The 60,948-nt window shown below is 42.8% G+C and overlaps 2 protein-coding genes across 4 annotated transcripts; one reads left to right on the top strand and one right to left on the bottom strand.

The window, feature by feature from the left end:
• Nucleotides 1–13,690: 13,690 nt before the first annotated feature.
• On the bottom strand, nucleotides 13,691–23,588 carry klhl35 (kelch-like family member 35). Its single transcript, XM_046298003.1, has 7 exons — nucleotides 23,360–23,588; nucleotides 21,576–22,468; nucleotides 20,926–21,110; nucleotides 19,793–19,911; nucleotides 19,401–19,589; nucleotides 14,929–15,117; nucleotides 13,691–14,352 (listed from the first exon to the last, which is right to left on the bottom strand). The coding sequence occupies exons 1-7, from the start codon at nucleotides 23,378–23,380 to the stop codon at nucleotides 14,155–14,157; spliced, it is 1,794 nt and encodes a 597-aa protein (XP_046153959.1). The 5' UTR covers nucleotides 23,381–23,588; the 3' UTR covers nucleotides 13,691–14,154.
• A 4,066-nt stretch (nucleotides 23,589–27,654) lies between these two features.
• On the top strand, nucleotides 27,655–36,991 carry LOC124013202 (transforming growth factor beta activator LRRC32-like). 3 transcript variants are annotated; one of them, XM_046327447.1, is made up of 3 exons: nucleotides 27,655–27,939; nucleotides 29,140–29,236; nucleotides 32,310–36,991. In XM_046327447.1, the coding sequence occupies exons 1-3, from the start codon at nucleotides 27,911–27,913 to the stop codon at nucleotides 34,230–34,232; spliced, it is 2,049 nt and encodes a 682-aa protein (XP_046183403.1). In that variant the 5' UTR covers nucleotides 27,655–27,910; the 3' UTR covers nucleotides 34,233–36,991. The 3 variants fall into 3 exon arrangements, with proteins under 3 accessions (XP_046183403.1, XP_046183409.1, XP_046183416.1); XM_046327453.1 differs by having other exon boundaries at nucleotides 27,921–28,052; XM_046327460.1 differs by lacking the exon at nucleotides 27,655–27,939 and adding an exon at nucleotides 27,978–28,115.
• Nucleotides 36,992–60,948: the final 23,957 nt, after the last annotated feature.

Here is a 60,948-nt window from a genome sequence, read left to right on the forward strand (position 1 = left end):
CATTAGAGCAATAATAATTGACTGTATAAGGAGATGGTGACATAAGCAAAGGACTGTATAACACATACAGTTGAAGTCGGAAGTTTACATACACCTTAGCCAAATACATTTAAACTCAATTTTTCACAATTCCTGTCATTTAATCCATGTAAAAATTCCCTGTCAGTTAGGAACACCACATTATTTTAAGAATGTGAAATGTCAGAATAATAGTAGAAAGAATTATTTATTTCATCTTTTATTTCTTTCAGCACATTCCCAGTGCGTCAGAAGTTTACATAAACTCAATTATTATTTGGTAGATTTGCCTTTAATTTGTTTAACTTGGGTCAAACATTTTGGGTAGCCTTCCACAAGCTTCCCACAATAAGTTGGGTGAATTCTGGCCCATTCCTCCTGACAGAGCTGGTGTAACTTTGTCCGGTATGTAGGCCTCCTTCCTTGCATACACTTTTTCAGTTCTGCCCACAAATTTTCTACGGGATTGAGGTCAGGGCTTTGTGATGGCCACTCCAATACCTTGACTTTGTTGTCCTTAAGGCAATTTGCTACAACTTTGGAAGTATGCTTGGGGTCATTGTCCATTTGGAAGACCCATTTGCGACCAAGCTTTAATTTCCTGACTGATGTCTTGAGATGTTGCTACAAAATATCCACATACTTTTCTCTCCTCATGATGCCATCTATTTTGTGAAGTGCACCAGTCCCTCCTGCAGCAAAGCATCCCCACAACATGATGCTGCCACCCCTGTGCTTCACGGTTGGGATGGTGTTCTTTGGTTTGCAATCCTCCCCCTTTTTCCTCCAAACATAACAATGGTCATTATGGCCAAACAGTTCTATTTTTGTTTCATCAGACCAGAGGACATTTCTGTCAGGTGTCCTTCCCCTCCAGCAACCTCCCTAGCAACCTATCAGTGGCCACTGGCAGTTTGGTCACTGGCAGTTTGGGGAGACAGTTTATGAGCCCCTAGTCATCCTGGCACTATAGGGGGAATTGGTGGAGTGAGCTGTAATATGTTTTAAAACTCACAGGCAGGGAAATCCATAACAGAAAGGTTTCTGGATCAAATCCTTGAGCTGACAAGGTAAAAATATGTCGTTCTGCCCCGAGCAAGGCAGTTAACCCACTGATCCCCCGGGCGCCGAAGATGTGGATGTTGATTATGGCAGCCCCCCGCTCCTCTCTGATTCAGAGGGTTTGGGTTAAATGCGGAAGACACATTTCAGTTGAATGCATTCAGTTGTTCAACTGACTAGGTATCCCCCTTTTCCGTTTCTCTTTCCATTCAATGCTATGAGCGGCAACAATGTCATACTCTTTTTGACCAGACAGCATCAAATAGATGGGCTACACATACTGAGACAGAGGGGCGCTGTTTTGTTCAATTGGATGCTTTCTAGTGTGAGATACATTCAGCCTCTTGCAAATTGAAGGAAATTTATGAAACACAGATCAATTATTTTCTTTCTTGGTAATTTTTTCAGGGAAGCCTTGGCATCCATGAATATACACCACTGTTACAAGTGGACCTAAACCATGCCAGGACAATTCACCCCACACCCTAACATATTATTTGTATACCTCATTTACTCAAGTGTTTCCTTTATTTAGTCAATTACCAGTTGCCTACAGTCGGGAAGGCCTCAATTTAGCCAGCATGCACACCAAATATAGCCTACAGCTTGTTGCTTTGTTGCCATAGACATGTAATCCATTGAAGGGTTTTGGAACCCCTGGCAGTTTGTCTATTAAACTTGTGTGTGTTACAACTTCTAACAGTGGTGAGTGGAGGAGTCAAGCGCAGAGGCCAGGTAATTCAGTTCGTGGATATTTTATTCCATAGACTGTGGAGCCACGACATGCAAAACACCAGGGCGCCTGAAACAACCCGTCCCAAAATACAACAGACTAAAACTGTCCGGAAAAATACTGATTACACTCATACACCAGATAACAGGAAAACAAGCCCGCACAAATACCCAGCGGGCCTAGTGCCCTTAAATAGCCTACAAACAAACACTAACTCAAAACAGGTGTACCCAATTACCCAATAAACAGAAACAAACGGAAAGGGAATCGATGGCAGCTAATAGGCCGGCAACGACGACCGCCGAGCGCCGCCCGAACAGGAAGAGGCACCATCTTCGGCGAGATTCGTGACAGTGTGTACCCTAGCAATGGCTGCCAGTCCTGGTTACTGCCATCTATGGATTTTCATCCAGCCATGAAAACATCACTAAGCCTTGACACATTTCTGGTAGCATTCGTGCGAAACTGAAAGCGCAAACCACCACATATAACCATGGCAAGGTGACTGGTAATATGGCAGAATACAAACAGTGTAGTTATTAACTCCGCAAGGCAAACAAACAAGCTAAACATCAGTATAGAGATAAAGTGGAGTCGCAAAGGAAAAGCAGCCACATCGAAATCTTGCTTCCGGACAGGCTAAACACATTCTTCAGACTGGGGGCGTGGCCAAAGTGAGTAAAACATTTAAACGTGTTAACACTCACAAGGCTGCCGGTCCAGACGGCATCCCTAGCCGTGTCCTCAGAGCATGCACAGACTAGCTGACTGGTGTGTGTCACGTTCTGACCATAGTTCTGTTATTTTATTCTTTGTTTTAGTAGGGTCAGGGCATGAGTTGGGGTGGGCAGTCTATGTTTGTTTTTCTATGTTGGTTTTTGTGTTAGGTCTAATATGGCTCCCAAACAGAGGCAGGTGTCGCAGGTGTCGTTAGTTGTCTCTGACTGAGAATCATACTTAGGTAGCCTGGGTTTCACTTTTGATTTGTGGGTGTTTGTTTCCTTGTGAGTGTTTAGGCCACACAGTACTGTTTCGGTTTTGTAAATTCATGTTGTCATTTATTGTTTAGTGTTCTGAGTTTTAATTAAAAATCCTCATGAACACTTACCACACTGCGCTTAGGTCTGATCCTTCTTCCACCGATGACAACCCTTACAGAAACACCCACCAAAAAAGGACCAAGCAGCGTGGTAACGGGCAGCAGCAGCGATCGCAGGACTCGTGGACTTGGGAGGACATTCTGGACGGCAAAGGACCATGGGCACAGGTTGGAGAATATCGCCGCCCCAAGGCTGAGCTGGAGGCAGCGAAAGCCGAGAGGCGGTGGTATGAGGCAGCATGGCGGCGCGGCTGGAAGCCCGAGAGGCAGCCCCAAAAATGTCTTGGGGGGAGGCACACGGGGAGTGTGGCTATGTCAGGTAGGAGACCTGAGCCAACTCCCTGTGCTTACCGGATAGCGAGAGGGAGACCAGATGCGAGAGCCGGCAGGCACCGTGTTATGTGGTGGAGCGCACGGTGTCCCCGGTGCGTGTGCATAGCCCAGTGCGGTACAGCTCCTCGTATCGGCCGGGCTAGAGTGGGCATCGAGCCAGGTGCCATGAAGCCGGCTCTACGCATCTGGTCTCCAGTGTGTCTCCTCGGGCCGGCGTACATGGCACCAGCCTTACGCATGGTGTCCCCGGTTCGGCAGCACAGCCCAGTGTGGGCTATTCCACCTCGCCGCACTGGCCTGGCTACGGGGAGCATTCAACCAGGTAAGGTTGGGCAGGCTCGGTGCTCAAGAGCTCCAGTGCGCCTGCACGGTCTGGTCTGTCCGGTGCCACCTATACGTACCAGCCCTCCGGTGGCAGCCCCCCGCACCAGGCTGTCTCTGTCTTCTCCCTACAGGTGCTCCCGCCTGTTCATTCAGTGCGTCAGAGCCTTCCTCCTCTCCAGCACTGCCAGAGTCTCCCGTCTGTCCTGAGCCGCCAAAGCCGGCAGTCAGCCAGGAGCCGGCAGTCAGCCAGGAGCCGCCGGAGTCTCCTGCCTGTCTGGCGCTGCCGGAATCTCCCGTCCATTCGTGACCCGTGGCGAGGGTCCCCAGTCCGAGGTCTGCAGCGAGGGTTGCCGCTCATAAGAGGCCACGGGGGCGGTTGAGGAGGCGGACAAAAACTATGGTGAAGTGGGGTCCTTTCTCGCGCCAGAGCCGCCACCGAGGACAGACGCCCACCCAGACCCTGTCGTGGATAATTGTTTCAGAAATATAATACTCTCAGAAGAACTTTATGAATTCAATGTAGACTTTAATACAAGTTATTAAGAGCCGTGCTGGTCCGCGGAACAGCAGCCGCTTCATAGCACTGGCTCTGCTTTAAAACATACATAGTATTTGTGTACATCACATATGTAAATAAAGTTACTCCCCCTTAGTATCTGCTTTTGGTTACAACAATGGCAGAACTCTTTCCATGTTCTAAAAATAATGTATGTACTGCATGCTTATGTTTTACGTGTTAGTCATCAGTTATCTTGCCTACATCTTTCTTCCTGTATCCTGCTGACCATAGCACGTTCAGCACGTTAATGTATTCTTTCAAAAATAGAGTATGGTCTGGGTGTCATGTGGGTGTCATGTGGCCTGGATATCATCTTCTCTTAATGTGCATGTCCTTGCTACTTCCGCCTAGCAGCCAAACCTATCTACATGCAATGCTGAGCTTTCCTCAATAGTTCGCTCCAACAACCCTCCCCTATAGGTTCAGGTTTTGCGGCCGGAGTCCGCACCTTTGGGGGGGTACTGTCACATTCTGCATTCTGACCATAGTTCTGTTATTTTATTCTTTGTTTTAGTATGGTCAGGGCGTGAGTTGGGGTGGGCAGTCTATGTTTGTTTTTGTGTTCGGTCTAGTATGGTTCTCAATCAGAGGCAGGTGTCGTTAGTTGTCTGTGATTGAGAATCATACTTAGGTAGCCTGGGTTTCAATTTTGGTTTGTGGGTGTTTGTTTCCATGTGAGTGTTTGGGCCACACGGTACTGTTTCGGTTTTGTAAATTCACGTTGTCATTTAATTGTTTCGTGTTCTGAGTTTTAATTAAAAATCATCATGAACACTTACCACGCTTTGGTCCGATACTTCTTCCACCGACGACAACCCTTACAGTGGGTTTACGAGGCCACCCAGGTGGCGCAGTGGTTAAGGGCGCTGTACTGCAGCGCCAGCTGTGCCACCAGAGACTCTGGGTTCACACCCAGGCTCTGTCGTAACCGGCCGCGACCGGGAAGTCCGTGGGGCGCACAGGCATAGCGTCGTCTGGGTTAGGGAGGGTTTGGCCGGTAGGGAAATCCTTGTGTCATCGCTCACCAGCGACTCCTGTGGGGGGCCGGGCGCAGTGCGCGCTAACCAAGGTTGCCAGGTACACAGTGTTTCCGCCGACACATTGGTGTGGCTGGCTTCCGGGTTGGATGGTGCTGTGTTAAGAAGCGGTGCGGCTTGGTTGGGTTGTGTATCGGAGGACGCATGACTTTCAACCTTCGTCTCTCCCGAGACCGTACGGGAGTTGTAGAGATGAGACAAGATAGTAGCTACTAAGCAATTGGATACCACGAAATTGGGGAGAAAAAGGGGTAGAATTCAAAAAGAAAAAAACTGTGTTTACGGGCATATTCAATCTCTCCCTGTCCAAGTCTGTTGTCCCCACATGCTTCAAGATGGACACCATTTTTTCCTGTACCCAAGGCGGCAAAGATAACTGAATTTAATGACTTAATTTAATTTAAGCACTCACCTCTGTCATCATGAACTGCTTTGAGAGACTAGTCAAGGATCATATCACCACCTCTACCTTACCTGCCACCCTAGACCCACTGCAATTTGCCTCCTCTCCACTGATCCTCATCAATGTATTTGAGAGACAAGTGCTCATTATGCAAATGTATTTATGCTTTCAATAAACATTGGAGACTAAATATTGCTTACATGTTGTCAACAATCTAAGCCAACCCCGTCTACTTTGTCCCATCGTTGTGCACGAGTCGCTAAACAACCTTTTAAGGTTGGTTGAATAATGGTTTATAAATACACTTCATAAGACAAACTCTTATTCCATCATGTAATCTTGCAAGGGTTTCACTGTTGAGGAACATTCTCACTTTTGGATTGGTTACATTGGTGCAATTATTTATTTATCCCAGGAAATAAGGCATTATGTCAAGATCTGCCCATCTATGCCACATGCTCAAAATAACATCAACCTCAAATGTGCCCACGTGTTGACACTGACATCATGTAACAGTGCAAAAATAATGGGGTCAAAAAGGTCCGTGTGCAAAATCTAAACATGAAAGATTGACGCGAAGTGTTGTAGGTCAAAAATGGCAACACATGAGAAAGCACGTTTCCCATGCTAGTTGTTAAGCTTTTTTGGATACATGAATTCTGCTGGACGATTTGGCATAGGTAGTTAGTTAGCGTTTAGCTAGCGTCAACACAAGCACTATCATTGTTAGCTGGATAACATAACAACTAGCTGGGCCTGACTAGCTATATTCAATTCAATTCAAGGGGCTTTATTGGCATGGGAAACATGTGTTAACATTGCCAAAGCAAGTGAGGTAGATAATATACAAAAGTGAAATAAACAATAAAAATTAACAGTAAACATTACACATACAGAAATTTAAAAACAATAAAGACATTACAAATGTCATATTATACATATATATATATATACAGTGTTGTAACAATGTACAAATGTTTAAAGAACACAAGGGAAAATAAATAAGCATAAATATGGGTTGTATTTACAATGGTGTTTGTTCTTCACTGGTTGCCCTTTTCTTGTGGCAACGGGTCACACATCTTGCTGCTGTGATGGCACACTGTGGAATTTCCCCCAGTAGATATGGGAGTTTATCAAAATTGGATTTGTTTTTGAATTCTTTGTAGATCTGTGTAATGTGAGGGAAATAATGTATCTCTAATATGGTCATACGTTGGACAGGAGGTTAGGAAGTGCAGCTCAGTTTCCACCTCATTTTGTGGGCAGTGTGCACATAGCCTGTCTTCTCTTGAGAGCCAGGTCTGTCTACGGCGGCCTTTCTCAATAGCAAGGCTATGCTCACTAAGTCTGTACATAGTCAAAGCTTTCCTTAAGTTTGGGTCAGTCACAGTGGACAGGTATTCTGCCACTGTGTACTCTCTGTTTAGGGCCACATAGCATGTGTCAAGTAATTGTCTTTTTGTTTTCTCATGATTTGGTTGGGTCTAATTGTGCTGCTGTCCTGGGGCTCTGTGGGGTCTGTTTGTGTTTGTGTACAGAGCATGACCAGCTTGCTTAGGGGACTCTTCTCCAGGTTCATCTCTCTGTGGGTGATGGCTTTGTTATGGAAGGTTTGGGAATCGCTTCGTTTTAGGTGGTTGTAGAATTTAACAGCTCTTTTCTGGATTTGGATAATTAGTGGGTATCGGCCTAATTCTGCTCTGCATGCATTATTTGGTGTTTTAAGTTGTACACTGAGGATATTTTTGCAGAATTCTGTATGCAGAGTCTCAATTTGGTGTTTGTCCCATTTTGAGAATTCTTGGTTGGTGAGTGGATCCCAGACCTCACAACCGTAAAGGGCAATGGGCTCTATGACCGATTCAAGTATTTTTAGCCAGATCCTAACAGGTATGTTGAAATTTATGTTCCTTTTGATGGCATAGAATGCCCTTCTTGCCTTGTCTCTCAGATCGTTCACAGCTTTGTGGAAGTTACCTGTGGCGCTGATGTTTATGCCAAGGTATGTATAGTTTTTTGTGTGCTCTAGGACAACAGTGTCTAGATGGAATTTATATTTGTGGTCCTGGCGACTGGACCTTTTTTGGAACACCATTATTTTGGTCTTACTGAGATTTACTGTCAGGGCCCAAGTCTGACAGAATCTGTGAAGAAGATCTAGGTGCTGCTGTAGGCCCTCCTTGGTTGGTGACAGAAGCACCAGATCATCAGCAAACAGTAGACATTTGACTTCAGATTCTAGCAGTGTGAGGCCGGGTGCTGCAGACTTTTCTAGTGCCCGCGCCAATTCATTGATATATATGTTGAAGAGGGTGGGGCTTAAGCTGCTATATGCCTAAACTATAGAAATCATGATGATGATGGTAACTATGGGTAATGTATAGTGTCTATGAAAACTGTCATACTCTTCTTCTCTGATTAAAAAACATGAGCTGGCGCACCCAGAAAAATGTGTTTGTGTGGAGGTGCTGACTAACGGCGGTTTATTTTGATAGTTTATACTCTTCTTCTCTTCCACAGATTCCCAAAATGTCTCAGACTCCAGGAATGGAAAAATGCTTACAAGAAAGAAACGGATGAAGACAGAGACTGAGTTGTCGATTTCCATTGTTTCTTGTCATGTTAAAAATGGAAGAAAAAGACAATCCCGTTTTTCTAAATTAGCTAGCTATCTAGGCTACTCACCATACTATAGGCTTCAGATTTGAGTCACCTCTAGAATAGTTATTTTATGTTATTGAGTAGACCTATATATCTTTGTTTAATGTAATTCATCGAATTATTAATCTAACAACAAAAATCCTTATTGTTTTGTAAGAAATATAAGGTATTTTTTACATGTTGCAATAAAATGTACTAAAGTAGAAGCTCTTATTTGTTTGTAGGTATTTTCAATTGGTAATGAGTAATTATATAGAAATGTCTCATAGGTATCTGTAAAGTTACACTTCACTTCAAATAGCTAAATCCTGTGTAAGAACTATCGACAACTTTGTATTTATTACAGATATGTAAGTACACCTCAAGATACCCTTCATTTTAACTAGCCAAATCCTGTGTAACACTTAGTAATTACATTGTACTTATGCAGATATTACATGTACTGTCTGGTGTACTTGTGGGTTTATCCTCTGACTCAGATGGCAAGGAGGTTCGGTTTGTCATAATGGGTAATCTAGATTAAAAAGCATGAGCTGGCACACACCCAGAAAAATGTGTTTGTGTGGAGGTGCTGACTAACGGTGAATAATGGTAATCTACACAATAATTATACATTTGTTTTAAAATTCTAATCTGTTATGACAGCCGTATGGTAGACCCCAGTCAGAGGTTTATCTATGTCTGATCTGTTATTGTAAACCCAACCAAATGAACCCAGATGGTACACTTTTTGGAGACAAGTGCTAGCAACCACATGTGGAGTGGAGATTTTGAAGAGTGCACATTCACGGGTAGGTAATTAAAGCCTATTGATCCGCCAACCTCTGTAATCTTGGACACCCAGCACATCTGTCGACAAGAGATTACAACCTTGTTGAGAACCTTTTCAATTTCACCATTTCAAGACAGTTCTCTAAGGAAGCTTGAGAGGGATGTTGCCTTAGGTTTTCTAAGAAACTTCAAAACTGGTCTGATGGTGACTTGTTTGTTTGTTCCCGTACATCAGTCCCATAATACCAGTAGAGTAAAGATAGATATCTGATACCACTGTGCCATCTCTGGAATGTAACCAGACGCTTCCATGAAAAAGAGAGGATTAAGATAACAGATGATATCACAACAGCTCTTACAGCAGAAAAATACCATTTCTTATCATACTCAAGAGTCAGTGGTAAAATATTTTGGCAAATGCGATGACCACCTTAGGGTTTCTGAGGTGAGGACCCTGGAGGTTGACAAAATTATTTCCAATTGCTGTTCCTCTCAGTTCCAATTAGTGTCTTAACAATGTCTAAATTGTCTAAATAATAGTAAAAACGTCCAATGGCATGTTTTCATGGATGCCAAGGGAAGCCAGGCCTCCCCAAAAATCTAACTGAAAACTGTCTGAGATTGTAGCTCACCATAACAAGCACTGTTGCAGACTACAGGGAACATTGTCAGTTTCAATTATCTGATATCTATTTATCCAGAAATGTATTCAATACCTTCACTGTAGGAACATCAGCTTTATTGGAATCTCACACTTAAATTAGTAATAATCAAAAATACTTAACCTAGTCAGCCAAAAAACAGAAAACACTGGAAAACCATTTTGGCATGTCAATCACATTGTATTGGGTATGAGCTGGAAAGTTTGCACAGTGATTCCTTCATTCAAATGGAAAGTTAACTCAGCATTAGAATATAACTTATTTTTTTTAAAGTGATTAGGGAGTTCAGGTATGTACATCATACACATACAGTATGTTTCATATTGAAGTATGGGATTCAGATTTGAGTGGAAAGTGTCATTCAATTCAAATTGTGACCTAGTTTCTTCATACACTAAAACATTTACAAAAAGGGAACTATATGAATACATACAACTGACCAGGTTAGAGTGAAGATAAATGTTCAAATAAGTTTTATCTACAAAATAAGTATGGTTACTGTTAAAAAATAATTAATTTGTGCTATGTGGTCAGTGTTCTGTCGTGGAAATTCAGTACTGAGAGAGACTTGGTCATTTCTTCAAACAATCATCTTTATGTAATATTGATTAATTATTGCAATAATGAAACCGTCGGCTGAGAGCCTAACTGATAAGGAATAAAGAGATATTATATAGGCCCTAAAAATGCTTAGTCAGTCATTTCTAACCTTCCCATAAGCCCCCTTGGTTGATGTCCTGGTTATCTGCATGGGATGTTGTTTTACTTCCATCCAGCTTAGTTTCCCAGATGCCAGGAAGATTAGAAAATGAGGCATTGTTCTAAACTCTTCCAGGTTATCTCTATCTCGGGTCACACACACCACATCTTGGAAAACAATATTGGCATGTCAATCACATTGTATGGGTATGAGCTGGAACATTTGCACAGTGATTCCTTCATTCAAATGGAAAGTTAAATCAGCATTAGAATACAATTTTTAAAAAGGGATTAGGGAGTTCAGGTATGTACATCATACACATACAGTATGTTTCATATTGAAGTATGGGATTTCATGTCTGAAAGTGTCATTCAATTCAAATTGTGACCTAGTTTCTTCACACACTAAAACTTTCACGTAAAGGAAACTATATGAATACATACAACTGACCAGGTTAGAGTGAAGATAAACGTTCAAATAAGTTTTATCTACAAAATAAGTATGGTTACTGTTAAAAAATAATTAATTTGTCCTATGTGGTCAGTGTTCTGTCATGGAAATTCAGTACTGAGAGAGACTTGGTCATTTCTTCAAACAATCATCTTTATGTAATATTGATTAATTATTGCAATAATGAAACCGTCGGCTGAGAGCCTAACTGATAAGGAATAAAGAGATATTATATAGGGCCTAAAAATGCTTAGTCAGTCATTTCTAACCTTCCCATAAGCCCCCTTGGTTGATGTCCTGGTTATCTGCATGGGATGTTGTTTTACTTCCATCCAGCTTAGTTTCCCAGATGCCAGGAAGATGAGAAAATGAGGCATTGTTCTAAACTCTTCCAGGTTATCTCTATCTCGGGTCACACACACCACATCTTGGAAAACAATATTGGCATGTCAATCACATTGTATGGGTATGAGCTGGAACGTTTGCACAGTGATTCCTTCATTCAAATGGGAAGTTAAATCAGCATTAGAATACAATAAAAGGAACACACCACATCTTGTCTATGAAGTGCCAACTTTAGGTTTTTATCAGCAAGCCATTGTCAGCTCAAGCAAAACCCATTTTCCTTGACCATACCGCCCAGACTAACTGCAGGAAGCTAGAGTGGAAACCATCTCTTCAACAGTTGCCAGCCCATGCTTCAAAAGACTCCTCTCAGTTAACTCAGAAAGAGAGTCCTAAGAACCTTACTCTATTTCATAAAACAACAATTTGGTGTATAAACATAACATAATCTATCACAGTTCATAAAAGTACTGTTCTGTTTTCTCTTTTGATAACTTGGTCATTAGGATCTGTGCGCATCACTGAAAGTTTATGGGCTCTATTCAATCCGTATCACGGAAGTTCAGCGTTACAGCGTGATTGAAATTGAAAGGCAACGTTCCTGCGTTAGTGGAGACTGTATTAACGCGGTAAACACTGCAAATGCCGGCTCAATCGGAAAATACCTTTACATTTCTATTACGCTTCAGCACTACAGGTTGAACAGAGCCCTGGATGTATGTAAGTCTCCCATTTACATCAATAAATGATTAAATCCGAGTTATGCATGTGGATCTCAAGTTAGGATTCATGTCAAGTGCTTGTTGATCAATGTCAGTTCATATGCTGTCAGTTATGAGGCAATAATTACTTAAAATGCAGGAACTGAAGGACCTGTCTGCTGTATTAAGTGCTAAGGGGTGAATCCTGACTACATATTTTCTAAGTCAAAATCATATTTGAGTGGAAATTAGGATTTGCCCCTTAGACTGTGTATAAGCAATACATACAAGTAGATGTGGTCACTAAACCATCACAAACATTTGTCTCAGATCATTTAACTGAACCTGAATCTAAATCAAAGCGTAGGTAAGGGTGGCCAGATGCCTACTTTTCTCATGCTTCAAATGACAGGAGACTACAGGTAGTGATAATTCATCAGAACACTAGAAGTCTCTATTTAGTTCATAAGAATTCTTGTTTCACTATCTGTTTCTAACCAGTAATTACAAGCCATCAACTGTGGAATGTAAGCCTGTGGAATGTAAGCCTTGATGTGATTTTATCATGTCTCATCTGCACTTGATATGGAATCTCCTCCCTCTTTGTATCTGTTGTATCTGTGTGGTATACCTGTCACAGCATTGTGCAATCTATATCTCCAAAATGGCACCCTACTCCCTATATAGTGCACTACTTCTGTTCAGAGCCTACACTATAGGGAATAGGGTGCCATTTGGGACACAAACAGAGTTGACAATGAGGTTCCTCATCTGACAGTCTTGTTGAGGTCATTGTCAGGATCGAGGCCAAATGGATAACAAGAAAAAAATGAAGGATGGCAGGTTCCTAAAGGTGCCATTTTTTTTTTTTTTACAATTGGCACTCAAGGAAACCTTCCATTGAAGCAAGGTCACTAAAGTGAGCAAATGTGTAAGTGTATACCACCTTTCAAAAGTTTGGAGTCACTTAGAAATGTCCTCGTTTTTGAAAGAAAAGCAAAAATGTTGTCCATTAAAATAACATAAAATTGATCAGAAATACAGTGTAGACATTGTTAAAGTTGTAAATGACTATTATAGCCGGAAACTGCAGATTTTTTATGGAATATCTAGGCGTACTGAGGCCCATTATCAGCAACCATCACTCCTGTGTTCCAGTGGCACGTTGTGTTAGCTAATCCAAGTTTATCATTTTAAAAGGCTAATTGATCATTAGAAAAACCTTTTTCAATTATCTTAGCACAGCTGAAAACTGTTGTTCTGATTAAAGGAGCAATAAAACTGGCCTTTAGACTAGTTGTGTATCTGGAGCATCAGCATTTGTGGGTTGGATTACAGGCTCAAAATGGCCAGAATCATGTACACCGGGGCCACCCACTCCTCTTTCTATTCTGGTTAGAGCCAGTTTGCGCTATTCTGTAAAGGGAGTAGTACACAGCGTTATACGAGATCTTCAGTTTCTTGGCAATTTCTCGCATGTAATAGCCTTAATTGCTCAGAACAAGAATAGAATGACGAGTTTCAGAAGAAAGTTCTTTGTTTCTGGCCATTTTGAGCCTGTAATCGAACCCTACGCTCCAGATACTCAACTAGCCTACAGAAGGCCAGTTTTATTGCTTCTTTATTTAGAACAACAGTTTTCAGCTGTGCTAACATAATTGCAAAAGGTTTTTCTAATGATCAATTAGCCTTTTAAAATGATAAACTTGGATTAGCTAACACAACGTGCCACTGGAACACAGGAGTGATGGTTGCTGATAATGGGCCTCCGTACGCCTACGTAGATATTCCATTTAAAAAATCTGCCGTTTCCAGCTACAATAGTCATTTACAACATTAACAATGTCTACACTGTATTTCTGATCAATTTGATGTTATTTTAATGGACGAAAAATTTGCATTTTTAAGTGACCCCAAACATTTGAACGGTAGTGTATGTTCTGGGCCTCTTCCTCAATGAAATGGCATCTAACCACATATTACATAAATACACAACTGACACGGCGTTGAAGCAACAACCTCAAAACGTGAGGTCTGGGGCGTCTCTTGTCGCCTCTTATCATTCTTGTGGTCTATAGATGGGGGAGGGAGTTGTAAGTACTTTCATCCAATAGTAGCAGGCTATGGGAACATGATTCAGTCAACTGCCAATCATCAGGCAGCAGCCCAGGTTCTGGGGTGAAGTTTCCCCTAGGTACAGAGCTAGGATCAGCTTCTCCTCCCCCAAAACTAACTTTAACCATTAGTATAACTGACCCATGATCAGCGTCTAGTGGCAACTTCCACCTACACCTCAGTGGGTCTTCTTTGGTGGCCACTGGGTGACAGTGACACAACCGTGGTAGCTGACACTGCGTGACATGGGCTTCTCGTCTGTCAGCTTGCCGCTCTCAGGACTGTAGGCCCAAACCTGGTCGGTGGCCGAGGCACAACTATCTCTCCCCCCGACGATGTAGACCTTCCCCTCACACACAGTCAGGCCACAGCTCTCCTGATAGACAGACACAGAGACATAAGGGTCAGGGGCCTTATTCATAAAGGGTCTCAGAGAAGGAGTGTTGATCTAGGATCAGGTCGCCCCTGTCCCTGTGATCTTGTTCATTATGTTCCAAAAGATAAAACTAAAAGATAAAATCCTAGATCAGCACACCTACTCTGAAAAGCCTCATGAAAACCGTCCCAGGTTTCCTTTCCTTGGATAATATGTCATTTGGAACTTCCTGACTGAATGAATTTCAACCCATACAAGCCAAACTAATGTGTGACAGGCAGCTCCAAAATCATGTGGCTTTAGAAGCTTTACAACCCACAAATTATAAATGAATGGCCTACTGCTCCTCAACTCCTGTTTCTTCTCATATGTGGCCATATCAGAAATTATAATCCCATTCGCTGTACACGGGTGTCTACACGGGTGTCTACATAGGGATTGTTTTTGTTGTGATTTCAACAATTGTGATTGTAAATCCTTATCTGGCAATTGACAAACAGGAGTTGTCAAAAGCAAAGTGATTTCCCTATTTTATGTAACCCACTGGTTACACCTACTAGTATCAAATTCACTTACCAGCTTCATTGGCAAGTCCACTACTTTGCTCCAGTTATCGGTCTTTGGTGTGTAGCTGTAAATCTGGTCCAGGAGTCCTCCCACCACATAGATGGTGTTATTGTGTGCGGTGGCATTGATGCATCTCTGAGAGAAGGGACAGGATGACACATACTGCCATTGGTCCTCTTCTGTGTTATAGCACTGAACCTGCATGGACCATAGAATTACATTTAGAACATACACTATGACCAAACGTATGTGGACACCTGCTTGTCAAACATCTCATTCCAAAATCACTGGTATTAATATGGAGTTGGTCCCCCCTTTGCTGCTATAACAGCCTCCACTCTTCTGGGAAGGCTTTCCACTAGATGTTGGAACATTGCTGCGGGGACTTACTTCAATTCAGCCACAAGGGCATTAGTAAGGTCGGGCACTGATGTTGGGCGATTAGGTCTGGCTTGCAGTCTGCATTCCAATTCATCCCAAAGGTGTCCGATGGGGTTGAGAGCAGGGCTCTGTGCAGGGCACTCAAGTTCTTCCACACCGATCTCGACAACTTCTGTATGGACCTCACTTTGTACACAGAAATGGGCCTTCCCCAAACTGTTGCCACAAAGTTGGAAGCAAAGAATAATCTGGAATGTCATTGTATGCTGTAGCGTTAAGATTTCCCTTCACTGGAGCTTAGGGGCCTAGCCCCGAACCATGAAAAACAGCCCCAGACCATTATTCCTCCGCCCCCAAACTTTACAGTTGGCACTATGCGGTTGGTGATCTTAGGCTTGTGTGCGGCTGCTTGAGCACGGAAACCCATTTCATTAAGCTCCTGACTAAAAGTTATTGTGCTGACGTTGCTTCTAGAGGCAGTTTGGGACTTGGTAGTGAGTGTTGCAACTGAGCAAGGACAGACTATTTTGACTCGCTACGCACTTCAGCACTCTGCGCTTCCGTTCTGTGAGCTTGTGTGGCCTACCACTTCGCGGCTGAGCCGTTGTTGCTCCTAGACATTTCCACTTCACAATAACAGCATTTACAGTTGACCGGAGCAGCTCTAGCAGGGCAGAAATTTGATTAACTGATATGTTGGAAAGGTGGCATCCTAGGACAGTGCCACGTTGAAAATCACTGAGCTCTTCAGAGGGGTCATTCTTCTGCCAATGTTTGTCTATGAAGATTGCATGGCTGTGAACTCGATTTTATACACCGGTCAGCATCGGGTGTGGCTGAAATAGCCGAAATCACTCATTTGAAGGGGTGTCCAAATACTTTTGTGTATATATTGTATAAAACAATCGGATCTCTATGGTATGGACAGCACAAGCAGGGTTGTTTAAGAGAAGGTTAAATATAAAATTAGGTGTGCTAGAGATATAGAGATCACATATTAGGCATTACATATTTTTTTAACGTATGCATGTGTATATAAATAGCTAATTTTATCTTTATTATGTATTTTTAGACATTTAGTATGCCTAAAGGGTTTTCTTATAATACATTACTTTTGGGGATGGTTTCCTGATATTAAGTCTAGTCTAGGAGTCAAATTAATTCTCAATTGAGAATCTCTATTGAAACTGCTTTTTAGTCCAGGACTATTCTGTGTCTGGGAAATTGGCCTAAAATGCACTGAACCTCTATGGACAGTAAAAGTAGGGTCTTGTAAGAAATGGCTTAACACTACATTTGACTAATACTACAGTATTGTGTGTGGCTTCCACATCAGCAGAACAACAGTGTCTCACTTTTTATTGATCTCTCTAAGGCTTTTGATACAGTTGATCATTCATACTAAGGCAGAGATTGTCGAGTGTAGGTCTTTCGGAGCATGCAGTTGCATGGTTTGCTAACTATCTGTCTGATAAAACTCAGTGCACTCAATTTGATGGGCTTATGTCTGTTAAATTGCCTGTCTGGAATGGTGTGCCCCAAGGCTCTGTACTTGGTCCTCTCTTATTCACTATTTATATAAATGATTTAGACAAAAATGTCCAAAATGCACAACTTCATTTTTATGCTGATGATACTGTTATTTACTGTTGTGCCTCGTCTCTTACAAAAGCTTTCCAGAACATGCAAACTCCTTTTTATACTGTTCAACATACCTTGTGTCAATTGAAGCTTATCCTCAATACTGAGAAAACTAAACTAACGGTGTTTTATAATGCAAGAAATAGACCTCTGGACCTTTCACCTATTACTACCTGTCAGAACAAGGAGATTGAGGATGTAAATATCTTGGAATTTTAATTGATGATGGCCTCTCTTTTAAATTGCATATTCAACAACTTACAAAAACATTGAAGCTGAAATTGGGATTTTATTTTAGGAATAAGGCCTGTTTTTCTTTTGAAGCCAGAAGGAGACTAGTATCAGCTACATTTATGCCTTTACTAGACTATGGGGATATTTTATATATGAATGCTTCCGCTCAGTGTTTGAGATCAATTGACACTCTTTACCATTGCACTTTAAGATTTATTTTAAACTGCAAAACCTTTAGGCACCAATGCACTTTGTATACCAGGGTTGCCTGGCCTTCTCTAGTCACTCGTAGGCTCAGTCACTGGTATACTTTTATTTACAAAGCCATTTTGGGTTTATTACCTTTTTATTTGTGCATTTTTATTGTTCAGAAATGTGGTGGGTACTCTCTTCGTTCGCTTGACTTTATCCTGCTAACTGTTCCAAATGTCCGAACTGAATTTGGTAAAAGGGCTTTTATGTACTCTGCACCATCGTCTTGGGACACCTTACAAAATACTTTTAAACTGGAAGAACTTGTCCCGATTGGTGTTTTTAAATCACTGATGGAGGATTTTGAGGCTGATTCCCTGACCTGTCAATGTTTTTAATTTGCTGTTTTATACTCTTGTGAATTCAATGGTTTTTACTAGATTACTTGTAGTTTTACATGTTGTCTGTCTGTAATTCTTTTGTAATGACTTGGTGCTGCCTATCTTGGCCAGGGCGCTCTTGAAAAAGAGATTTTAATCTCAATTAGCCCTTCCTGGTTAAATAATAGTTAAATAAATAAATAAAAACAGCAGATCCACTCGACACAAATAGTGTGTCTGTTTTGTATGCAAATACTAAATGAGGGGGTTCTTAATGGAGTATGATAGTACTGACAGTTTGGAATGCTGCTGGTTTCCTGGAATCCATTCTAAGAATCGTGTTAAGGCAAGCACTAAGGCATAAAAGAAAAGCATCTTTTGATCTTCAGAATTTGGTTATAGCCTACAGTCCAATGAGCATTACAGTATAGAGAACATCTTCAAATGGACAACAAGATATAACATGAAAGTAAGTAATGTGATTCTGAAGGTATTCTTTGGAAAAGGTCACTTCCATAACCACTTCCATGGCCAATTCCACAAAACTTTCCAAGACATTTCACAAAAGCAAAGCAAGGCTCTCTATGTCAGAATTTAAGAAACTTGGTTGACATTTAATATATCTACATAGGGAGTACTTGTCATTCCGTAATCCAGCTATTGTTTGTTTAAGCCGTTGTCTAAGTGTGGTGTGGACTACAATATTTATTTTAATTTATTTAACCTTTATTTAACTAGGCAAGTCAGTTAAGAACAAATTCTTATTTCACAATGATGGCCTACCCCGGCCAAACCCTCCCCTAACCGGACGACGCTGGGCCAATAACAACAACACGTGCTGGTAGATGATGAAATGTCAACAATATTGCTATTCTGTTCTTAAACACTAACCGTGATTTCATGATACGTGTGAAGTAAAGCAAATAGTTTTAATGTAATAGTTTACCTCAACTCTCAATACCCTTTTCACACTACCATACCACCCAAACCGTACTGTGCTGGCTCAGGTCTTTTCTTTTCACACATGGTTCCAACAACTATGGTGGATGCATAACTCAGTTCGCCTCAGTTCAGTATTCTGAAAAGGGTAATCTAACCTCGACTGTATGCCTGACCCATTTCGGGCAGAAATTTCCCATAGGTACAGATATTTTGCCCGTGCTACAGATGCCTATATCGGTCCATTAATACAGGACTAGTAAAGGCCCAGTGCACTACTTTTGTGTGGAGAAAAAAAATCTTCAAAAAAACATAAAATGCATTATTAATGTGTATTTTTTTATTCCGATTTTTCACAGGGGCAGCAGAATCCTCAGCACCCCTACTTCCTGCGGCTATGTCCAGGTATGTCATGAAATTGCACAAGTGGGGGGGTGGGCATTTCCTCTTTTGTTCTCTATTGCTCCTCTATTGTTCCTCAAGCGAGGAGGCCGATGGCATAACGGAATCCCATCAGACTAACTCCTTGAATATCCTACTCCTTGAAGTTTGCTGTGTATTTTCATGTATTTATATTTGTGATATCGCTTTTCAACATTAAAAGTTTTAAAAATTGCTGGAGGGGGTCTTTAACCATTCGTGGGGGAAATGCAAAACTGACCCATGATCAGCGTCGAGGGGCAATTTCGCTCTACACCACAGATTAAAGCTCACCTTGTTGGTATTGCAGTCATTGTTCACGGCCCCACCAATGACGTAGAGCTTGCCAGAGCAGCCCACAAGAGCCGCTGAGCTCACGGCCAGCAGTAAAGGGGCTACAGTCCGCCACTGGTTGTCGTAGACGCTGTAGCACTCCACATTGGACAAGCGCTCCAGCCCATTGAAGCCTCCCACTGCATACAGCTACAACCACAAACACACACACACAGCTTAACTCAGTACAATTCTTATTCTATCCAGTCTATGGTCAAATTGCAAACCAGCCTGCTCAGACTCTACAAATTATGGGAGATCTCCTAAGCGCTCACAACGCTGACTTTGACTTAATCACAAATGGATGTCAATTATTATGGGGAGGGAGGCAACTGGAACAAAGGCAGGCTCACCTTTCCAAGCAGAGCAGCCATCTTGTGCCTCCACCTGGCCTTGGCCAAGGAGGCGACACGAACCCAGTGGTCCACCTGGGGCATGTACTTCCACACATCCGAGCTATTCAACTGGCCTCCTGCAGGACGATACAATCAAGTCAGGGTCAATATGAAGGCTATCAAGCATCTTAGAGTAGGAGTGCTCATCTAAGATCAGGTTTGCCATTTAGATCACAATGAATAAGATTTAATGGACACTCCTACTCTGAGACTATTGATACATATTGCCCCATATTTCAGAGCTGAGACAGTGGCCATGTTTAATAACTTTCAAAAATGCCACTGCCTTGGGTTTTCTTATAGGCTGTGGACATGCCTGTCTGGGACAATAAACCTAGAGCAGAGATGCTATGGAAAAGCAATTAAAGACATCCCACATCCCACAGAAAAACATGCATTTCCCTTTGAATAAGCAGAAGCTCTGTCAGTTGACAGTACAACTGACGTAAGGTGTAAAAACAGGTTTGACAGCAATGTGCTTTGCACAATAACAAACATGGCTTGTTCACAGCTATTGCCCTGATAAAGTGGCCTGCTCGCCTCCCTACCACTGAGGAAGTACAGCTCCCGCTCAGCCCAGTCAAAACTGTTCGCTGCCCTGGCCCCCCCAATGGTGGAACAAACTCCCTCACGACGCCAGGACAGCGGAGTCAATCACCACCTTCCGGAGACACCTGAAACCCCACCTCTTTAAGGAATACCTAGGATAGGATAAGTAATCCCTCTCACCCCCCCCCCTTAAGATTTAGATGCACTATTGTAAAGTGACTGTTCCACTGGATGTCATAAGGTGAATGCACCAATTTGTAAGTCGCTCTGGATAAGAGCGTCTGCTAAATGACTTAAATGTAAATGTAAATGTAAAGTATGAATAGCTTATTATCTAGGGGACAGTTCCTAAACATCTACCATTACATAATAAAAATATTTTGGTAGCACTTTACATTACAGCATGGGATAAAGTTGTAATAACATGGTAATAGTATGTTCACAAGTAATTGTCAAAGATAAAGTACTAATATAAACCTATAGTAATATGCACCATCGTCTCATCTTGTGACGATCAACATTTCCTTATAACAGTGGCACACCTGACACGTATACTTCATTCTGCAGCTCACAACTGGCAAACTCGGACTTAGAGTATCCTGGGATGGTGGCACCGGGCACCCACTCTTTTGTGTAAGGATTGAGTTTCTCAGTGAAGGACAGTCTGGAGAAGCCGTTTCTGTCACAGCCTCCGATCACCACGATCACCTCCGCTCTCCCCATGCACCTGAGCACAGACAGACCGACAGACAGAGTGAATATATTTTAACTGAAGAACTGAGAACAAACTGGAAAACAATACAGACTCCCTGAATATGTACTAGTATTTTTACAAATGTGACTATTAGTGATATGAGTCTACAGCAGAGAGACATACCAGAACTGTATTTTCGCTCATAGAAGAATTCCCTCTTCTCTCTCCTTTACTTTCTTTTGTTTTCAGGTTAGAAAAAAGGTAGCAAAATCCTGGTCCTGAAAGAAGCTATGTTCCAGCCTAGCACTTGATTTAACCAAATATCGTATCATCAATACTTTAATTAGCTGAACTAAATGTGTCTGCATTGGGCTGGGAAAAAAGCCTCCACACCCTGTAGCTATTCAGGACCAGTGTCAGCGACCACTATAGAGCATAATTGTACATACATACATAAGGCTGGCTAATGTTTTTGACACCAATGGCTTTAGTACTTACTTTCTCGGTCTGGTCCGCACAGAGTCCACTTCCCTCCCCAGGACATGGTACATCCTGGCCTCCTGCAGCAGTGGCCGGCACTCCCTGCAGTCCTGGACCAGGTCGTCCGACTCTATCACATTAACGAAGAAAACAGGGTCCACCAGAGGCAGACGCACAAGCTCCAACAGCTCCTGGAGGGCCGCTTTCCTTTCTGCGGGCACGTGGTGCACCCATTTCAGCACTGCCTCCACCAACACCTCCTCCTTGTCCACCTGGAGTTGCTCGCTGGTCAGAAGCTCCACCACACGCTCTTTGGCTAAGCTCAGGAACTCTTCGTGCTTGTAGACCTCCACAAAGTCCCTGTACAACATAGTCTGGCACTTGTCTGCCAGAGGCGTGATGAGGTATGAGCTAGCGAAGTCCATGATGCCTAGGCAGTTGGAGTGGTCCATACGCTCCTCCAGGAACTGCACACACGCCTTGCTGAGCACGCTGACACCCAGCATGTCGGCGGCGCCGAACACGCTTCCCACGTTGGCCTCATCCAGCACCGCCTTGCCCTCATACACGAAGTTGAGCACCGTCTCCATGGTGGAGGCATCTATGCCCTGGATGCGCACCAGCTGCTGGCGGCTCTCGCGGAGCTGCCCGTTGAACATCGTGCGGAAGTAGATGCTGCCGGCGCTGAGGATGGCGCGGTGGCATGGGAACTCACTGCTGTCCACCTGCAGGACCATGTCGGTGAAGGTGCCGCTGCGGCGGTAGACGTTGAGCACCTGGAGGATCTGTTCTGAGTGGCGTGGGCCCTCGCAGAAGCTCATCTCTTTCCACTGGGGATGTTGGTCGCCCTGAGGCAGAGGTTGAGGCTCACCAGCGTTTCCAAACCCCATGGTGAGGAATGGACGAGGGAGCTGTAGGGAGGGAGAGAGAAAGAGTGAGCGAAGATGAGAGTAGAGAAGGCTTAAAATTATTGGATTAATTAATGTTTTACAGTACTAGGTCTAATCTATATATTTTTTCATTTGGTGTTAAGAGTTCGACATTGAATAAAGCTGATTTTAACATTTTAATTAAAGTGAAATCTGACTTTGATTTTATGGTGAACTATCCCTTTCATTGCATATGCTTTATAATTAAAGTCAATTGTACACAGAATAAGACCACTGTAGCATACATTTTATGGTTGCTCGTTTTGAATTGGTAGACGATTGTGCACCGATAACACAATAATAAGCCCTCTACATGCACAGGCGGCACAGCATGAAATTTGATAGCCATGCACAGCAGCTGCTCCCTGCACGATAATATCACCGCCGGGATAGCCAATCAGCCTTCCAGGCAGCATGCGCTGTTATGGTTCTGATCCACACCCTTTGTCAATCTATTCGGGAAAAAACGTGTATAGGCTATACTGCATTCACAACCTGGTCGTTGGCTTTTTTTGAATGTGGTATATAAAAAGTAAACATCTAAACGGAGTGTTTTCTTTATTTTGTACGATCGTGAAATAATAGGCAATTTACTTATTGGAACAAACGTATTATTTGAATACAAATACAATTAAACATTCACTGCATAATACGAAACTATGGTTTGTTGTTCAGATAATTAACATTTTCCATTAAAAAACAATAACATTAGCCTACAATATAACTGTTTTCCAAATAAGTGTTTATTTGGTTAAACTAGACACTCACATGCAAACTTAATTACTGAAAAAAATAGGCTAGATCTAAAATACAATAAGGTAATAAACGAAAAAATCAGACATGCACAATAGCACAACATATTATAAAATGTACCTTCAAGACTTCACTTGGCATGGATGGGAAATTAGGCTATGTTGCCTAAAACCAATAACGGTCGATCATTCAACGACAAGAGCAACTGTTCAGGTATCCTACAAAGGAAGTTACACACTAGGCTTTTTATATGATTGCCGACAGGGAAGATGCGAATACAAAAAATAAACAATAACCTGGAAGTTCACGTGAGGTATCCTGTGCAATATTAACCGTAGCCTAGCCTACCTGTCTCGACCACTGAGGTAGCGAATGAAAGAGAGGGGGAGGAGCGTAAGACAGCATCAGTTATGTCCAACAAACACAAAGGGGATAAATTATTTGCCTATGCCAGTAGGTCTACTGTGGAATTAGACGCATATTCCCCCACCCCCTTGTTACCCAGACCCAGTGCTTTTCACAGCCTACACAAAGCAGATGATTTCAGGTTTGTCTGAAAGGGGCCATCAGAGGTAGGCCTATTCCTGTTTTTTGGTTGCAAATCACATTTCCCTATGATATAATAACATATTATATGATATTCTATTTCATTCTATTATATTACATTCTTCTAAGACCTGAGTAGGGCTCCATGGAGGTGTTTTATTGATGTGTGCCTCTCATCTGATCCTGTGCCCCTATAGGCATACAAAATAATAATAGTAATTGTATTTAATTTATATAGCGCTTCTCATTACAAAAATAATGTCAAACTGCATGAAAGCAAAAAATACAAAAAACAAATATACATTGATGGTCAGCTTCCAATGATGGAAAGGGAGTTGGAAAGGGAGTTGCAGTTTGGGTTGGAAAGAGTTTTAAATTATTTTAAAATAGAGTTTACGTGTTATTTAAAACTAAAAGCACATTATTATCACTCGATTTTTTGGCAAAAAATAAATAAAAAATAAAACATTTACATAAGTATCCAGACTCTTTGCTGTGAGACTCAAAATTGAGCTCAGGTGCATCCTGTTTCCATTGATCATCCTTCAGATTTTTCCACAACTTGATTGGAGTCCACCTGTGGTAAATTCAATTGATTTGACATGATTTGGAAAGGCACACACCTGTCTATATAAGGTCCCACAGTTGACAGTGGATGTCAGAACAAAAACCAATCAATGAGGTCGAAGGAATTGTCCGTAGATCTCCAAGACAAGATTGTGTCAAGGCACAGATCAGGGGAAGGGTACCAAAAACATTCTGCAGCATTGAAGGACCCCAAGAACACAGTGGCCTCCATCATTCATAAATGATCAAAGTTAGGAACCACCAAGACTCTTCCTAGAGCTGGCCGCCTGGCCAAACTGAGCAATCGGAGCCTTGGTCAGGGAGGTGACCAAAACCCCAATGGACACTCTGACAGAGCTCTAGGGTTCCTCTGTGGAGATGGGAGAACCATCCAGAAGGACAACCATCTCTGCAGCACTCCACCAATCAGGTCTTTATGGTAGTGACCAGCCAGAAGCCACTCCTCAGTAAAAGGCACATGACAGCCCGCTTGGAATTTGCCAAAAGGTACCTAAGGACTCTCAGACCATGGGAAACAAGATTCTCTGGTCTGATAAAACCAAGATTGAACTCTTTGGTCTGAATGCCAAGCATCACATTTGGAGGAAACCTGGCACCATCCCTACGGTAAAAGCATGGTGGTGGGGGCATCATGCTGTGGGGATGTTTTTCAGTGGCCGGGACTGGGAGACTAGTCAGGAACAAGGCAAAGATGTACGGAGCAGAGTACAGAGAGCTTTAGAATAAGGTTATAACGTAACAAAAGTGGAAAAAGTGTGTACTTTCTGAATGCACTGTTTTTCCTTTTGTTCATGTGGGAAAGGGCAGTTGGGAGTGCAATTGAGATTGTGTAATTTGTGGACACAAAGGGTATAATGTATTAGAGATCTTACCCGAGGGAGAGCAAATTATGAAGGGTATATTGTGGTTGAATCTGTAGCTGACTGGCTGTGTTTGTTTACATATTTCCTTGCCTGTTGTTTGGCTGTTTATTAAAGCCACAATCTGTAATTAGTTTTTCAGCCAAATGGGAGCTCCACCACTTTAACTTTTGCTTCAAAGCTAACTTGTGCTTTAGAAATGTATGAAGCTATGAATGCAAGGACTGATAATCCATGACATCAATATGATGTTTTTTAACATTCTGAAGATAACATTGTTGTGTAGGCTGACCTCATTTTGATTGTGATGGGGTAAGAGTTGTACTAAGTTTATGAGGCATTTCTAAGGTTAAAAAAGGTTAAAAGTCTTCAAGAATCAATGGATACGAATCAATCATTCAATTGACCATTGAGAAGCATGAACTATTTCAGATTCCAGAGCAGTCATTTTCAAAGTGAAGAATTTGCAATCAATTTATGTGCAATCAATTATTTTTGGCACTAGGGGGAGACATAGACCTTGATAGATAACATATACCTGACAAAGGGCTGGTATAAAAACTATAAACCTGACAAAAAGCTGTTTGACTGAAACCAACAGTGTGCAGCTGCAGCCCGCAATTCGGGGAGTTCCTGAATGTGGGCATTCCTGCACCCTTCTTAAACACTCCCCTCAAGCATCTCATTGGTTCCTGCATGAACGCCGTCCCCTCGAGCACGATATCTTCTTGCTTGTGTAACACATTTTAATGTGGGACAAAAGGGAAATAAAAGTCTTATCAGAGTTTTTTTCGCCCCCGCCTGCTGTGTACTGTAGTCATCTTGGCTATAACTAGCCAGTGGTAGTCCTTGGCTCCTGCCTGCTGAACACCTGCCCTCACCATCGTTAACTGAACTGCGGTATCGCCCCCGCCTCCTGTGTACCTGAGAAAACCGTGCCGACAGGCAGGTCCCAAGGACAACTGTCTACCGGAAGCCCCGCCTCTGTCTAGCACAGCAAGCTTGATGCTGGGGCGACACCCTGTGCTAACTAGTTAGTTTGCTAGAAGCAAGCTAGCACACGGTGTCACCCCCTGCCTGCTGTGTACTGGAGAAAACCGTGCCTGACAGGTGGCTGTGAAGTACACTGTCTACCGGTGTCGGCCCCGCCTACCGCTAGCTGGTCTGATACACAGCATGAGAGACACCATGTGCTAGCTAGCCTGCTGTGTACCGGAGTCCTCCTTAGGACTAGCTAGCTAGGCTAGCACACAGTATCCTTTGCTCCCACCTGCCAATCACCCGACCTTGCTATCATTAACAGAACTGCGGGAGAACAGTGCCCAACAGGCTGGGACAAAGGACACTCTACTGGTGTGTACTAGCTATAGCTAGTTACTGTTGACGCCCCCTCCTCTTCTTCCGTTGGGTTTATCTGAGGTTGCCATCCAACATTATGGTGCATTACCTGCATCTACAGTACTGGAGCGTCCCTGCTTCCCGTTTATGTACTGGAGATATAGCCTAAAAATGGACCAAAAGAAGTATAAAGAGGGGTTGATGCAAATGCAGGAATGCCCACATGCAGGAACCCTCTGAATTGAAGGCTGCAGGTGCACCCTTCTCACTCAAACAGGTGTACTCACAAGGTAATATACCTATCCAGAAAGGCTCACCCTTTCACATTTAGTGGAGCTAATTCAAAGACGGAGTTAAGTTAATGACAGATATTGATGAAACTTTGTAACATGTAAACTATGGATAGAACTGAATAGTCCATTGTTATCGAAGTTGGATATTATCTAGTTGTATCCCTTGGGATAGGCATATCATGTAATGGGATTCCCCATTGTGCTCAATATAACTGGACCGAGGAAGCTGCAAAGGGGACTGCCACAGATGGACATTCACTTCACTTAATGTACACCTCTGGATGTGAACTAGGGGTGAGAGGACCATATTTCTGAGATTCAATTCTGGAATGGTACAACACCTCAGAAGACGTTGCCTTTTTGGATGGAAAGGGTGAGTGTGTGTGCGGACGTGCATGTGCGTTCGTGTGTGTGTGCGGGCGGGCGTGTGTGGGCGTGTGTCTGTGCAATGCGCATGTGTACCTTTCACATCCCCAGTTGAGGCTTCAACAGTATTTGAAATTTGGCCAATGACATGTTACTTACCAAAGTGTACGTCTTGTGAATATGTATGTTTGTCTTTCTCTGAAGAATAGGATAACGATCTGGTTAGTTTATAATAACTTGGCTGGACATGGAGACTACCGAGACCACATAATAAATAGCCTCTTAGCCGAGCGCTTTTTGAACTTTATATGTTTGCATGCCTAACTGTTTACAGAAAGATACAAGGAATTTATAACCTCCCTATGTACACAGCTGTTCCAGAATGAGCAACTGCCAACATGTGGGAACGACAAGCCACAAAGAATTAAGACCCAGCTCTTCTGACTGATGAGCGATAGATGAAGAGAGGGAGGGAAAGAAAGAGAGAAAGAAGAGAGAGACAAAGGGAGAAAGGGAGAAAGAGATTGATAAAGAGAGAGGGGGAGGAAGGATACGAGAGAGAGAAATTAGTGTGATATGGGAGGAAGTACAGAGAAAATGGACTTCCAAATCCCATATAAGGTATTTCCCAAAAAAAAGAGAAGGGGAAAAACAACAATGATGCAGGATATTCTCACAGGATGTGTCAGCCCGGGACCAGCGCTAAAAGGTGCGGGGTAGAGTCTGCTGTGTGTGAGAGTGTGTCAGTGAGGATGTGAGAGTACCACAGCAGCAGCAGCATGAGCAGAAGATTCTGCATGGGAAAGTAACCATTTCGAAGAGGTAAACACCTATGGACGACTTTGGATAATATCTCATTATGTTGCTTGCTGGTTAAGGTGAATGGTAAGAATGTATTGTAAAATGGTAGAATGGTCCTCAGAGGGACAGAGGAGAGGGGAATGATACACTTAGCAGTGGAGGTTGTGGAGTAGGGGAAGGAACGTTCTATGTAAACGTGTAAAGAAAATAATGAGAAAAGAGGTGGATGGGTGTACAGATTAAATACATGAGAGCAAATGTGTGAAATGTTTTTGTATTTGCTGGGTAGGAGTGTTATGTTCTCGTGGGCTATTGTGGAATCTTGAGGAGAGTATCATTCACTGAGAATTCAGAGGTTATTTTCCTATGTTACCTGAGTGATGTTGACAGCATTGTGTTCAGGGCAAAGAAAAGTCATGCAATAAAAGTCTTGATTTTTGCTGTAGGTACAGTATGACACAGAAATATCTATTAATTTCTACTATTTGTGGTGAGACAATAAAGATGCATGATATCCAATGTCAGCTCTTCAACTGTAAGAACCAAAACAAGTCCTTGTTGTTGGTTAAAGACCATCTTTATTCCTATATTAATTAACCTTTTAGATCTCGGCTTGAGTGATCAGTGGGAGTTTCCTTTTGCGTCACTTAAAACTTAAAACTAAAAACAAGCCTGAGAGGAACAAGTACTAAATATAGTAGCATGGTAGCATGTTGTATGTGTCCACTGCAATTACACTAATTGAGCAAACCAATCTTTCTCTTACTCTCATTCTTTGTAATATTGTTTAGTATTCCATATTCTCATGTAGGGTCATATTGTGATTTATGAAGTTTGCAAATGTTATTGGCGGTCAGTGGACACCAGAGACATTGAGGTAACTAACCAACAAAATCATTCTCATGATTTAAGAAATAATCACAATTTAAGCCTTGCATGTGCGGACCTACCCAAATGAACCAAGACATGCATGGTTAAGCTCAGTCATGAATTCTTAGTAGCAGCGATATGACGTTGCAAGTGGAATAAATGACAGATCTCAGTTCATGTCATAAACCCATCAGTGTGTTTCCTGCACTCATGTGTGCTCTCTCTCTCTGTGTCACAGCACCATGGCAGCATACCTCTGGCTGGTCCTGGCCATCGTCAGTGATGTTGCAGCATCCTTGTTACGTCCCCCACGCCAACTCTCCCCCTGTCAAATGGTGAGTTGCTGCATCAAAAGGCTTTTGAAATGTTTTCATAGTATACTAGTATGCCAACTAGAAGTATTTCAAATATGTGTAAAATATGTAACTACCCTGTAATAATAATAATATATTTATTTGTAATGCACTTTTTTGCAAAGCTTTAAAATATGTGCAATAAAATAAATAAGTAATATGGGCCACTTATTTTATGGGGTTTTCATTTAAAGTGAGACCCCTGGTTTTAGTAACATAGAGGGGAGGAATAGTGTTGATAATTGCTGATAACTGATATTTCTGTAATCGGTTTTGATGGTGTATCCTATGCTTTATTGTCATTTTGAGTTTGACCAAGAATAGTTGAGTATTATTATATCTATATTCTACTATAGCATTTGCAAAACTGTGATTTTAGTGTATCCACTGGGCACACACTTGTTGAATCAATGTTGTTTCCACTTCATTACAAGGAATTTACATTGAACCAACGGGGAATAGATGTTGAATTTATGTCTGTGCGCAGTGGCTAGTGTATACCTTGATGTTGTTATCTGAAAGTTTTGGCAGTTTTCTCACAAACCTCTCATGTATTGTATATCCAAAGTACAGTATATCAGGTACTTTCAAATTGTCCAGGGGCATAGAACATTTCTATTGGAGTCTTGTGATATTAAACCAATAGTTTTTGTTATTCTAGCCATGCTGCTTCCTCCTGCTCTGAACCACAGATAACAGAACTTACAGTGTGACCACATAACCCATAAGTAGTCACACCTACACTGTTTCATTTTGAGATGGAGATGAATAAGTAGATGTGCCCAGGCAAGATAAAAGCAAGCTACAGTCTTAGAGGAGGCACGTGTGCATTACCTCACAGCTCTGCACTGTGATTGTAATGTCTCAAATCACTTGCAGACAGTGCAGTGTATTCAACTCTAATCGTCCAAGTACTTACATTAATGTGGGTGTTTAGACATAGCTGAACTTAATGTCAGACTCTTCTTGGCATCTTGGGTATACTGACTGACTTCCTCTGCCTGTTGTTGTGTTGACAAAATGTGTAATCTCTGACTTAATGTCAGACACTTCTTGGCAACTTGGGTATACTGACTGACTTCCTCTGCCTGTTGTTGTGTTGACAAATATGTAATCTCGGTCTAGCTCCGAATTTGGATGAAGCATCTCTATGTCCACAGCAAAACGGATCAAATTAATAAGCTGAAAGCATCAGGGCTGCTTTCTGTAGGGGGAATGTTTCCTCTCTCAGGTAATATCAATCTGGACCTGATGTTACACAGTGTCCTTTGTTAGTCCTTTACTAAAAGAGGCTCAGGCATTGCTTTCTGTCCATAGAACAGCGTGTTGGTGTCTTCTCTCCCTATTCCACCATTTGCAGAGATCAGCCAGGTCACACCAGATCCACTTCAGTATTCAATATTTGTCCTTCAGTATTCAACATTTGTCCTTCAGTATTCAACATTTGTCCATGCCCCAAGGACATCAGGAGATGCCTTTATACCGTCCACTAGGGCCAACGTGAGTGCCTATTACCATCTACTAGGCTCGCGGCTTTCTAGGGTGGTGTGGATGAGGATAGAGGAGGGACTTGAACCGCAAACTATGGCTTCAAGTATTGCGGGTTTAATCCCAGTGCTAGGCACTCGTTTATTTTTTTTTCTGTTTTAACCCCATCCCAAACCTTAACCCTTAACTTAACCAATCGTAATTGATGCCTAAATATAACGTTGAGTATGTTTCTATTTTAACCCTATCCCAAACCTCAACCAACCGGAATTAATGCCGAAACTTAACCATCAAGTTTGATATTTATCCCCCTGGACAAACGTTGAATGCTGAAGTCAGACCTTGAGATCTTGTTGGCAAAGACATAAGAAAACAATATCTGATATGAAATTCCTATTGCTGTAGTCCTGGGAATTTATCGCATTCCTGACTACTGACGGGAAAACTGTATAAACAGGCAGGATGATTTGGACCTGGGCAGGAAATTGCCTCTTTAGACTGCAAGAACTGATATCAGTGTGCCAGTTTGAATGAAATAGATTAGAGGGAGATGGTGTTTTCATTTTTTGAGGCAGTGTCCAGAATAAGAATTAGAATCAGAATCACCATCATTCGCCAAGTACATTTACACATACTTTTACTTGGTGTTATGGTGCTTCTAGTCATAGACAATATTTAGAGACAGAATACAGACTATGGAGTTTAAACAAAGTTTGCATACATTATATACAACTAGGTAGAGTGAGCATAGAGCTGTAAGAAAATGAACAGTGGATATACAATTATACAGTGGGTATACAGTTGATATACAGTGGATGTACAAATGTACAGTATCAGTATGAATATATCTAAATGCAGTCAATTGTTTGTGCATTCACTTTAATATATGGAAACAAACTTGGTGGTTTACAAATGTGCTGTACGTACCTCAATTTATTTCCCTTTCTATAACAGTATTACATTCTGTTATAACATCTTTAGATCATATGATGATATACAGTATGACTTGTGATTTGCAAGTTCTTTTACATGCATATGAAGTTATGAATCAAAAACATATAAGTGAACACTTGATCATAAAAGCCAGAAGAACTCTTTCAGAAAAGCTTGTCTTTTAGACAAAAAACTAACTAAGGAATGCTTACTGGTGACGTCAAAACCACAAGTATGCCAAGAACCTAAATCCACTTTGTTTTATGTGAGTGTGTGTGCGTGTGTGTTTTTTATGTGTTGTATTTAGAGAGGGCTCATGCCATATGGTTTCAATTACCAGCCACACTGATAAGTGAATAGTTGAATGTCTAAAATAAATATGGAAATACTTTGTCCACCAGGCGTTCTAAAAATCCTGAGGTAATAAGAGCTTGTTTTATGAGGTGAAATCCCCACAAGCCTCACAGTCTTCCTGACTGCCAAGAACACAGATACAATGGTCAGTAAAACAACTCTCTGGTCTGTTTGGTCTGTGATAGTGTAGTGTCAAGGTGACTTGTGGTCTTCTGGGAGTGTGTAGTGGTGCTGTGAAGGTCAAAGCTCATGTAGTTATCTTTCCTTGTTCTGTTCACAGGTCCAGAATGACGTGTACTGCAACGATCTGAACCTGAGGACCGTTCCAGCCAAGCTTCCTCATGGCATTCAAAAGCTCGACCTGTCTCGTAACCTTCTACAAAACATTACTCAAGAAGTTCTAGCAATCTACACCACCGTTCATCATCTGAACCTCCACTCCAACAAGATCCAGTTCATCCAGCCAGGTCTGTTCAAAGACATGACCAATCTGCAAGTGCTGGACCTCTCCAGTAATTACTTGGATGTTTTTGCTGTTTCGAAAACCAGCATTGGGCCTCTTACGGCTGTGGAGAGGCTTGACCTCTCAGGCAATGGCCTGTACACGGGGATGACCGACTTTTTTCTCAGTGAAGCCCCAGCACTAATGAACCTTTCTCTGAATGGCAACAGTATCACCAAAGTGGGCAAGGAGACCTTTTGCGGAGCTTTGGCCTTAAGAAACATTGATCTTCACAACAACGTCATCTTAGAGATTGAGGACGGAGCATTTGACTCGTTGCTCCATCTGTCCGAGCTTGATTTGTCCATTAACTCCATCACTTGCATCACTGACTTTAACCTTTCCAAACTCAAGGTGCTGAACCTCAGTAAGAACAGCATGGAGTGCTTCCAAACCACAGATTCAGACCTAGAGTATGAGCTCCTCTACCTCGACCTGAGGGAAAACAATATCCACTACTTCCCCGTTCTCCCCAGAAGGAACAAGCTCATGTACCTGGATTTGTCCAGGAACCACCTGATGAGTGTCAATACCACAGGAACTGCCGATGAGCTCGAGCACTTCAGAAACACGTTCGTACCTCAAAAGCAGTCAGGTGGAATGAGCAGACACCAGGACTTCTCAAGGCTCAAGTACCTCAACATGAGCTACAACCAGATAAAGAGCATACCGATGTCTTACTTCTGCAGCATGGTGTCCCTTGTGCATCTTAACGTAAGTAATAACTGTATCGGGGCCTTTTCCATAGACCAGGAGAGCCCTCTGAACTCTCTGAAGACCCTGGACCTGAGTTACAATGCCCTACAAAACCTCTCATTTGGGGAGAACACGCTACGGTCACTGCAGGAACTCTTCTTACAAGGGAACTTCCTCACCATAATGGACTCTGGAACGTTCCAAAGACTGCCTAGCATCAGAGGCCTTCACCTCCAGCAGAACTACCTGAAAGTCTGCCCTTCACAGCAAAAATCACCCCAGACAGACCACAACTCCCAGGATCCTCCAGGCTGTGTCTCCTTTACATCAATACCAAGCCTGCACTTGTTGTACCTTTCTGGAAACAATCTTGAGGTTCTGCCACCATATGCCTTCAATGGCACCCCACTCAGGTTACTGGACCTGTCCCTAAACCCAGGCTTGGACATTCACCAGAATGCTTTCTCTAGTTTGGAGACCTCCCTAACTAATCTCTCACTGAGAGAAAACCACATCCCAGAATTGAACACGGACCTTTCCCTGCTAAGTAGTCTCAAATTTGTGGACCTGTCCACCAACAAGCTGACCACTCTCCCCCTTTGGAACAAGGCGTCCTCCATCGAGTCCCTGAACCTGCAGAACAACAACCTGGTGACCCTGGAGTACAACACAGTCCTGGTCCTGGAGCGGACGCTCAAAACCCTCTATATGGGCTCGAACCCTCTCAGTTGCTGCAGCAACCCCCGCTTCCTCAACATGCTCCAGCACTCTGATGTGGTCATCCCGGACTTCGCAATAGTAACCTGCCAGTACACAGAGAACTCGGAGCCAGTGGAGGTGAATGTTGGGAGTGTGACGCAAGAGCAGTGTCAGAAGCTAGACAGTAAGAGCGTGAGCATTATTGTCATCGTGGTTACAGCTTTGGTGCTGATAGCGGTGCTGGTGGTGCTCTCCAAGGTGTGCCACCCCAAAAGGCGCAAGCTCAACATCAGCTTCAGGGCCTAAAGAAGGTGTCCTGTGATTGAGGACAAAGAGATGCTGGACATGTCTCCTCCCAGAGACTACTAGGCTGAGAACCAGAGCCTGTTGGTGCCTTTCAATGTGAAGTGTGCACCATTTCCAAATGTTTGCTCAATTTTGGAGGGAATGTGATGAGTTCTGGAACATGGGAGCCAAGTCTTGAAGGAAATGGCTCCATTAGATATTTCAGCTCACTTGTGAAGTTAAAGAAAAATACACAAAAACAATTACCACAACAATAGGACTTTATTGGAGAGAGGGAAACTACGTCAATGATAGTACAGATTTGATCAACCGAAGCACAGTGACTCATTTGGGGTCAGATTGGTGACACGTTGTGTCTTATAGAAGTTGCATAAATTGAAAGTGTTGTTCTCTTCTTTTCTTATTCTAGTTAATAACATACAGTTATGTGAAACACAAGAGGGTGAATGTGGTCACTTTTTATATCATTATCATGTGCACATACAGTATATAGAAATGTAGCCATTATTTAATGACTGCACAGGGTCAGCTGATATGCATTAGATTTGCTGGTCCAAACCTATGGCCATACACCAACACCTCTCTTTCTCAATGCAGTAGTTTGCACTTTAATTGTATTGTATTTGTAGATTTATTTTATTATTATTAACCTGCTTTTGACTAAGGTATTTTTGTAATATAGACTAAATGATACTAAGTGGGGAGCGCATAATGCAAACATGCCCATCAGTGCCATGTAATGGCAGAGTGGAGAGCTCTCTTCAATTAATCTCAAAATCAGCAAATCATTATGAAACCACAGGGTGTGAAGGTCATGGCTGCAGTTCTTTAGAATAGATGAATGTGACACTACTTTAGTATTCAATCAGTGTTTTGTAGAATTTACAGATTCTATTTGTGGGACATGAATAGGATGTACTGTATAGACGTGAATCATTTCTCCTCCTGTGGGTAATTCCTATAGGAGGAGTTGCAGTGAATATTAATTTCATAGCTGTATTTTTGTATTTTTCACTGGTAGAGAAAGGGGTGTTATGGGGGAACCAAAACAGGATTGAAGCAATAACTCCAAAGGAAGCAGTACTGTCGGAACACCGACAGAAAATTATGTAGCTTGTTTTCACAGCTTGTAGGGCACCGCAGATACCTTTCCTGTTATTGATAAACTCACTCTTGCAAAAGCCCATACTAAATAATAATTTGCAATTTCACAATGCTGGGTTTCCCTTGCTACGGGCATTAGTCAAAAACATTTTTTCCACAGAAATCCTCTCTGGTTGCTACCATACATAGAGAGGCTGTCAAGTCAAATTACCGGTTTGATAAGTTAAATGATACAGTGGATTAGTGAGGCTTTAACAGATAGGAGGACTTGTTTTGTTTTACTGAAACAAAAGCCTTGTTTAATGCATTCTAATCTGGCCTTTGGCTCGAGGTTTTCTACCTATGTCGGTTGAATGACAGAGCAGAGTGAGAGGAGCAAACATCAACCCCACGCTTTCTTCACAGGGAATTTGGATAGGCTTGGTCCCTTAATCATCGTTGCAGTGAACTCATGCCAGACTGAAATCCTTGACTGCGTAACATTCAGGTTTTTCCACCAGCATCTCCATGATCAATCAAAATCACGTAAATGCACGGATTTGAGACAATCAATGTCATTTTGAAGAAAGATTGCTTTGTTATTCACAGGGAAGCTATCCATGTTGCATTTGTTCTCACAGAGATCTTGGCCTCTTTATCTGCGTAGGCCTAACCCACAAGACCAATCATGAACACTAGAGATTCCCCAGACTAGAATTGTCCTAAGCCTTACGCAAATGGAACACTTGCCCCAACAGGTCAGTGATGTAACAAAGCAAAGTAACAAAGAAGTGACAAAGTGACAACCAAAGACAGACCAAACTGTGTAGAGAGTTGGTTGCATGATGTGTTTGCTTTCTGCCTTTTACATTGTTGCATACGTACTGAAATCATTATTATAGTGTATTTCTAAGTTGGATGTGGTAGAAGGAAGGATATGGTTCCTTACTTATCTTCTTGTTAATGGTAGGACTATTTTAAACAAGAAAAACAAGCCAAGGGAAATACTTGGTGAGGGAACTATGACCTGAACCATATTTATAGATATTTGTTCCAGAGATAGCACGACAAGAAGAGTTATATCCTGTTTCTCACTGTTCATGCAGAGTCACAGTACTGCATTTGGGGTAACCCTCTTGCTGCTTTTGCCCGCTCACATGACTGAACTTCACGTGAAACCGTCAAAGGTCAAACTAATGTATATGACAAAAGAAGTAATCTGCTGCTTGAAGTGACATCCACCACAGACAACAGTCAGTGCTCAACATTTTACATAAATTGACATTAATATAATATAATGTCATGAATATCTTAAGCCACACGTGTGTGTAGCGAAACGCTAGACTGGCGGTTAAGTTTGGATGCTATGCTTATACAGGCTAATCAAAGATACAGCTGTGTATGTTTCGCTTAATAAATAAAGGATATTAGCATAAATGGAGAATGGTTATGATGGTGTTATGTCACTTTCATACGTACTGAAATGTTACTGACAATGTTACATACAGTTTAATGCAATGTTAAATTGAAGTTGCACCCTTGCTTCTGTTTTATCTATCCACTTTTACATGTACAGCATATGAAGGATATTACAATGGATCTATTTTGAACTACGGTAAAAAAGATATATTTATATTGTTTTGTATTTTCTTAAGTAAATGATCTGTGAATCAGAATCTGTTGTCTTTGTTTTCATTGTGAGCTTCAGGAGCTGTTCAACTAACCCGGGATCATGTTCATTTGACTCTAAATGGAGAAAAAAAAACCAGAAACAACAAAAAAAATCCTAGTTATTAAACATTGCCTGTTGCATGCCCTAATGAACATGACCCAGGTCATTCATTTTCCTGAAGCAGATACGATTGTGCCATTAAATGTAATCCTGCCATGGTTCTGGGAAGATGCTTAATAATAGAACGTATGCTCTTGCAAGTAAAATTCTCTCTGATTGGTCTCCCTGGGCACAGATAGCACAGTGTATTACTATTCTCCACCAAGAACACTGCTCTATCATCTCTTTCTTTTGAACTTAAGGGACTGAGATTTTCTGAGATAGCAGCCATACAGCAGCCCCCTCTGACCCTTCATAACAGGATGCAGGCTCACAGGAAATACCTCAGGACACAGATATATAAACTGACAACTTATTGGATGCAGGCTGACGCATGCAGGTCTGGCCGGAAAGACCAACATTTCCAAATGGACCGACCACTATAGATCTGTTGTGTTGTTTTGTTTTGGGTTGCTTCATTCTTTTGATGTGTTCTTATTAAACTCTCACTGTGGTTTAAAGCCTGGTGAAAAGATGTGGTGCAAGATTCCATTTCTAATAGTGTGTTTAGAGTCTGTCATGATCAAAAGTGATCATGATTACCCAGCAACACCAGGGGTGTGTGTGTTAAAGATGCACCACTGTCTCTGAGGTATTTGTGAAACAATGCAAGTGTTCATGGATGTGGCATGCACAGGGATCATCCCAGTAACATTATCCTCTTTTATCCTAAACCCCATTTTGTGCATTCTCTCAAAGCCTAGGGTGAATGTTGAACTTTAGACTCTACACTTTTAATTAAAATAAATTCAACCAACTCCTATGTTAGATTTTGGAGGTCAATTCCAAACTGTGGGCCAGTGAAAGGTACAAAGAAACAAAAGTGGTTATATATGGTCATACTTTTTTGGATAGTCTAGATTTTCCATCTGTAGATTTTTCTCATACAATCAACAAACTATATGTTGATAAGCAACTGCTTGCTAAGGTAACAGTTAGGGTTAGGTTTAGAATAATGGTTAGGGTTAGGAGATAATTGAAATGTTACTGTTAGTCTGTAGAGCATCTACCAATTGACTACCTAAATAAATTGTTACCTTATTTATTGGGTTACATGTACTCTACCATTACCTCACCAATAACCATTTGATGATTTATTTAACCTACAACTTTCTTCCAACATGAGCACTACAAGGGATTGACAGCTCTATGTCTGATTGGGGCTAAGTAGTGTGTTTAGGCGAACACAAACTGTTGAAGTCCCGGAGTCCCAAAATAAGTTAATAGAGCAACTATTTACCACTAGAGTAGAAAGCAGGGTAAGTTTTCTATGTTATTATTCACACTGGCCCCGATCCAAAGGGCCCCTGTGGATTGCACTGCAGGGCCACTTTTATAGACTGGTGCCATAGAAACATGTGTGTGTGTGTTTGTTTGTGTGTGAGGCCTAAGTAGGCTCACCATCAGACTAATGAGGGCCTCCTCCCCCTCGGCCCTTGGGCCCTGTGACTTATAGGCCCCCCATGAGTAGGACAGGCAATTAGGTCATTTACTGTCTGAGCAAGCATTTGGTACAGGAAGCTATCAGAGGGAGCATTATTTGATTTTGGAAGGAAAAGGCTAGTGTATCTGTGTCACGGATGGAGTTAGTGGTGTAAAGTACTCAAGTAAAAATACTTTAAAGTTCTAATTAAGTTGTTTTTGGAGTATCTGTACTTTACTATTTATATTTTTTGACAACTCTTACTTTTACTCCACTACATTCCTAAAGAAAATGATGTACTTTTTACCCCATACATTTTCCCTGACACCCAAAAGTACTCGTTACATTTAAAATGCTTAGCAGAACAGGAAAATGGTCCAATTCACACACTTATCAAGAGGACATTCCTGGTCATCCCTACTGCCACTGATCTGGCGGACTCACTAAACACAAATGCTTCATTTGTAAATGATATCTGAGTGTTGGAGTGTGCCCCCGGCTATCCGTAAATTTAAAAAACAAGAAAATGGTACCATCTGGTTCGCATAATATAATGAATTTGAAATGGTTTATATTTGTGATACTTAATTATATTTTAGCAATTACATTTACTTTTGATACTTAAGTATATTTAAAACCAAATACTTTTAGACTTTTACTGAAGTAGTACTTTACTGGGGGACTTTCACTCTTACTTGCAACATTTTCTATTGAGGTATCTTTACTTTTATTTAACTATGACATTTGCATACTTTTTCCACAACTGGAAGTTAGGACCCCGCAGTCGATGACCAAAATGATTCATATATTAGTGAGGGTGTTAAAAATATTGAAGCCACACTAAAGCTTTCACTTTCTGCCAAGTGACCCCAAATGTATAAGTTATGGTGAGTGTGTATTTAACAGATGTAAACAGTGCCTTGATTCAGATGTTACTCATAAGTCAGATGTAATGTCTTACGATAGTTCCAGTTTTGTGGTCTTGAATAATGCTTTCCTTAAAACTTCTTAGGGCTGAGATCCCACTAACGGGATCGATATGACAACAGCCAGTGAAAGTGCAGGGCGCCAAATTCAAAACAACAGAAATCTCAAAATTAGAATTCCTCAGACATACACGTATTTCACACCATTTTAAAGATACACTTCTTGTTAATCCCACCACAGTTTCCGGCGAAAGCACCACAAATGATTATGTTCGGTCAGAGCCAAGTCACAGAAAAACACAGCCATTTTTCCAGCCAAAGAGAGGAGTCACAAAAAGCAGAAATATAGATCAAATTCATCACTAACCTTTGATGATCTTCATCAGATGACACTCATATGACTTCATGTTACACAATACATGTATGTTTTGTTCGATAAAGTTCATATTTATATAAAAAAAATATCAGTATACATTGGTGCGTTATGTTCAGTAGTTCCAAAAACATCCGGTGGTTTTGCAGAGAGCCACATCAATTTACAGAAATACTCATAATAAATGTTGAGGAAAATACAAGTGTTGTACATGGAACTTTAGATACACTTCTCCTTAATGCAACCGCTGTATCAGATTTTAAAAAATCTTTACGGAAAAAGCAAACCAAGCAATAATCTGAGTACGGCGCTCAGAGCCCAAACAAGCCAAAAAGATAAATCACAAGGACTAGACGAGGAATTACCGGAAAGCAGGTCCGCAGGAATTAACACCCATAGCAAGGACATTAAAATTAAAATTTCTCCCGCTCTCATTCAAGACCCTATCCAGGGCCCGCTTGATAAAGAAACAAGCCCCCGGGCTTTGTCTATGGACTCTGATACAAAGGTAGTGAAGAAAAAGGTCAAACGCCTCGTTAAAGCCAAGCCCACTCAATCTGATTCCACCTTGAACAGAAATGGCACATCACGTCGTTGCGAATGACCACTCCACTTTGTGGGGAATATGTCCACTAACCATCAATCTAAACGGCCATACCTGGAAACAGTCCTAGAGTACTGCTTAACTTCTCATGCGTTAATTGATTCGGGTGCGACTATATCACTCATCTCTCAAATCTTGTTCGATGATCTCAAAAGGGCTTTGAAGCCAACTAAACTTTGGTTAAAAGTGGAACGATGCGACACTACACTTCAAAGGGTCACTCGGACTACCGCGCCTCTCACATTGAGAGTCATGCTGAAACTACACTTCAAGGACGTATCGCTCGTTCACCCTGTGTATGTTACCAGCCTCGAAACTGTAACCCTGCTACTTGGCGCAGACTTGATGGATCGATTACTCCCATTGATGGATTGGAAAACCAACCAGGTATGGTCACAGGACACCGTGCCTTCTCCACTGACCACACTGTCTTCCCCTAACGCTATAGCTGCAATGCAGTCATTCACGAGGGGTATCTGTCGAAAGCACCCCTTGGGAAAAAGACGTTTAGAAACCTCTTGGGGCAGAATCCAATCCAAGGAGATATTACGATATCTGGACACATTCCATCAGCCAACTTGATTGACCGTTCTTTCATGATTTCGAGCCAGCTGTCTCTGTGAGTACGCAACTTCCCTCCTCCTTGCAGTCGTGCAATGCGGTAGTTGAGATGAACTCCTCTTGCCCTTCGGACAGTTCAGCAAGCACTGTGGCCATCTCAGCAAGAAAAACATTGATGCGCAGAGTATACTCTGCATCCGATGATACACCTTCCGCTTTGTTGGGGACTGTCACCCCTTACAATGATACTAATGGCGTCAGTCCAGCAATTGACCCGATGATTCCCACTGGTGAAACACTTTGCGATATCACAGACCGATATCCTCGTCTCAGTTCGCAGGTACTGAAGAGGTTGCCACACGCGGACGTGGTGGTGACTGACATGCCACTGAGCGTTTTGCAGCACAAACACCAGGAGATTTGGTTGAAAGGTTACAGCCATTCTCATAATGCGGCCGCAGACAACTCGTATATAGGGTCCGACCTTTTCGTTTGCGCCTCGGACACCAACACCACCCGCTGGTGGGGGGGGTCCCAAGACACAAAGGGCGGGAATAGTAGCCCAGACCCATGATGAGGGAAGGAGGGGGGGGGGTCGAGACTACGGACAACACCGTACATTGCCGCCAGAGCATAAAACAAATCTAGTTGTAAACTCCCCTATGAGAACAGTGAGGAGCAGACAGGCCCCTAGACGGGGATTATCTTAGAACACGTCTAAGATAGTACTGAGGTGCACCACACTGGTCATAAAGGAAGTCCAGTGGACTTGTCCACCTCCAAAACAAATGGCAACAATAATCATTCCTTGCCATGTGTAGGTTAAACTACAATACAACTAGTAAAATGCTCCAATCGGTAGTATAATATTTCAGAATAAATTGGTTGGATAACTGGTCCCTTTGAGCACCAGTACCAATACCAGCAACAGTCAGTGCAGCTACAATCAGTAAGGAAGTTAGAGACCTAACCAATCAAATTACCCTTGACAATAGTGACATAGGAGTCACTCAGAGTGCAGCGCGTGGAAGGGAATCTCCAGTGCACTCTTCCAATGGTTAACACACATGTCACTAATAAATAGAATCCTTCATTCAGGAGGAAACTTATTAGAAGTCATTAAGCATGATCACACCACGTACGACTGGTCCAATACTTAAAGAGTACTTCCGTTGTGAGGTTAGCTCCTCCATGGATAACATAGCTATGAAATAGACTTCATACCTATCGCCACTACGATAGTGGAAGACACAGTGACTTGTAGAAAAGACTACTAGACTCCCTCGACACCAATTCTGACTGACCTCCAGGCATTGACCTGAAAATTACCTGACGACGTCAGACTCATTCTGAACAAGTTGTAATCTGCCAGGATACTTGGTTTTCTTCCCTTGACATGCTTGTGTAAGCATAAACGCACATGCACAACGGAACATCCAATTAGGATTTATCCTAGGATCACTTAAGGGTCCAAGCAAAATACCAGCCTTAGTAAAGTTTAACATTTACTTCTAGGCCTTTGACTCTACAGCACTCACCAGTTTTCTTCCCAGAAGTCCATAGGTCATCCCTGTAGACTGCCCAAAACTAGTGCCTTACAGCTGTAAACTTATCATATAGTTATCAACTTAGGATAGTGTCTAAGCAACACACCAAGTAGGAAAACCCTAGATATGGCATTAGAGACAATGCCATGATAGTCATTTTGCCAGGACATTGGACGTATATAGAATACAGTCCAATTAGATGATTTTTGTGTGAGAACTATATTTTGTATATCTTTTGTTTATGCTTTCATTCCTTTTCGGTTCAGTTCCTTTGACACTTAGGAAGTGATAGAGCCATAAACAAAGTCCCCATACAACCATCACTTAGTGCCACAACGACGCTCATTGGGGAATGAATGTAATTATATATATTTCATGAGTGAGTGTGCGTTGTTAACATCTGCCTAAGTTACTGCCCAGATCTTCCAGTCTGGACGACGACCAGACTACGGGTCCGGAACGGCGACCCCAAATCCAGACACCCACGGCCCATCCTTGTGGCGGCATGCCCCGCTGTCAGAGAGCCTACCAAGGTGCATCACACCAACCGGACATCAACTGCCATCCTTGTGGTGGACTGCTCCGCTTTCAGAGAAGCCTACCAAGTTCAACCACCAGAGGGGACTGCAATGATGATCTACAAACAGGACATCATGTGTTCATGGTTTTATGTTGATTTGTAACTTGCAGGACAAACAAGATCCAAACCACCAGGGGGGTATGTCATGACGTTGCCCTCTTTGGGTACAGAAAGCCCATCCCCCTTTCCCTGCCTCCCCCTTTCCTCCTTCAACTTGGCTGCTGTGGTCAGAGAGACATCGTAAATTCCTAAGGATCTTCACATGGAAACACAGTATAGGGAGAGTCAATTTTCATAGAGCACAAAGGAATTTCTTCCACCTCACAGAACTTGAGGTATGAACAAATTTCATGTTCCAGAGAAAGTATAAAAGATTGGTGAAGAATCCAGCTACGAACTGGTCCGTTTGTTACAACTTGGGGAAGCTCAGCGTTACCATAACGCTGTTTATATGATAGCCTCAGATATGAGGTTTACATCTAATTTTTATATAAGATGAATGAGTGAGTATGATACTGTTTGTAAAATTGTGTAATATGATTTTGGACTGTTTAATGAAGGAAAATACAATTCCCTTTTGATTTGAACTAAATCAGAGGACCGCCCCTGAGCCCAGTTAGGGTCAGGCATCCTGGGACAGCCCCTTTTCTGCAATTCCGAATAAAACCCAACTTTGAGAAATTATCACCAGACCATGTTTTTTTCCATTAGGAGAGGACAAAGGTTGTAGACCATTGCTGAATATTTTAACCATACCACGTGGTTAAACTCTTAGACTATCGATACCGACAGAATAAGAACAAGTCTTTGATATTAATTACTAGTCTGCAGCTAGGAATTCTTTATCATTGAACGCTAAGAACGACAACCGCCAAAACATACATTCTATAACAAATGAATGAATGTCACTCTGAACTATCCCTGCTAACCAAGATAGAGAGAGGACGAAACTCTCCAATAGAAACAAACTTTTCACCAGCGATCAAGACGACACACTGAACGTAAATGTATATATTGATTGCAATTGTTCCCGAATGAGTGAGCGTTCGTGTGCAAAGGATTAGCATTTCAATTGTTATAATTATCACTCTGTAGTGACTTCTTAGTCGACCCCCAAATCCCTTTGGCCTAACAAGCCGCCATGCTAATTTAGTCCACTAGGGCACATTATCCTATCATTTCTTTTAACCATATTTACTGTTTGTTTATGCATTTCTGTGAATTACTTAGTTTGTAATAAATAAATGATTTAAGACAGTTGATGTATGGATGACTCATAGTGAAGACTGGGTTTGTGCAGATAACCAAGAATCTACAACGTTTGGAATGAGACTAACGTGAGGTAAAGTAATTAATTAATTAATTTGAAGACTATTTGATCAGATAAAATATCTGAAAAGTTATTTTAGGTAATGATAACTTTGTAATCTGAATATTTTTCCTTGGTGCCCCGACTTCCTAGTTAATTACAGTTACATGATTAATCAGTTGATCGCGTAATACTAATTACAGAGAATCTTGGATAAAAACTATAAATCTTCAATTTAATGATAGTAAAGACACGACACAGCCATATGGTGCCGTCAACAGAAGTCAGAAATAACATTATAAATATTCACTTACCTTTGATGATCTTCATCAGAATGCACTCCCAGGAATCCCAGTTCCACAACAAATGTTTGTTTTGTTCGACAATGTCCATCATTTATGTCCAAATTGCTACTTTTGTTAGCGCGTTTGTAAACAAATGCAAACTCACGAAGCGTGTTCACTAGGAGCAGACGAAATGTCAAAAGGTTCTGTTACAGTCCGTAGAAACATGTCAAACGATGTATAGAATCAATCTTTAGGATGTTTATAACATAAATCTTCAATAATGTTCCAACCGGAGAATTCCTTTGTAGAATTGTGATGGAACAGAGCTCGCTCTCACGTGAACGAGCGTCACGAGCTCAAGGCATTCTGGCAGACCTCTGACTCATTCCCCTCTCATTCTCTCCCACTTCACAGTAGAAGCATCAAACAAGGTTCTAAAGACTGTTGAAATCTAGTGGAAGCCTTAGGAAGTGCAACATGACCAATATCCCACTGTATTTTCAATAGGGAATGAGTTGAAAAATGACCAACCTCAGATTTCCCACTTCCTGGTTGATTTTTTCTCAGGTTTTTCCCTGCCTTATGAGTTCTGTTATACTCACAGACATCATTCAAACAGTTTTAGAAACTTCAGTGTTTTTTATGCATATGTTAGCAACTGGGACTGAGTAGCAGGCAGTTTACTCTGGGCACCTTATTCATCCAAGCTACTCAATACTGCCCCCAGCCATAAGAAGTTAACAGTACTGTACTGTTTCAAGAACAAAAGAGAGAGGTGGGCGGATAATGCTATGCTGCAAAGCAGACAATTAATTTCTCAAACACAATAGCTCATTTTACATCTATGCTGCTCGAGTAAATGCCATGTCAATATCTGCCCAGCAAATACCAGGAATTCCGTGGTTTTTCCTATCCAACCTAAACAATGTGAGGAATGCCAGTGACATGTCAACACAAGGAGATTTGATGGCATATTGGTGGACTTCTATGTTTCTTACAAATAGACAATCTACATCCTAGCCTGCTTCAGAATCCAAAATCTGATAGGCAGGAAGATCCAAACAACCATTCCAGACTCTATTTATTGGTATATGGGAAAATTGTGTCTTCCGTTCACCCAATGTGACATTCCCAATTCCCTCTGCTGTGTAGCTGTCCCACCATGGGGACTTAACTCTGTTATGTAGCCAACAATCACCAGTCTGTACGTGCATCTCACACTCCAACCCTTCATCAGAAAGACCTCGGGTGAATCTTAAAAGTCCTTTCTCAATTCCTTACGTCCATGATTCCTTGGCTTCCTTATTAAAACACATCTCCTTCATTGCATTTTGAGGAGAAGGTTGAAGAGTCAATGAATCCAAAACAGGAATCGAGGAAAGACTTGAATTTCACCCCTTTGCTTGAGGACCATTGGAGGTCTGTCGTAGAGTTGAAGTTCTTACTACTCTCTGGAATTGGTGGTGGAATTGGACTGCTATCCTCAGATGTTAGCCATGTTCCTGGCACCAATACAAATCGCTGCCACATTCCATAGCTTTTTTATATCTTAATAATATTCAAAACCCTGAAAGGATAAAGACCAGAGAGACATTTGACAAGTGCCTTAAATCAAAACCTGTACTGTTGTTGCAGCTTGTACCTACAAAGGCTTGTGCTCCTCCAATGCTGGAACTAACGTAAAAGGCTGACATTGTGAACTTCCTCCGAGTAGCCCAAAGCTAAATCACACCCATTCAAGAGCTAGTCCAGACAATAATGTCAGATGGATGTTATTCTTGTCAGCCAATTACAGTGAACTCTCATACTATGAGATAGCCAATGGATTGTATTTGGCTTGTGTAAATGTAGGTTTACTTCCTTGTACACAGTGTCAAAGTAAGGCTTTTATGTGTCCGGTGAGGGAGTGAGAGTGGGGTTGAGGCCTGGGCCAATATGTCCCTTATGGTTGAGCTCATCCAGCTGACATTATTTACGACCCTGAAAAAGGTCTCTTATCGTTTAAAGACCCACAGTCCACAGAGCAATTTTTTACAGACAAATTATTAAGATGTGTGGTCCAGAGACATGAATCAAATCAAATAAAATGTAATGGTCATATACACATGGCTAGCAGATGTTATTGCAATTGTAGCTAAATGCTTGTGCTTCTTGTTCTGACAGTGCAGCAACATCTAACAAGTAATATCTAACAATTCCACAACAAATACCTAATACACACAAATCTAAGTAAAGGAATGGAATAAGAATATATAAATATATGAATGAGCAATGTCAGAGCGCATAGGCCAAGATGCAATAGATAGTATAGAATACATATGAGTTGAGTAAACATTATTAAAGTGACTAGTGTTCCGTTTATTAAAGTGGCCAATGATTTCAAGTCTGTGTGTTGGCAGCAGCCTCTCTGTGCTAGTGATGGCTGTTTAACAGTCTGAAGGCCTTGAGATAGAAGCTGTTTTTCGGTCCCAGCTTTGATGCACCTATACTGACCTCGCCTTCTGGATGGTAGTGGGGTGAACAGGCAGTGGCTCGGGTGGTTGTTGTCCTCGATGACCTTTTTGGCCTTCCTTTGACATCGGGTGGTGTAGGTGTCCTGGAGGGCAGGTAGTTTGCCCCCGGTGATGCGTTGTGCAGACTGCACCACCCTCTGGAGAGCCTTGTGGTTGAGGGTGTTGCAGTTGCCGTACCAGGCGATGATACAGACCGACAGGATGCTCTCAACTGTGCATCTGTAAAAGTTTGTGAGTGTTTTAGTTGACAAGGCAAATTTCTTCAGCCTCCTGAGGTTGAAGAGGTGCTGTTGCGCCTTCTTCACCAAACTGTCTGTGTGTGTGGACCATTTCAGTTTGTCGGTATTGTGTTCGCCGAGGAATTTAAAACTTTCCACCTTCTCCAATGCTGTCCCGTCGATGTGGATAGGGGGGTGCTCCCTCTGCTGTTTCCTGAACTCCACGATCATCTCCTTTGTTTTGTTGATGTTGAGTGAGAGGTTATTTTCCTGACACTCAGAGAGCCCTCACCTCCTCCCTGTAGAAGAACATCAGTAAAGTTTTTTTTTACTGTTTCATTTTGGCAGCAAACCAACAGCTAACAAATGCGTTCCCTGGCAGATGAAAGTATTAGCCATTCATGATCATGGCTTGATCCCTATTAATTTACAGTGCCTGTTCTGTTTTTCTCCCAGAGGCGTTTGATATACTGTGAGAGTTAGAGGGAAAAATAGGCCCCTATATGGTTGACTGTCTAAATTCTATTCAAATGACACTGTGTTACACAAAAGGTCACCCGCAGGTCAGGATGTAAGCCGCCTCATTGTTTTCCTAAACTCAAAACTCATATTAGTTGATATTTAATAAAGCAGAGAGAATGTCTTGTGTTTTGCAATTCCATGAATTCAACATTTCCCTTGATAACTGAAGGAAAGGAAATCAATCAGCCAGACTAAAACTCACAGTACAAAACCCCTCAGGCTCAAGTTCTCTCACTTGTTTTTCTGGATTTAAAAGTGGGTCCACTCTGGCCCGCTCTATGTTTGCCAGTTCAAATACACAGTGAGGCAGAGGCTCTGTAGCAGTGTGAGCTCCCCCTCCAACGCCTCTCTCAAAGATAGCAACCCCTTCTCGTGCCCCAGACGAGTTGACCCCATTCCATGTTTGACCCTAAAGCAAAACTCCTCTCCAGACAAAACAACATGGGGCCCCAGGATATTGTTTTTGTTTACTGGGTGAATCTTGGGAAGCTGAAAGAACATCAAAGCCAAGGCGGCACGGTCATCTTTCTGTTTGTTGCTTCATACGGAGGTATTTACATGGCCAAGGGTTGTTCATTACTGGTCCCCAAGACCTCCATGCGTGTGAATTAGTTACCCTAAATGTGTTGTTTATCCCTCAAAACCGCTGTCATGTGGCTGTGAAAACTCTGTCTGCATCCTCAAACAACTTTAGTGCTAGAGAACAGAGGCTGGATAGACATTGTGGTTTGTGGCTACTTTCTGTGGAAAGCAAAGAGGTTTATCACTCCTTAACATTTGTTTTACTCCTCTTTCATCCCAAACAGATGTCCTATGTGTCCTCATGCCACAGCCAACCCACACTAATTTGTCTGGAACAGTATTTATTTTAAGGTATGTACTTTATCAAATGCATATTTTTTTTAAACATAAATCATATTGTGGATAACTTTCAGATCACAGTTCGAAAAGTACCTTGAATTACATTTAATTTTAACGAATTACATTTCATTTCCACAACAGATTTTAAATTATCTAACCATTTGAAAACTAATATTGACTATTTTTGATAGGTTTTAGGAATGAGGTCTATTTTTGAATTACTGGCTTAAACTGAAGGTGGAGGCAGATTCGGCATATTCATCAATTCTACCAGTTAATAGGCACTGAAAATTGCTGGAGGACTTGTGTTTTGATACAAAAACAAGCTCAATTCCAATGTTCTTAGTAGATAAAGGAAACCCTACATAACCATCAAAATTACATTGATCAAGTCTACGGCTAGAGTCGATAAGGGACTCCATTGAACCAATATTTCAGTGGACACTTTCCAAATCTCAGTCTTAGACTTTTGTTATTGTTATTTTCTTTGTCCTGTAAAAATGTTATAGATGAACCAGTTCTTCTGTGTTCCCATCTCCCCCTACACTACAGTAAGGCCTCATGCAAAAGAGTGCCGTTAGCTGGATAACAAGCACAAGTGGAATCAATTAGAGACTTGCCACAGCAGCCTGATTTATTTTTCTTCCATGACATGACCTCCCCAGGGCTGTGCTCAGACAGACAGACAGACAATAGAGGGCCCTTTCTCCTAGCCTCCCCTTAAGATGAACACAAATTCCTCAGGACCCTCTGTTTTGACAGGTGTCCAGCGCTAAAGCCTGTGCTAAAACTTAATTTTGTTCTTCTGTTCACGGCTAATATAAAGGGGATGTCACACACACATAGACTTTTTGCACACTCTCCGCCACCAATCTTAGAAGGCATTTTGGTATCTGCAGAACTCAGTCCCTTGTTTTGACTGTCTTACAGTAAGTACAGCCAACGATCTATGCTCGACTGTTGGCTTGCCAATTGAAATATTCCCCACAATGTTGATTCATTTTGGTGTTTCTCAGGGTTTGCATGACTTGAATGTCATTCTCTTGGCTAGCTTTGGAGAAAGAGAGGAGGACAGAAGACCAGATGACACCCCAGCTCAGCAGAAATAAGCAATGTTTAATTAAATACTACAGGAGAGCATTATCATGGATGGAGTATTAAAGGCCCAAGGCCAGAGCAGAATAATTGTTTCTCATCCCTCATATGGAACAGGCATAGCCCCGTCGCAGGGGATCCATTACTGTAACTGCACGTGGAGTGGTCAGCCTTTGCATAAGGAGAGAGCAAACTCCACAAACAACCCATGGCTCAGATTCCTTTTCCATCTGTCTGAGACATCTTGGGAGTGGGAGGGTTCTGAGCATTATTTAAAAGGCCCTCCACTGCTCTTTTCACACTGGTACTGGACCTATGAATAAAGTGAGGGTTTCCCTTTCACAATATATATATATATATATATATATATACAATATGATTGACTGCTTATATATAGATATAGATTGACTGCTTATATATATATATATATACAATATGATTGACTGCTTAAGATAGACAAAAATATTGAATCAATACATCATTTATGGTTATTATGTTATATCTATGTAACTCAAATACATTTTTGTTGAAGTGAGTTAAATAGCCTAGGGCTATATATTGAAATTCTCCTCATGGGCTGTAAAAGTAAGTACCAAAAACTCTCTTTGAGGCTCATACGTGTACCAAGTGCACAACACTCACACCTTGTTTTTCTGTTCCTTTACCAGACAGATGTTGTTGGCAATTCCATGCCACCCCGCCTAAAGGCATCATTTCCTTTCACGCAGATTTCCTGTCTTGCTTTTTTGACCCCTCCTTCACTATTTTGACTTGTTTATGACACAGTCAGAGATAAGAGCGGAGTACAGGAGATGCTTGCAGTTTCTTAATTGGAAGCAGACCTCAGTCACTTTCCTCTTTGGCCGTTACTCAAGTAGTGTTGAATCACTGAACACTGGTCACCACTGAGTCAAACTGCACCACCCCTCTATACAGGGACGGACTGGGACAAGAAATCATCCCGGGCAGTTCTAACACACCGGACCATTTTTTCTCTCCCCTCAAGACCCCATTATTAGCCAAATAATAATATTCCTGCACTAAAGATGGATCAGTCCCCCTGGCATTTGACATAATTGCTCTATGGCCAGTCCGTCTCTGCCTCTATACCCAACTTAAGGATGAGCGGCCCACTGAACAAAACTTGTTTCTAATAATACTGTGTCATAATGATACAAGTTACTTTAAAATAGTGAGCTCCACCTCCTTATAAAAGTCCTTTATATAAATGAGTTTTAGACTTTGTAACCAACCGTTAATAAACTGTCCAGAAAAGTAATATACTATTCCCTGAAGAGAGGACCTGGTCTCGCAAGGAAATTCCAAAACCACGTCAGAGTTGATCTTTTTGTAGCCAACTGTATTTACAAAAGGGAAGAATGAAATACCAAGACTATACATCAGGGATCATCAACTAGATTCAGTCGCGGGTGGTCGGGGGGCCGGAACATAATTACAAATCATTTGTAGACTAGAAATTGACCGCAAGAAGCCCAAACAGATCATGTTTGACTAAAACAATCATTTCAAACCTTGCTTACATTTGTATACAATCACGTCTCTCTAATATGCAAAGGAATACTTGGAAACAGATTCCTTAAAATAATATGACTTGGAGCTTATTTCCTGGTGTCTTTACAGTCTTTTATGTCCAACAACAAATAAAAATAAAACATATTTTGCTCAGAAAACTTTGGGGGCCAAATAAAACCACCAAGTTCGGCCGTGGGCTGCCAGTTGAGGAAACCTGGCATACGGACTGTAGCTAACCACTCACATAGAGTAAATAAATAATGATGTGATTTATGAATAAAAAAATACCAGATTGTTTGATTTTGCTATTGAAAATCCAACAATCCCATGTTATAGAGACGTAGACACTCCTTTCCAGCTTTCCCCCCTGAAACTGTTCCCCTGAAGTCAGTCTGGGTATGAAACTTGAATTATGATCATACTTTGCATCTGTTTAGATTTAGAGGAGCAATATGTTGGAGACTCAAAGTGGTATTTGTTTCATTATCCCCAACAGCCTATTTAGCCATAAAACCTGTACATGGTTAAACAACCCAAGGTAACTCTGTTAAGAGACGCTTTACGAAGTTTAGTTGCAAATTGTTTACCTTAAATTTAGTCTTGAATCTTTCCTGAATGGTTCATATACATGTATAATATAAAATGAATCAATTCATGAAACACACAACTATACCACACCAGTCAACAGAATCCCATTCAGAACGACACACAGAAGTATCAAGGATCAATGCCCTGCTCAAGGGCATGTTGACAGATCTCCCACAAGGCCAAAAATGGGGACCCAAACCCTCCAAGATCCCCCCCACAGTTCCCCAATAGCTGCCCATCAAACATTTTTATACTTTTATCTTCGACCATCATTCTATCTCCCACCCGGCAAATAAACTCCAACCCCACTTAGTCTTAGGACGTGCCCCTTTCTGTCCATAGAGGTCATTTCTAGACAATATTTGTTCCATTTTATGGGACCCGTTTTGGTGCAAGAGCACCCACATACAGAGGCAAAAGTTCTGTGTAGCCTCTTTAAGAAAGACTTTTGATTATTCCCGTTTCTTCCAAAATGCGACTATTAAATGAAATCCTCATAGGCTGTGTGATTTGGAAAAATATTTAGTTTATTGAGGAGCCATCACTTTCCTACCCCTGGTAAATGACTATAAAACGAACTGCAGACAATAAAAAGACAGACCCACTCTGGTTTTCATAACACCTCAAAGTGAAAAAGCCAAATGTTTGTAATGGTGTTATGTTTGATTTACCAAGGAAACTGAGCAGCATATGGTTTGATTCCATTGTCCTGAGTGTTTTTGTTTGTGTTCTGTTCTCATGTCCACCCTCCCATCCCGATGTTTGAAATGAAACACAACAGCTGTCCCCTAGTAACTATAGTCTCAAAGATGCAGGGATTTCATTTTTTCAGATGGAGTTTAGAATAAAACACTTAATCTTAGTTATACTAGTAAAATAGTGTTTTCAGTGAGCAGGGACAGAGTTTACACCATACTGGTCACCCTTGACCTCTCCCATGCTCCTCAGAGATAAATGGGGTGAGGATGGGGTAAGAAGCAGTGGAATAAGGGGTGAGTATGGGAGCAGTGTGATAGAATGCTATGAGGAGAACTAGGATTGCGCTGTGAGAATAATGTGAATCTGTATATGCCAAGCCAACCTTATGAGGGAGGGAATCAGAGCCAGGGGGCCGGAGAGCAGATAGTCAGACACAGCCAAATCTTAGCACACACACTTTCCTGACGTGAAATAAGACTGGTGGTGGACCGAGTCATCATCAGTCATGGACTCAGAACCTTCTCCCAGTCACGCACTCATAAGTATACTCATATGCACGCACACGCACACACACACACACACACACACACACACACACACACACACACACACACACACACACACACACACACACACACACACACACACACACACACACACACACACACACACACACACACACACACACACACACACACACACACACACACACACACACGATCAGGACCACGTTGTCCTCTATGGTTGCCTAGCTCACATAGCTGTGATGTGTGTATTTCTTCCTAGTCCTCCCCCAGGTCTGGAGACCAGACCTCCCAGGAAAAGAGACCTACAGTAACAGAACCCAACCACCCAGATAGGCTGTGCAAAGGGGTACTACTTTCCATTTCATTATCATCGGCTGCTTCCCAAATGGCACCCAATTCCCTATGTAGTGCACTTATTTTGGGCTCATAGGGCTCATGTCAAAAGAAGTGCGCCATATAGGGAATAGGGTGCCATTTGAGATGCAGACATTATCTCCCCCTATAGAAGCCTATTAACTTTTCACCAGAACTCGTATTCTATCTCCTTTACTGTATTATGATGACTTGGAGCTATAAACGGGAAACAGATGCTGTCCTGCTCCATGAAACAATTTGGCAAGGACAATTAATACCAAATAGGGCGGACAACTGACCGACTGAACATAAGTAGGTCCATAGCAAAATGTTGCCTAACATGGTTACGAAAACAAAGGTACAGCAACAGGGAGCTTTTTTTCCCTTCATTTTTCATTTTTTTCATTTTGCGATGGGGATCTCAGCGGGTGACAGCATGTAAAAGTGCATCATCACCTTTCTGAAGGTAGCCCAGTGTCTGTCAGTTAATGCTGCAAATTAAGCTTGTAATCCATGGAGTTCTGCAACGCCAACAATTGCTTTGCGGTTACAGGTGAAAACTACATTTGGTCTGCTTGAGACCATGAACCTTTACATTGCTGCACTGGCTGATTACATTTACTAGAGAACTAGACCATGTCTCAACAAATTGAGCTAGACATCCTTTTGTTTCACAGTCATTCGAGCCAGGAAAAAACATAATTACAGTCTTAAAAAATGGACCTCAGAGCTGAGCTCCACAGCTCTTTAGTGATCTAGGAGGGCCCCTGGTCAGAGATGAGAGTTTATGGAGGGCAGAATTTCAAAAGTTTGCATATGTCAGACAGAGGTTGTGTCCCAAATGACATCCTATTTCCTATTGACCAGGGCCCATAATGCAATTTAAACCTACCATAGGGCTCTGATCAAAAGTAGTGCACTATCTAGGTGATAGGATGCTATTTGGGATGGAGACAGAGCCTTGTTTTCTCTCCAGGATGACCAATACATTTCCTGTTCTGAAGAATGTTACAGAAGTTTCCCATGAAGTCCTTTTGAGAGTTTTAACTGGTTTCATGTGCGGTAGCTACATATCTTGAGCCAGCCATTGCTGGTTAGTGTGCATCATTAACTCATTCTGGCAAGAGTGTCAATGATCCTGAGAATGTACATGAGGATTACGCTGCCTGTTTAAAGCCAGACTCAGTAAGTCTCATTTACGTAATTTGTGATTATGAAATACCAACCTGTCAGGGCGACAAAACAAACCCAGGCAAGACATAACGTAAACAAACCCTAAATGTACAAGTGGAGTAAGCTATGAACGTTACAGTATTAAAATGTAATTCAATATCATTTACATAGAGAAGTTCAACAATATAGGTAATCTACTGCTGTGCAACGGTAACGCCCTTATCGGCTTTTGCTCTTGCAGTGGAAACACCTGCCTGGAAAAGTATACCCTCAGCAACTATAGAATTGAATACATTTGCCATCAAAAGGTTGCAATAGTAAATTCCATATTTAAGACAAAACAACTAGCCAGCTAGAAACTCCAGCAAAGTTCACAAGTGCATGAACGTTTATTTGGCTGTAGGCTAATCACCCACGTGCAAACAATGTGTGGATCTAAATGGATGTGGACAAGTCATGGAGAGAAGCGTAGCTAACAATTTAGCGATTTAGAGAAAGTTTGTGAGCAGCACTGTGACATACTTATAAAACGGTGATGAAGGGTACTAAATATATATATTTACAACATTCTGTGAGAAGCCGACTGCTAGTTAGCTGGATAGTGTTGGCAGCTGACAGAACAAGGTTTGAATCCCACCTTGGAATCGGCCATCTTGGATCTGCCTAGACAAGGTTCAGGATCGTGGTAGGTTGGTTAGGCAGCTCAGATAGGGTGAGTAGCAGTAAGAGACCAAATAGTTGGGGCTCTACTGTATCCTCCCTTTAGCAGGTGTCCATAAGTCCTTGGACATAAGGGAGAGGGAAATGTAACATTAAAACCAAAGACACGTGGTTAACTCCTTTTCACATACAGCCAGTGTTCCCACCGGATGTTGGTGTGTTCTGGGTTTCACGACTAGTGCCAGTCTAATTTGAAAATAAACAAAAAATGTAAATATGCACTATGCTGAAATCCTTCCGGCATTTCCTGGTTGCTAAAATTAGGCAATATTTTGCCTCATTTCCCTTTATGTGACAAAACAAGCAAGTATAGTACAGACAGTCATTGTACTATATAAACCGCTGTGAAATATATGTGAAATATATTTTACATAACCCACAATATTGTACTTTAAGCTGTTTGAAGCTTCTGTACAAAACCGAAAGTAATAGATGCAAAAACAAAACGTAAGAATGTGAAGCATAGAAATAGCACACATAGAACATATCTACTACCACTTCTTAGGCTTGCTTTCAATGCAAATGACATGTCTGTAACACATATTTCTATGTGCATTTGGTTGGGTTGGCCAAAGTTACATATTGGCGCTTTACACTCAACGGAACGACTTGATTAGTGTAGTGTCAACAACGCAGCCACTGCCAGCTAGCCTACAAAGTCAACAACGCAGCAACTGCCAGCTAGCCTACTTCAGCAGTACTGCATCATTTTAATCATTTTAGTCAATAAGATTCTTGCTACGTAAGCTTAACTTTCTGAACATTCGAGACGTGTAGTCCACTTGTCATTCCAATCTCCTTTGCATTAGCGTAGCCTCTTCTGTAGCCTGTCAACTATGTGTCTGTCTATCACTGTTCTCTCCTCTCTGCACAGACCATACAAACGCTCCACACCGCGTGGCCGCGGCCACCCTAATCTGGTGGTCCCTGCGCGCACGACCCACGTGAAGTTCCAGGTCTCCGGTAGCCTCTGGAACTGCCGATCTGCGGCCAACAAGGCAGAGTTCATCTCAGCCTATGCCTCCCTCCAGTCCCTCGACTTCTTGGCACTGACGGAAACATGGATCACCACAGACAACACTGCTACTCCTACTGCTCTCTCTTCGTCCGCCCACGTGTTCTCGCACACCCCGAGAGCTTCTGGTCAGCGGGGTGGTGGCACCGGGATCCTCATCTCTCCCAAGTGGTCATTCTCTCTTTCTCCCCTTACCCATCTGTCTATCGCCTCCTTTGAATTCCATGCTGTCACAGTTACCAGCCCTTTCAAGCTTAACATCCTTATCACTTATCGCCCTCCAGGTTCCCTCGGAGAGTTCATCAATGAGCTTGATGCCTTGATAAGCTCCTTTCCTGAGGACGGCTCACCTCTCACAGTGCTGGGCGACTTTAACCTCCCCACGTCTACCTTTGACTCATTCCTCTCTGCCTCCTTCTTTCCACTCCTCTCCTCTTTTGACCTCCCCTCTCACCTTCCCCCTACTCACAAGGCAGGCAATACGCTCGACCTCATCTTTACTAGATGCTGTTCTTCCACTAACCTCATTGCAACTCCCCTCCAAGTCTCCGACCACTACCTTGTATCCTTTTCCCTCTCGCTCTCATCCAACACCTCCCACACTGCCCCTACTCCGATGGTATCGCGCCGTCCCAACCTTCGCTCTCTCTCCCCCGCTACTCTCTCCTCTTCCATCCTATCATCTCTTCCCTCTGCTCAAACCTTCTCCAACCTATCTCCTGATTCTGCCTCCTCAACCCTCCTCTCCTCCCTTTCTGCATCCTTTGACTCTCTATGTCCCCTATCCTCCAGGCCGGCTCGGTCCTCCCCTCCCGCTCCGTGGCTCGACGACTCATTGCGAGCTCACAGAACAGGGCTCCGGGCAGCCGAGCGGAAATGGAGGAAAACTCGCCTCCCTGCGGACCTGGCATCCTTTCACTCCCTCCTCTCTACATTTTCCTCCTCTGTCTCTGCTGCTAAAGCCACTTTCTACCACTCTAAATTCCAAGCATCCGCCTCTAACCCTAGGAAGCTCTTTGCCACCTTCTCCTCCCTCCTGAATCCTCCTCCCCATCCCCCCCCCTCCTCCCTCTCTGCAGATGACTTCGTCAACCATTTTGAAAAGAAGGTCGACGACATCCGATCCTCGTTTGCTAAGTCAAACGACACCGCTGGTTCTGCTCACACTGCCCTACCCTGTGCTCTGACCTCTTTCTCCCTCTCTCTCCAGATGAAATCTCGCGTCTTGTGACGGCCGGCCGCCCAACAACCTGCCCGCTTGACCCTATCCCCTCCTCTCTTCTCCAGACCATTTCCGGAGACCTTCTCCCTTACCTCACCTCGCTCATCAACTCATCCCTGACCGCTGGCTATGTCCCTTCCGTCTTCAAGAGAGCGAGAGTTGCACCCCTTCTGAAAAAACCTACACTCGATCCCTCCGATGTCAACAACTACAGACCAGTATCCCTTCTTTCTTTTCTCTCCAAAACTCTTGAACGTGCCGTCCTTGGCCAGCTCTCCCGCTATCTCTCTCTGAATGACCTTCTTGATCCAAATCAGTCAGGTTTCAAGACTAGTCATTCAACTGAGACTGCTCTTCTCTGTATCACGGAGGCGCTCCGCACTGCTAAAGCTAACTCTCGCTCCTCTGCTCTCATCCTTCTAGACCTATCGACTGCCTTCGATACTGTGAACCATCGGATCCTCCTCTCCACCCTCTCCGAGTTGGGCATCTCCGGCGCTGCCCACGCTTGGATTGACACTAAAGACAATCACCCACGAAACACACAACGAATATGGCTGCTCTTATCCAGAGCGACTTACAAATTGGTGCATTCACCTTAGGACATCCAGTGGAACAGTCACTTTACAATAGTGCATCTAAATCTTAAAGGGGGGGGGAAGAGGGAATACTTATCCTATCCTAGGTATTCCTTAAAGAGGTGGGGTTTCAGGTGTCTCCGGAAGGTGGTGATTGACTCCGCTGTCCTGGCGTCGTGAGGGAGTTTGTTCCACCATTGGGGGGCCAGAGCAGCGAACAGTTTTGACTGGGCTGAGCGGGAGCTGTACTTCCTCAGTGGTAGGGAGGCGAGCAGGCCAGAGGTGGATGAACGCAGTGCCCTTGTTTGGGTGTAGGGCCTGATCAGAGCCTGGAGGTACTGAGGTGCCGTTCCCCTCACAGCTCCGTAGGCAAGCACCATGGTCTTGTAGCGGATGCGAGCTTCAACTGGAAGCCAGTGGAGAGAACGGAGGAGCGGGGTGACGTGAGAGAACTTGGGAAGGTTGAACACCAGACGGGCTGCGGCGTTCTGGATGAGTTGAAGGGGTTTAATGGCACAGGCAGGGAGCCCAGCCAACAGCGAGTTGCAGTAATCCAGACGGGAGATGACAAGTGCCTGGATTAGGACCTGCGCCGCTTCCTGTGTGAGGCAGGGTCGTACTCTGCGGATGTTGTAGAGCATGAACCTACAGGAACGGGCCACCGCCTTGATGTTGGTTGAGAACGACAGGGTGTTGTCCAGGATCACACCAAGGTTCTTAGCGCTCTGGGAGGAGGACACAATGGAGTTGTCAACCGTGATGGCGAGATCATGGAACGGGCAGTCCTTCCCCGGGAGGAAGAGCAGCTCCGTCTTGCCGAGGTTCAGCTTGAGGTGGTGATCCGTCATCCACACTGATATGTCTGCCAGACATGCAGAGATGCGATTCGCCACCTGGTCGTCAGAAGGGGGAAAGGAGAAGATTAGTTGTGTGTCGTCTGCATAGCAATGATAGGAGAGACCATGTGAGGTTATGACAGAGCCAAGTGACTTGGTGTATAGCGAGAATAGGAGAGGGCCTAGAACAGAGCCCTGGGGGACACCAGTGGTGAGAGCGCGTGGTGAGGAGACAGATTCTCGCCACGCCACCTGGTAGGAGCGACCTGTCAGGTAGGACGCAATCCAAGCGTGAGCCGCGCCGGAGATGCCCAACTCGGAGAGGGTGGAGAGGAGGATCTGATGGTTCACAGTATCGAAGGCAGCCGATAGATCTAGAAGGATGAGAGCAGAGGAGAGAGAGTTAGCTTTAGCAGTGCGGAGCGCCTCCGTGATACAGAGGAGAGCAGTCTCAGTTGAATGACTAGTCTTGAAACCTGACTGATTTGGATCAAGAAGATCATTCAGAGAGAGATAGCGGGAGAGCTGGCCAAGGACGGCACGTTCAAGAGTTTTGGAGAGAAAAGAAAGAAGGGATACTGGTCTGTAATTGTTGACATCGGAGGGATCGAGTGTAGGTTTTTTCAGAAGGGGTGCAACTCTCGCTCTCTTGAAGACGGAAGGGACGTAGCCAGCGGTCAGTGATGAGTTGATGAGCGAGGTGAGGTAAGGGAGGAGGTCTCCGGAAATGGTCTGGAGAAGAGGGGAGGGGATAGGGTCAAGCGGGCAGGTTGTTGGGCGGCCGGCCGTCACAAGACGCGAGATTTCATCTGGAGAGAGAGGGGAGAAAGAGGTCAGAGCACAGGGTAGGGCAGTGTGAGCAGAACCAGCGGTGTCGTTTGACTTAGCAAACGAGGATCGGATGTCGTCGACCTTCTTTTCAAAATGGTTGACGAAGTCGTCTGCAGAGAGGGAGGAGGGGGGGGGGGATTCAGGAGGGAGGAGAAGGTGGCAAAGAGCTTCCTAGGGTTAGAGGCAGATGCTTGGAATTTAGCGTGGTAGAAAGTGGCTTTAGCAGCAGAGACAGAGGAGGAAAATGTAGAGAGGAGGGAGTGAAAGGATGCCAGGTCCGCAGGGAGGCGAGTTTTCCTCCATTTCCGCTCGGCTGCCCGGAGCCCTGTTCTGTGAGCTCGCAATGAGTCATCGAGCCACGGAGCGGGAGGGGGAGGACCGAGCCGGCCTGGAGGATAGGGGACATAGAGAGTCAAAGGATGCAGAGAGGGAGGAGAGGAGGGTTGAGGAGGCAGAATCAGGAGATTCTGGAGAAGGTTTGAGCGGAGGGAAGAGATGATAGGATGGAAGAGGAGAGAGTAGCGGGGGAGAGAGAGCGAAGGTTGGGACGGCGCGATACCATCCGAGTAGGGGCAGTGTGGGAGGTGTTGGATGAGAGCGAGAGGGAAAAGGATACAAGGTAGTGGTCGGAGACTTGGAGGGGAGTTGCAATGAGGTTAGTGGAAGAACAGCATCTAGTAAAGATGAGGTCGAGCGTATTGCCTGCCTTGTGAGTAGGGGGGGAGGGTGAGAGGGTGAGGTCAAAAGAGGAGAGGAGTGGAAAGAAGGAGGCAGAGAGGAATGAGTCAAAGGTAGACTTGGGGAGGTTAAAGTCGCCCAGAACTGTGAGAGGTGAGCCGTCCTCAGGAAAGGAGCTTATCAAGGCATCAAGCTCATTGATGAACTCTCCGAGGGAACCTGGAGGGCG

Source organism: Oncorhynchus gorbuscha, linkage group LG02 (genome assembly GCF_021184085.1).
Source record: "Oncorhynchus gorbuscha isolate QuinsamMale2020 ecotype Even-year linkage group LG02, OgorEven_v1.0, whole genome shotgun sequence".
Taxonomy (NCBI): Eukaryota; Metazoa; Chordata; class Actinopteri; order Salmoniformes; family Salmonidae; genus Oncorhynchus; species Oncorhynchus gorbuscha.

Excerpts from the sequence above, each read along its gene's own strand:
- klhl35 (XM_046298003.1), bottom strand. The coding sequence starts at position 23,380 with ATGCCAAGTGAAGTCTTGAAG. Across the intron at positions 19,912-20,925 it reads GAATGAAGTATACGTGTCAG|GAGGCCAGTTGAATAGCTCG; the intron begins GTGTGCCACTGT and ends ATCGTCCTGCAG. Across the intron at positions 14,353-14,928 it reads TGGACTTGCCAATGAAGCTG|GAGAGCTGTGGCCTGACTGT; the intron begins GTAAGTGAATTT and ends TCTGTCTATCAG.
- LOC124013202 (XM_046327447.1), top strand. The coding sequence starts at position 27,911 with ATGTGTCAGCCCGGGACCAGCGCTAAAAG. Across the intron at positions 27,940-29,139 it reads CCCGGGACCAGCGCTAAAAG|CACCATGGCAGCATACCTCT; the intron begins GTGCGGGGTAGA and ends TCTGTGTCACAG. Across the intron at positions 29,237-32,309 it reads AACTCTCCCCCTGTCAAATG|GTCCAGAATGACGTGTACTG; the intron begins GTGAGTTGCTGC and ends TTCTGTTCACAG.